Below are 72,089 nucleotides of genomic sequence, written 5' to 3' on the forward strand. Positions count from 1 at the left end.
ATTTGATTCCTGCATAAGGATAATGGTCAAAACATTATGAAAAGGTAATGTGAACACAAGCTTGCAGATAAGGCTTGTAAAGGTAAGGGCTCTGATGATCATCTATAACAAGGAGAACAGAAACAATGTCTTGAAGGCACTGGCTTAAAGGCTTGTTGAGTTAGTCTATCTTTTCAAAGAACCAGCTCCTGGATTTATTATTGATCCTTAGAATTGTTCTTCTAGTCTCTATGTCATTTAATTTTGCTCTGACCTTGGTTATTTTCTTTCTTCTACTTGCTCTGGACTGTCTTTGTTGTTGTTCCTCTAGTTCTTGTAGGAATAGGATTAGGTCGTTTATTTGAAATTTTCTACCTTTTTTAGGTGGGTTTGTATTGTTATGAACTTCCCTCTCAGGACTGCCTTTGCTGTGCCCTCTAAGCTTTGGATGGTTGTGAGTTCATTTTCATTTGTTTCCAGAAACTTTTAGATTTCTCCCTTGATCTCCTTCTTAACCCATTCATTGGAAAACAGTATGGTATTTCCTCAGAAAACTAAAAATGAAACTGCCTTTTGACCCAGCAATTCCACTGCTGTGATTATATCCTAAGAACCCTGAAACACCAATCCAGCAGAACCTATGGACCCCAATGTTCATAGCAGCAAATTTGCAATAGCCAAGTGCTAGAAGCAACCTAAGTGCCCATCAGTAAATGAATGGATCAAAAATATATAGTACATTTACATGATGGAATACCATGCAGCAGAAAAAAAGGAGCTCCTACCCTTTGTGACAGCATGGATGGAACTGGAGACCATTATGCTAAGTGAAATAAACCAGGCAGTGAAAGACAAATACCATATGATCTCACCTATAAGTGGAACCTAATCAACAAAAGAAAAAGGCAAACAAAATATAACCAGAGACATTAAAATTAAGAATGAACCGACAGTAACCAGAGGGGAGGTGGGAGAGGATAATGGGGGGAAAGGGGAGAAGGGTTTTCAGGAACAACTAGAAAGTACACATGGACAAAACCAAGGGAGGGAGGTGGGGATGGCTGGGGTGGCGGGAAGTGGTGGGGGGAAGTAGAGACAACTGTATTTGAACAACAAAAAATAATAATTAAAAAATATTTTTAAAACAAAAACAAAACATGCATCAGAGCACAAATAAATAAGATTGGGATACAAAGAAAAGGCTAAAAAAAACCAGTAGCTTATTTTTCTCTCATATAATATGGAAAGGTACTGGCAGGAATGTGGCTTTTTCCATATATTTATTTAAGGACCAGGTTCTTTCTAGCTTGTTGCTCAGCCCTCCCCAAGGATCTCTCTGTTTTGGCATGAGTCAGAGCCTATATATCTGTACTCTGGAGAAAGGGAAGAGAAAGAGGAATTCCTAGGAAAGAGATTTTTAAAGTAGAAATTTTAACAGGACATACTTTATGACCAGAATATAATAAAATGAAAAGAAAATAATTAAAGAATGATCAAAATCATCTTGACAACTTGGAAATCTAAAAAATACTCTCTTAAACTGTTTTTTAAATATATTTTATTGATTATGCCATTGCAATTGTCTCATTTCCCCCCTCATTCCCTTCCACCCTGCACATCCCCTCCCCCATTCCCCCCTTTAGTTCATGGCCATGTGTCATAAGTTCTTTAGCTTCTATATTTCCCATACTATTCTTGCCCCCCTGTTTATTTTACACCTACTGTCTATGCTACTTATTCTCTGTACCTTCCCCTTCTCCTACTCCCACTCCCCTGTTGCTAACCCTCCATGTGATCTCCATTTCTATGGTTCCACTCCTGCTCTAGCTGTCCTCTTAGTTTGCTTTTGTTTTAGGTGTGGCTGTTAATAACTGTGAGTTTGTTGTCCTTTCACTGTTCATATTTTTTATCTTCTTTTTCTTAGATATGTACTTTTAACATTTCATATAATAAGGGCTTGGTAATGATGAATTCCTTAAACTTGACCTTATCTGAGAAGTACTTTATCTGCTCTTCCATTCTAAATTAAAGCTTCACTGGATAGAGCAATCTTGGATGTAGGTCTTTGGATTTCATGACTTGGAATACTTCTTTCCAGCCCCTTCTTGCCTGTAAGGTCTCTTTTGAGAAATCAGCTGACAGTCTGATGGGAACTCCTTTGTAGGTGACTGTCCCCTTATCTCTTGCTGCTTCTAGAATTCTCTCCTTCATTTTAATCTTGGGTAATCTTGGGTCAGCCCAGTTGCTGGGTTGTAACTGGGGGTGGGGTCAGAGAGGGAGCAATGTGTTTTGTTCTGCTCTCTCTCGGATTTTGGTCCCCTCTGCCACTTCCCACAAGCAAATTGGGCCCTTCTGGTGCTGGTTCCCAGGTGGGTGGGCTTGTGTACATTCTAAGACCCTGTGGGTCTTTCCAACAAACTCTCTTGTGAGGCTGGGAGCCTCTCCCAGCACCTCAACCCCTGAAAGTTTTTCCAATTGGTGCCTTTAGGCTTTAATTCCCATCGCTGGGGCCCTGGGTTTCGAAGTCTGTCTGTCTCACTGCTCATTTTTTCACTTGGTTTATCTGCATGTGAATGTGTGACCAAGGTCAGCCAGCTGCCTTGCTCCCTCACTGGGTCTGCCCATTGCCACCCCACGCCTGGGATCTGCCAGCTGCCAACTTCGCCCCTCTTACCAGTCTGGATGAATGGTTCGTTGTCAGACTGTCAATTTTCTGTCTGTTTTGGTTGTGCTTTTGTTTCTAAATCTTTGTTGTCCTTAAATTTGGTTGTGTGAGGAGGTACAGTATTTCCATTTACGCCTCCATCTTTCTCTTTAATAAACTCTGAATATTAAAAAGATAAATTAGGAACTCTTTAGATAATTAAATCCTATAATATACAAGATCTTTGCAGAGGAAAATTTATTGCCTTAAATTGTGTGTTTTTTACAGGAAAAAGGCTAAAAATAAAAGAATTAAGTTGTCCTTATTTTAAAAAACTGGAAAAATAGCCACAAAATAAACCTAAAGAAACTAGAAATTATAAAAATACAATATATAACTTCATCAAAAATAAATTTAAAAATCTAGAGAAAATAGATGATTTTTCTAACTGAATATAAATCACCAAAATTGATGTAAAAAGAAGTGAAATTTGAATATGATAATTACCACAGAAAAGAGGTATCATTTTGAAAAAGTCACCAAAGCAATATGGTCTCATCTAATCTTTGAACAGTTATAGTTGCAAACTTATTCAAATTATTCCAGTCTATAGCAAAAAATTGAAAGTTGTGGAGTTTATGCCATAAAGAGGTATAACCTTAATATAAAAATCTATTAACAAGAGTAATACAAGATTTTTTTAACTATGTGTCAATTTTGCTATGAGTATACATAAAATTCTAAACATAATATTAGCAAAAATAGAATCAATGTGCCAAAGGAGTAGTTAATATGACTGAAGGTGGTATGTTCAAGGAATGCAAAGTGGTTTAATAGTAGTAAATTTATCATATTAAACGAAAATCATGAAAAATATTTATAAGTGCCAAATGCTATTAGAAATGATTTAACAGTCATCTCCAATTATAAAAACTAAGAATAACACAAATAAAAAAAACATACAACACAGAGTGTTTATTAAATAAAAAACAAGAGCATATATCATCCTAAATCGTAAAACATTGCAACCATCTTAACCAAAATTAGAAACTTAGCAGATATGCTCAGCATCTTCATTATTATTTAATACTGTCTTGGGAATTTTTGAAGAAAATAAAACAGGTGGCATAGAAAACTGAAGATATTGTATAAAACTATATATTTTGTTGGTAATATAAAAGCACAACCAGGAAGCTTTTGAAAAATGCAAGTGAAAAAACAGCCTTTAGAATTAACAAACTTGGTAAGATGGCTGGATATAAGATAAATATCTAAATATCAATCTATTTTCTCCATTCAGGTACATGGAAATAAAAAATGTTATATTTACAGTAGCAATGATAAGATAACTAAGAATAAATTTTCCAAGAAAAACACAGGACATTAAGACTATGGCAAGATTTCAGATAAGGTCTGACTAGCGAAAGAACATTCTAGTCTCTTTGTTGATAAGACTTAACTTCATTAAAATGTCAATTATATAAATATATTCCATTCTAAGTAGAATTTCAACAGGGCTTTGTTTGGGGGAAGTAAGAAAAGGGGTTAGATGATTTTATTTTAAAGTATTTTTGAAGGGCTTTGTAAAAAAGACTTTCAAGTTGTATATAGCATAAAACATCTGAAAGACAAAAGACAAATGATGGATATAGAAAAACAGGTTTGCATCAGCTATAATATACAAAGAGATCTCACAATTTGATTTTTAAAAAGTAAAAAAAATCTAATAAATGGACAAAGATATAAATAGGCAATTCTTAAATATAACTTTTAAATAAACATATTCTCTAAACTCATCCAAATTGCCAACCAAGAGATTCACAAATAGGAAAATGCAAATTAAAATAATAATGATGAGGAAGGTGTGCCAGGGTGTGTGGAGTGGGAGAAAGATGAGAGAGAGCAGGACAGGGCCTGACAGGAGTGAGTGGGTGGAAAGTGAATTAAAAATATCTTTACAAAAATAGACTTGTGGTCAAGATGGAGGCATAGAGGTAAACATACCTCAACTTTGCACACAACTATAGCAAAAAATACAAGTAGACTACAAAACAAATGTCGCCCACAATTGTCAAAAAATCAACCTGTGTGGAAGTCCAACAACCAAGGATTTAAAGAAGCCACAATCATCCGGATGGGTAGGAGGGGCAGAGACACTGAAAGGCATGGAGATGCAAAGTGGCGCAGAGAGGCACAGGAGCTGGTGGTCCCATATCTATGTGTAGGGGATGCAAAATGGGAGGGATACCTCAAAAGTAAGGGATACCAGCCCCAGTCCAGACAACTTAGCCCAGGGTTCTAGCACCAGGAAGGTAAGTCCCCATAACTTCTGGCTGTAAAAACCAGTGGGGGTTAGAGCAGCAGAAAAAAACTGAGAAAATCTCAAGAGACTCCTCTTAAAGGGCCCCCGACAGACTTAGGACTCATACCAACCCACATCCTCTGGGACTGGACGCCAAGACAATAGCTGGAAGGGCACCAGAGGCATACAGGGAGAAAGTGAAGTGTGAGTGCCTAGAGATAGCTTCCTTCCATGCAAAATTCCAGAGGCAAGGCAGCAGCATTATCCCCTCTGTGAGCCCTCCCCCACACAGAGGACCAGAGCTAGTGACATGGGTTGCCCTATCCTGGTGATTGCCTAAGGCTCCACCCCATAAAACTGAACAGGTAGGCTTTTCTACAATGAGCCACACTACTAAGACAGGGAATCAAAGCAGCTTCACCTATTGCATAGAAACAAACACAAGGAGGCTGCCAATATACGGAGACCAAGAATTATGGCCCAAATGAAAGAACAGACCAAACTCCAGAAAGAGAACTAAGTGACAGAGATAGCCAACCTATCAGATACAGAGTTCAAAACACTGGTAATCAGGTTGCTCACAGAAATGATTGAGTATAGAAGCAAAATAAAGAAAGAAATGAAGGCTATACAAAGTGAAATAAAGCAAAATACACCAACAGTGAAGGGAAGGAAACCAGGACTCAAATCAATTATTTGGAACAAAAGAAAGAAATAAACATTCCTTTATTTGAATGAAGAAACAAGAATTCAAAAAACGAGGAGAGGCTTAGGAACCTCTGGGGCAACTTTAAATGTTCCAATATCCGAATCATAGGGGTGCCCAAAAAAATGAAGTGAAGGAGCAAGAAACTGGGAACTTATTTAAAAAAAACAATGAAAGAAAACTTCCCTAATCTGTTGAAGGAAACAAACATATAAGTCCAGGAAACTCAGAGAGTCCCAAACAAGTTGCAACCAAAGAGGGACACACCAAGGCACATCATAATTACTTATCCAAAATTAAAGATAAAGAGAGAATCTTAAAGCAGCAAGAGAAGAGTTACCTATAAAGGAGTTCCCACAAAACTGTCAGCTGATTTCTCAAAAGAAGCCATACAGGCAAGAAGGGGCTGGAAAGAACTATTCAAAGTCATGAAAGGAAAGGACCTACATTGAAGTTTACTCTATTCAGCAGAGCTATCATTTAGATTGGAAGGGCAGATAAAGTGCTTCCCAAACAAGGTCAAGTTAAAAGAGTTCATCATCACCAAGCCTTTATTACATGAAATGTTAAAATGATTCTTAGAAGACATGTTTTTATCTAAGAAAAAGAAGATAAAAACTGAACAGTAAAATGACAACAGACTCACAACCATCAACTGGACCTAAAAAAACAAAAACAAACTAAGCAGACAACTAGAACAGGAACAGAATCACAGAAATGGAGATCACATGGAGTGTTACCAGTGGGGAGGGGGAGTGGGGAGAATAAGGGAAAAGGTACAGGGAATGAGAAGCATAAATGGTAGGTACAAAATAGACAGGGGGAGGTTAAGAATAGTGTGGAAAATGGAGAAGCCAGAGAACTTATATGTATGACCCATGGACATGAATTAAGGGAAGGAATGCTGGTAGGAGAAAGGGTTCAGGGCAGAGGTGGACAAAGGGGAGTAAAAAGAATGGGAGAACTGTAATAGCATAATCAATAAAATATACTTTAAAATGTTTTAAAAACTAAAGAGAATTATAACATTTATTGACTGCAGGGGCATGTGTAAAAGACACTGTATGAATGTAATATGTTTTGGTCCTTTTGGAAAGTAACATGTTAACTTCCATAAAAATTTAAACTATATAACATACTTTTTGACCCAGCAATCCCAATTTCTTGGAACCTATCCCATAGAAATAAAACTACCATCAGTAAGTTAGGACACATGTATAATGATGTTTATTGAAGTACCACTCATGGTAGAAAAATAGGAACAAAGTGGTTGAATAAATTATGGCCCATTCACAGTAGAAATATTAAATAGCCATTAAAAATATATAACTAGTGTGTATCAATTAATTTGGAAGGGTTTCCATAAAATCCTGCTTTATTCTCATACATGCATATATAGGTCTGTACATAATTGGATGGAAATGGTGGAAAAATGAAAGGTGACATAGCGTTTGTTAACATAGTCTATTAGAATGAGAAGAAAAGGGATGTGGGAACCCAGCATCCCTTTTCTGGGAGAAAGAGAAGGAGAAAAATTATACATTTATGTAGAGTTTTAAGCCTATATGTGGGTGTACAATTTTAAAAAATAGGAAAACTTAAATGTCACCTATTAGATTGTGATTGAAAAACCATGCAACTGAATCAAGACCCAGGGGAAAGACAACATTATAAAGCACCACAGTTTAGTCACTATGGTAACTTGCAAAGTATTTTTGCAGAGCTGTTCTCACAGCTCCCACACGTACAATCAAAACAAATATGCTAAACACTGAAATTTAAAGAGAATTGGTCATTTTACGTGTTGTATTAACACATTTAATAGTGTCATTGTACATGATATGAAATTTATGTTAAATCCATATAACATTATATGGTCAAGTCCATCTATTTTTGTTTACTTTGATGACTGTAGTTCTCAAAGGACTAATAATAAAAAGAAAAATTTTTGATGCTACAGTACAAGGTGAAGAGGGAGACTACAAGCAAATATAAGGTGTCCTTTTCAAACAAATATGTTCACATATGTATGTATATATGAGTATATTTTATATACTATATGTAATACTATATTTGTATATACTGTCATTTTTTTAAATCACATCACTTATGTGAGTTAATCTCAATAAAAGATAATTATAGATAAAAATGTTTTCCATGATGAATTTTGCCTTTTTTCTTCATATAATTTTATGTGTAAAAACATACTTTATTATGAATTTTGTTGAGGAAGAAAAACCTAGAAATAACTTAAAAATGGTTGAAGATGAAATTTTGGAAAAATAAATTTTCTGTTATATTTGATGATTGTTACCAATTTTCACAAGTCCTTGAAATATGAAGTTCCAAAGCAATTGTACAAGAATGTCTCACAAAGTAGTAGATCTTTTGGTAAATTCAGAAATAATTGATACTGGATTTTAAAATACAACAAATATTATTTCTCACGAGAGACTTACTTTCAGCCAACTAAATTTGCTATTCCCTTTGTCTAAAAGTCCCTGTCTTATTCTTCAAATTTTACCTCCTTTCTCAAGAAGTTTTCTTCCTCCATCAGAGAATTATTTTGCTCTTGCCACTGGTGCTATAATGGGTGGTTTGCATATTCTTTCCCCTACTTGGCTGTGAGCTCCTTGAGGGCAAAGACCAAGGTCATCCTTTCTGCACCTCCGATTTTACCACATACACGCCCCCCCCCACAGTCCATCGATGCATTGCTATTTCCCATTTCTGTGCTCTTGCTCACGTTCTCATTCTTTAATATTCTCAGTATATTATCCTTCTCAGTTAATCTGTTTCCTGCATAAATGATTGCATTTCTCTCTGATAATTTCTTATCTCTGCAATCCATTTATGCCCAGCACACACATTTATCTCCTTCTTGTGTCCACGCATTGCTTCAAATTGCTCTCTAACTCTTGATGTGTGTATATGTCGTATCCAAAGCAAGATCCTAAACAGTAACCATGGGGACTATTTTCTAAATTGTCCAATAGCCTAGTACCAAACATAAGTAATTTAACCATCAATTCTGGTTAAATTAAGAAACATGTCTTTTCTCCTTCTCTGTGGAGTCTCATTGTATTCTCGAACATATTATTAAATTTATAATTTTCTGATTTGTATTTAATAGATGGACTAGGGAACATACACATGAAGCCAATGATTTCAAAATGCTTCTGGAATCACACAATGGCTAGAGACAGCCCTTGTTCCTAATTGCCACACTTGTACATATGGAATTAACATCTCCAACTGCCTACAAGTGTATCTATGTTCAAAGTTCTTAGAAACATGATGAGACTGTTAGAAATGAAAATAATACATGACGTTGAAAAAATAACAAATTAGGCAAGACATGAATAAAGGCATAACTCTTGTCTAGTTTTCCAGAGAAACCCTCTGAGAGCTTGTGGTGCAAACTGTCTGAGAATAAATGAGGAAGAGGGACAGATACTTCAAAAGCAACTGACAGAAACATAAAACATATATCAATGTTTATTGTCAATAGAAAAATAATAAAATCACCACCAACAAACTAGAGAACAAAAGGGATAGAAGTATTTCAGAGTTTAGTTCAGTGTGTTATTCAGCCATTTTGTCCTTGTGAACCCTTGCCACAAAATCTCAATCCATTCATCATTTGATTACAATGACAATTAAAACCGTAAGCCAATTTTTAATACAGACATTTTCATTTTAAAAATATAAAGCCCAGTATTTCAAAATTGCATAGAACCCATGAATGAAGGAGGGTCTGCATGACTAATGGATTGATATTCCCTCCTAACCATGTGTCATTGACATCAAGAACTCACAAGCACTCCGACCAAGACCTGAAACCAGCTGTAATGTGAATCTGGTAAAAGAAGCAGAGAAAATTCCTGGGTTGCATTAAATGTCAGCTTCTTTCCAGAGCTAGCGTTTTAACAGATACTCGTTATACATGCACTGCACTTTGTTATCGTTTTTTTTTTCTCTGCAAGGTTAGTTAAAAGTGTAGGACCAAAACCTCGCAAAGAGGGGTGACATAAAGAATAAGATCTGCATCTCTAGTTATCCCACTTAGAGATCACTTTTCCACACCCTGATGCTCAAAAAAATCAGTACCCTGGCTGATGTACCTTAGGAAGAGAGAAATCTCTAAGTTTCATCATTGAAAATAACAAACATACTAAAAAATGTAAAATTCCAGATAAATAAGAATGAATATTAATCTTATTAATATTATCTATGTGAGTATAAACTGACAGAAAGGTTGGGAGCTGGCAAGTTTTTACTATATATCCAAGCCTGCCCTAAAGGAACTGGGTGACTTTCATTCATGATAGTGGGCCAGCTATATTTGCAGAGAAGAACCAACTTTCCCTATCAAGTACGTAGACGTTAAAAAAGAGACAGAAAGAGAGAGAGCAAGCATTGTGGCCAAAGCAAGTATTTCTCATCTGAGTGGAGAAAGGAGCCATGGACCCAGAGGGTCCAGCCTTACATGATAATAGCCATGTCTCCATTTCTGTGCGGCGAAAGATCTTGCTGTCTTTAATGAAGCCAACCAGAGATTGCTAACCATTTGCTATTCTGACTTTTCCCGGTAGACAATTCAGCCTTTCTCACCCAGTTAAGAACATTGATATTTGTCACATTCTGAAGCTATTTTAATAATCCATTCATGTGACCATTTTCCCAGGCATTTTACCATCTTGAAGGTGGGACCTTGGGGTGAGACTGACTTGACTGAGGTCACAGGCTGGCTCCACCATTCAAAGCTGTGTGGGCCTGAGAAAGTCACATAACTTCAGTGGAGCCTCAGATTCTTTATCAGACAAAAGATCATCCTAAAAATTTCAACCTGGATTTCTGCACAATGCCCAACCCAACCCCTGCCATAAATGGGAGGTGATAAAAGTGTTTTTCCAGGATGATATTTATTAGAGAATAAGGGACCCTTGGACCTGAATACTTTCATAAGGTGTCTCTTCCCTACTTGCTGTGCTGTGTAAAACACGACTGCTGGACATAAGACGGCTAGAGGTGAGCGCTCGCCTGGTTTATTCCAGCTGTCCTCCTGCCTTGATTTCTTCCCCACCAGCACTCTGTCCTTTCCTCCATATCATTGCTCAAAAGACATTTTCTCAATGAGACCTTCTCTGGCCATTGTTTTAAAAAATGCAGACAGGTCCCACCCCACATCCTCCTTACTCTGCTTTATATTTCTGTGTGGTACTGAGCACCATCTGACAATTTTTCTACTTGTTTCTTTGTAGGCAGCTACTGGGAAGCAAGCTCCCCGAGGGTGGGCACCTCCTCTCATCCACTCCTCTATCTCTTAGAATGCCACCTGACACTGTAGATCCTCAGTCCATATACTTATTGAGTAAATACTTGTCTGAGAGGAATAAGCGGCCTCCTGCCAGGTAATGGTCTGGGAACAATGGAAGACTGGCACCTCTCCCCAACCCCCCACTGGATCTCCTCCAAGGAGGAGACCTCTGCTCGCCACCAGGCTGAAAACAGCACCACCACGTCTGAGAAATGTCTGTCCCTCTCACCTGCCAGTGGGCTGTCTACAACACGTTATCACTCACCTTTCTTCCGCTTGTTTGGGCAAGTGCTTGCTCTCTTAATTTCACATCTTTAAGAAAAAGTACCATGTCCATGTAGTTTTCTACCGTAATCTTTTAGGTAATGATTTTGCTTTGTGGAAAACAAGCAGCCCTCTTCACTTGGCCTGGAAGACAATCTTTATGTTCTAGAAATGGTGCACATGTTGCAAGATACCTTTGATTTCTTCCAGAGATTTATCTTAAAAAAAACAGATACAAAAGAACATGTGGAGGTGATGATTAAAAATAAATTTTTGTTACTGCCATTTAAAAATATTCTGGATGTTTGTCACAGTGACAATAAAAACAATGAATATACCAGAATAATTCAGAAAAAATAGAATTTTACCTAAATTATTTCAAACAGTCACTCCAAATTGCTACCTTCCTATGTATCATATTAAATAATAAACTTAAAAATTTCAATAGTAATCAAAATATACTCATTGAATAAACTTTTCTTCAACTAAAATCTTTGTATTTAAAATACATAAACTGTGTGTCTGAAACCTATACAATTTTTTAAAATTTATTTTTAGAGAGGGGAAGGGAAGGAGAAAGAGAGCGAGAAACATCAATGTGTGGTTGCCTCTCATGTGGCCCCCACTGGGGACCTGCCCCGCAACCCGGGCATGTGCCCTGACTGGGAATCAAATCTGCAACCCTTTGGTTCGCAGCCTGCGCTCAATCCACTGAGCTATGCCAGCCAGGGCTGAACAATTTTATTAACCAATGTCTCCTCAATAAATCCAATAAAATATATATAATAAATGTAGTATAACATAATATATAAACTGTATTTTTAACACTCTCAAACCATATACTACTTAAAACTGACTTCACTGAATTATAATTAATAATTAAGAGTCTACTGACCTTCTGAGTGTTGAGTGCACTTGTTTTAACTTTAAACAATCAACTCCAGGTCAGTCATTTCTGTTAGTCGATGTATAATTGAAGATTTCAGATCACATACCCAAAATTGATTGTGACTGATACAGTCCATACTGCTAAAGTCTGAATCAATGGAAAATTTACTCATATTACAAAATTTGTTCATGCAGCAGTTTTGTTAAGTATTGTCCTTTAAAAAATCAGCTTACACCAAAACGCCTATTCTGGCTCAGAAAACAAGGAGTAAATATTTAATAGCCTTTTAAGTATCTAATCCTTTGCAAAGTAAATTGCATTAAATTGCAAGAGTATTGTTTTAAGCCCCCATTGACAAACTCTACACTGTGGGATCTAAGTGTTGGCAGTAACACTCTCTCTTTTTTAGCTTCTCAAATACCTGGCCACTAAATATTCCAGAAAAAATGTAAAATATAGCTGAATCCTACATTTTATTTCATTAAATATCAAAATCATAACCACAACTGTAGCAACGGAGCATTATTGATATGTAGTATATAATAATCATAAGCTACAACAATCATTTCTAATTCAAAATATAATATTGAATAGTTATAAAAGGCATACTTTCAATTCCATTTTCAATCTATGCTCATTAGTAAAAGCAAAGACTAAATCTTATTTAAGTGAAATGAACCACAATATGCAAAATGAATGAATCAATAATACTGTAGGTGAAATTCCACAAGATGAGTACATATTTACTCTAAGAGTAGGCATAAAGCTACATATTTCACTGTCTGAGTAAGAATACCTGAAATTTCATGCCTTTGAGTGCTTTAATTCTTTTTTTTATTTACAAAAAAGCCACACATCCAAAATGCTATTTTAAAATCAAAGAAATCTGTTCTGAATCTCATTTTACTATTTAATAGAGCAGCTGAAAAATGACTTAAAGACGTGGCCATATGGCGTGAAAATACAGAATCAAGGAAAGAATGAGATACTGTAAACATGAGAGAAGCAATAAAAGGAGGCAATTCTGAGCTCAGTTAATGAAAGCTGATGGAGACTGTCTTTTACTGATGACATTTAAGGACACTGACTCACTGGTGTTTTCCAAAACATGAATTCCGCATTTTAAGTGTTTGAGAGATTCGGCTAAGTCTCCTTCCCTCAGCCTGAGATTGTTTGTACAGAAAGACTCCACAGAATAAATTACTGAACTTTCCAGCAAAGCTCAATTAACTGAATGAAGCAGGGAGAGAAAATCTCCAATCTGGTGGCCACAGAACAGAACTTGGCTTCATTTTTCCTTGAAGAGTTTACAAGTGGATCATGGGGCATTTAACAGATAGCCTAGGGTTCCAGCCAAGATGGAAGCATAGGTAGATAAGCTTCACCTCCTTGCACAACCAAAAGAAGGAAACAACCAATTTAAAAACAAAAAACAACTAGAACTGCCAGAAAATTGAACTGTAAGGAAGTTCAACAACCAAGGAGTTAAAGAAGAAACATTCATCTAGACTGGTAGGAGGGGTGGAGATGGGCGGCTGGGGTGGAGAAGATGCATGGCCTTGGCAGTGGCTAGCAGTGGATGCATGTCTGGCAGTGGCTGGCAGATATGGCGGTCCCACATTTGTATGTGGACGAACTGGAAGGAACCAATGGGGAGCAAGACAGACCACACAACCCAGGGTTCCAGTGTGGGCAAAAAAAAAAAAGCCTCAGAACCTCTAGCTGTAAGACCTGTGAGGCTCATGGTGGTGGGAGAAATTGCTAGTCTCTTGAAATCCGGGTGAGAGCTGAGTAAGTGGCATTGCTCCCTCTCTGACCACTACCTAACATACAGCCCCACAACTCAGAGAAGTGGTGGCCCCACCCTGGCAAATACCTAAGGCTCCTCCTCCCCTTACAGTGTAATAGGTGTGCTGAGACAAGAAATATGGTCCAAATAAAAGAACAGATCAAAACTCCAAAAAAAGAACTAAGCAACAAGGAGACAAACAACCTATCAGATGCAGAGTTCCAAACACTGGTAATCAGGATACTTACAGAAATGATTTAGTACAGACTCAAAATAAAGGGAGAAATGAAGGCTATAGAAAATGAAATAAAGAAAAATATACAGGGAACCAACAGCAAAGGGAAGGAAAATAGGACTCAAATAAACAATTTGGAACTAAAGAAAGAAATAAGCATTCCTTTATTTGAATGAAGAAACAAGAATTCAAAAAAATGAGGAGAGGCTTAGGAACCTCTGGGACAACGTTAAGTGTTCCAACACACAAATCATAGGAGTGCCAGAAGGAGAAGACAAAGAGCAAGACATTGGAAACTTATTTGAAAAAAATAATGAAAGAAACTTTCCCAATCTGGTGAAGGAAATAAGGCATACAAATCTAGGAAAGTCAGAGAATCCCAAACAAGTTGGATCCAAAGAGGAACACACCAAGGCACACCATAATTAAACTGCCCACGATTAAAGATAAAGAGAGAATTTTAAAAGCAGCAAGAGGAAGAAGAGTAACCTTCAAAGGAGTGCCCGTAAGACTGTCAGTTGATTTCTCAAAAGAAGCCATACAGGCAAGAAGGGGCTGGAAAGAACTATTCAAAATCATGAAAAGCAAAGACCTACATCCAAGACTACTCTATCCAGCAAAGCTATCATTTAGAATGGAAGGGCAAAGTGCTTCCCAGATAAGGTCAGGTTAAAGGAGTTCATCATCGCCAAGCCCTTATATGAAATGTTAAAGGACTTTCCTAAACAAAAGAAGAAGATCAAAACTATGAACAGTAAAATGACAACAAACTAACAACCATCAACAATTGAACTTAAAACAAAAACAAAAACAAACTAAGCAAACAATTATAACAGGAGCAGAATCACAGAAATGGAGATCACCTGGAGGGTTATCAGCAGGGAGGAGGAAGAGGGAGAATGGGGGAAAAGGTATAGGGAATAAAAAGCATAAATGGTAGTCACAAAATAGACAGGGGGGAGGTTAAGAAAAGTATAGAAATTGCAGAAGCCAAAGAACTTATACGTGTGACACATGGACATGAAGTAAGGCAGGGAGGGAATGCTGGAGGGCATGGGAAATACCAGACAGAAGGGAATAAAAGGGAGAAAAAAGAATGGTACAAGTGTAATAGCATAATCAATGAAATATACTTGAAAAAAAACAGAGGGCCTAAATTTGAGAGTAGTGGCATCAGGACAGGGTGTGAGGCACTGAGACACATACTTTGCCCTCTGCTGACACTGTCATGGGAAGGTAAGAGTTGGTCTTTGCATTCTGGAGTCATTTTATTACCTGTCTTATGAAGAATTTTGGTGTCTCTACCGCATTCTCCCAGCCTCACACATCAGCTGAGCCAAATTTTCTGTTCCCTAGTTCCTTCTTTTGAATGTACTTTCTCATGTAACTCAGTGTCATGCAACAGAACCTCAAGTCAGCTGAGAAATGATTAAACCATCTTCTACCTAGAGAGCTGTCTAGTCCTGACCCAATGCTGCGCTCTGAGTTCAGTTATTTGTACATTAATTAATTCAACAAAGATTTTCTGATGCCAGGCATTGGAATCACCAAGGTGAGTAAAACAGCCTCTGTTCTCAAAAAGCTCACAGTCTAGTGGGGACAACAGCCCGGAGAACTAAATTTGTAATAAATTGGTTAAATACTTCAGTCAAGGTATGTAGAGTTTTCAGAGAGGCCTTCCACGTTGGGAAAGTGCCACGGGTCCCACTGAGCTGCAGTTTACCCACGTCCACAGCACAGTTTTAGATGTGCCTTCTTAGGGAGCACGCAGAGGTTTCCAAGGCATCTGAGGCATTTCCAGCACTTCCTTGACAGTGAAGTGTGACGCTTCCCACCCATCTTCTCCTCTTCACTGCTGTGTGTGGCTGGAGGGGAGAGAGAGCGAGCAGAAGGGGACGGCTCTGAGGCCAACTTGCAGAACAAAGGACTCGGGCTCCCTGCTCCTTGGCTCTCCCAAACCACTTGGTGACAAGACAACAATAAAGGAGGAATAATGCTAACAAGGCTAGGGTTTGCTTACACATTAACAACTGACTGTTGCCCTCAACCATACATGATCCCACAGTTAAATAAAGTCAGTAGCTGTGGAAGCTGGGAAAACCACAGCTTAAAGGCTTGGAAGCCCCACGCTGTACCAATGGCATTTTCTTACAAATAGATGACATCCTCATCAGTAGCAGGCACTGAAAACACGACAAGCAACTGTGAGATAGGAGGGGTGGGCATGGGAGTGAGGAAAGAGAAGTTTGCGAAGGCTGAGAGGGAATCCTGACCCACCACCTGACACCCCCCAAAGCGCTAGGCCTCCTTTCGGCCCCGTGCTCCCTCCTGCCCAGGGAATCTGGCCCCATTCCAACGGCACTGCCCTTGTGCGCTACATTGAAAATAAAACAAAGGATACCATTCATCATATTTTTCAACAACTGGTTTCTTTTCTTAGTTTGGAAGAAAAACTTGGCAATCATAAAGCTACGTTTTTTTTTACATTTTTATATATTTTCTTCTCAGTGTCAAAATAAACCGAAAAAGAAAAAAAATGCCCAATGGTAAGAAAAGAAAATACACAAAACCCTTCAAAGCGCAGTAGGCCACACACTGCCATCCGACTGACACCAAAACGTGGAATGCAACACTCTCAAGTTCTCCCAACCCCGAGAGCCCACTGCCTTCTGCTTCTGTAATGTGTGGCTACTTAGGGAAATTCAAATAGGCTCCCAGTGTTAACTATGCTGCATATTTACTTTAATCAAAGTGACATTTGCCAGATGGTGTCATCCAGAAAACCTCATCTGAAATAAGGAGTATAAGAGAACTTGGTTGTACATTCCAAAGAAAATTGGATACAGGTGTTCCCCCATTTTGAGATGACTCAGTTTACAAAAATACAGAACTATGAAATATATACATTTATGGCACGAAAGGCCACCACCCTCATCCCCCTGGATATGGATACCTGGTACCTAGAATAAGGACCAAGCTTCCACATGAAGGTATAAATGAATAAATAACCACATCTCTCCATTTTCGGCTGCACCCTAACACTCTCGGGGTATTAATTTTGAGCTTAATGTTTGGTGGTTCCCAGACCTCTCTTCTGCCCGGAAGAAAGAAAGCTGAAAAAAAGTATGAAGCCAGAAGCTGCTCTGAGGTGCCTCTGAAAATCAGCAGACCTATAAGAACTAATTCAATGACTATACGCACTGACCCCTACGCTGTAAATAAAACAGCTTGATCCAAGGAGGTTGAAATGTAATTATGGCATTTACTTCAGCAATTAAATAATTGTGATATGGACTATGAAAGAAAGGACAGACATTACGGAGCACATAGCCTAGCCTGATGGTCTTAAAAGAATTTTCCGAGGAAATGATGTGTTGCTCCAGAAACTTGAGAGCAATGGGTAAAAGCACGAACTTCAGAAAGGACAGACCCACATAAAAACCTGGACCTGCAACTTACCAGCTGTGTGACCTCAAGGAAGTTACTTAACCTGAGCCCAGGTTTCTGCTTCTGAACAGCTGGGATAATATTGATCTCACATAAAGGGTGTGTGGATTAAATAAGATAATGCATGTGTTAGCACATGGGTTCTGTGAGGCCTGAAATTATAAAATTTTTAGTGCCATCTTTAAGAAAAGTAATCATATGGTGACGGATGTTAACTGGACCTATTGTGGTGATTATTTTGCAATACATACAAGTATAAAATCACTACAGTGTACACTTGAAACAAATATGCTGTTGTATCAATTATGCCCCAGTTGAAAATAAATAAATGTATAGAAAAATTAAAAAATAAGTTCATAAATAAATTTAGATTGAGAAAATAAATCACAACACATTTTTGAAAGTATACAAATATTATCACTATTGTAAATCCTGAAAAATAACATGACATTTTTATTATCTCCAGAATACTTTCTACACAGTTTCTGCATTTTTATGGCTGCCTGCTCTTTGATCACCTCCTCAAATGATCACCTACCCAAATGGCAGTGCCTTATCATTTTATATAAAGAGAAGACAAAGCTAATTCATTTCTCTTTCTAGAATAGTTGATAGAAATCTGTGTTTAATTATTAATGTTTGACATGCAACTGCCCAACATACAACTTCACACAGAGACATACACGTTCTTTGTAATTCTACCAGAGATTCACTCCCCCAAAACATGAATTTTAATCAATCCTATTCCATTTTATTTTTATAAAAATAATCTGGTGTATTTGTAACTGTATACACGACATCAACACAGACATTCCTTCAGGATAGCGGTTCTGTTTTACATGGGCATTATTAAGAACTACATCCCTTCTTTACAATTTATGCTACTAATAATTGGAAAGGTGCTCCACACACTCCATTCCTCTGGAACCTTGTTTTCCCTCACACTTTATTTCTAGTGCTGGGCCCCCCAGGACACACTCATTGTGATAATTCTCTGGCCCAGAGTCGTGTGTCACACCACAGTGGGCAAGAGGAGGGTTCCTGGAAGCCAACCCTGCCCTGCAAGAGTAGGAAAGTCTTAACTACACATGGAAGTGACTATGAACTGCATAAATATATCCCACTAAATCCTAATTATCCCCAACTCAATTTTCCCTTTAACTGCATCCAGAAACGCCCATAGCCATCCCCAGAACCAGCTACATAATTTGTGTGGTCCAGTGGGGAGGACAATGGGGACCCTCTTCTTTAACAGTGTTCAGAACTTCAGTGGCAACAGGCCACAGAACCAAGTTCAGGACCCTGTGCTATTGCACAGGTTGCGAGTCCGTGAGGCTGATCCTGGCCATTCCAGTACCACCAATCATGCAGGGAAAAAATAAAGAAGTACAAGTAGGAGGAGACAGTAGTTTCAATAGATTGTGGCTAAAATATCTTACATTTGCAAGTTTTGCGAATCATATGATGATATGAGCTTATTACAAGGGTCTGTCCCAGGCCTTACAAGGGTTTCATGGAAGTGACAGCACCTGCAGCTTATGTTTCATTTGCATCATGATAAATCTGTCTCACTGAATACAGTAAGTGCTCAATAAATACTTGAGACTAAAGCCTTATCCTCAGGGACTGTCCAGTCTAGCCAGCAAGACAAATAAGAGAGCAATAAAACCCTGTCGCAACTCAATGGGTCAAGTTGTAAAAACACAATTGCATAAAATGTGGAGATGTCAATTCAAAATAAAAGAAATAACCCAAGTGACTCTCTACCAGCCAGAAGTTGTGGGGTACTAGCTTGCACAATCCAACTCTCTCCTGGTCCTGGCTGCAGTTTTGGCACCATCTGGTGGCAATTTTCCTTGCTGACTTAAATACTGATGGGGACCATTTTGGGTCCTATGGCTGACTTGGCTCTTTCAAGACGGTGGGACCAATTCCAGGAATCTCCCAATTAGTTGCAGCGTGTTTTGTGGCTCGACCCAGAAAAATTCATCTGGGAGAAATCTGTGGGGATTCAGCCTCCACTTCCTCACTTGATGAAACAGAGTTGTGTCTACAGAACAAATACAGTATCCTGCAGAGGAGGCACTGATAATGGTCCAGAGCAGGAAGCTCTGAAGCTGATGGATCTTCCAGGCACAGTCAAGAGTCAATGAGCAATCACTCAGTAGATGATAATTGTGTAAAAGACAGATCAGAAAGACATTTTAAGTGAGGAAAGATTACGGAAGTATTGGAGAGGTCTAGGGTCTAGAAGAAGTTTCAGGATTCTGAGCCAGGCCAGTATCCATAGAAGGGGAGGGTCAGCCAATTAGCTGTCCAACTTCTAACTGGATCACAAGAACCTGGAGACAAAAGCCAACTGGGACTAGCAGGAGAGGCCTGCCATCCTGAGGATGTGGGCCCAAGAGATGTTTAAGGTTAGGGCGATGGTAGAAATCTCCAGGGTATGGGATATGGTGGTAGGAAGCTCCTAGCTGACCCAGTAGGCTAAAAGAACTCGGGGAATCTTATTACCTCATAGTCACCTACTCTATTGGGTTGTTGTGAAAATCACACTCTAGGACCTGACGCTTAGTTGGAATTTAATTAAAAATAGCTACGATTAATGATGTTCAAAGGGTCCACAGAGGACTTTTTTCCTTATATTTTGCTATTTTGTCTTCCTTTTATCCATGTAAAACATAGGAGCAGTTTCACAAAGGAAGATAAACTACTAAACATAATTTCAGGGTAGACAGTAAACAAGTAATTGTCCATTGCCAAAAACTATTTACACGTGCCAGGAACAAAATAGTTTTAAAACAAGGGGTCATTGCTAGACTACATCAATAACAATGATTACTCTTCCCAAAGCAGCTTGCTTTCATGAAGATGCAGGTACCTAAGAGGTTAGGAAACAGTCACTGGTTGCAGATTTGGGCTTCCTAAGAAAAAGTTAATAGGATGATGCATGAAAGGTTTTGGAAAGAAGGTTTGGAAAGAAAGTTTGGTAGGCTGGGCTCCTGCCACCAGCTAAATAGCATCACCCACCTGGCAGGTGCAGATGGGTACAGAAGGAAAGATAAGTAACTATTATAATACTGAAAAGACTGTAATTCTTTAAATTTTACAATTATATCAGTTTACCTTTTAAATGGTAAAAACACCTGATGGCTTATATACATTCCAGTCTTACTGCAAGTCAACACTCAGACGCCCTACTCACTGAACAAAGAGCAAGGCTGTGAAAAGGAAGCCAGAATAGAACTCGACAGTAAAAAAACAATGAAATGAATAAAATGCTAATGAGAAGAAGAGGTAAGTGATGATCAGTGGGCTGTTTCCATTAGTAACTACATCCACACTGAATACGTTCTGCCTTATTCTCATGTCCTTCATTTTAGTCTGCTGATGGGTTTCCTTCTGACAGGATCCGAGGGGAAAACAAAAAGCACAAAGTATTTAAAAAGAGATAATAATTCTTTAAATTGGCCAACAGTTGTTGGGGAACTGTTGAACAAGGAAAGAACATGGTGCCCCAGAGATGTAGCTGCAGGAAGCACCACACCGGGGCTGAAGGGACAAGGGGAGGAGGCTGGGTTCTCAGAGCCTAGAAGCTTAAAGGAGTGGCCCAGCAGAGCTGGGGCTCAGACCCCTGAGGTGGCAAAACTGCCAAGGCTGGTGCTTCTGAGAGGCACAGGCTAGCTCTGAAAGAGTCAAAAAATAAGAATAGTCAAAATTAAAAAATTTTAAATGCTGGAGCCTGGAACCAAGATCCACCACCGGGTTAACTGCCATTGCCCAGGTGGGGTGGCCAGAAACAAGCAGCAAACAGGAAGGAGCAAGCCCTCTCCTTCTGAGCCTGACAGCCTCGCCACCCAGCACCCCACACTGGCAGGGCCTACTGGGGAACCGGCTGGCAAAGGAGAAACGGAGTTTGCAGAGTCCCAGAGGCAAAGCAGCGTATAGAAAGGTGGGCATGGGGCTGGGGCACAACAGCTGGACAACACACACACTACACTGTTACAAAGAGAAACTCAGCCCATATTTAGGTCTCTGGCTCACATCTTAATTCATAACAAAGTAAACTGCCTCAAAATATTTCAAATAGGGACAAAGGAAATGGCAGAGTAATCCAACATCAGGCTGAGGCCCACCAGAGCCACACTTAGCAGGCTCTTTCCTTACGGCTGAGAGGAGCAATCTAAGAGACTGCTGTTAGTGTCTGAATTGTTCTTACCTATGAAAAATGGGCTCCTTCGAGGCCATGTGCAGGCCTGCTTAAAACAATAAGCTTTTCTAACCCCCGAGCATGACACACTCCCGGAGCACGGTCTGGATGCTTATCAAACAAGTTCCTGGGCCGTTCTCTGAAGTTTCTGGGCAAGTACAAACAACAGAGTCAAATAAATGCCTTTTAAAAGCAAGGCAGTGGAGCACGTACCCTGTCAGTGAGATCCTCGGATCCCCACAGAGTAAACAGTAACATGAGAATATTTATACTAAACAAAACTGTATATCGAGCCTGCATTGGCTCAGCCAGAGGGAATGATAAATTCCTCTCGGATCCCTCACAGAGTGGTCCTTTGTGGACCACGGACGCCACTTCCAAGACAGTACAAACCAATTACAAGCAAGGCCTTTCATTATGTTAAGGAATGAAAATATTACCCCCCATTTTGTTTTATTTTGCAATTACATTTTACTTAGCCTGCCCACTCCCTTAGGTTGGAGTACTTCTAATTCACCATTGAGCGGAGCCCAAATTCAGGTTGGAAACAAACGACACCCCCTGAACAAAAGCAGGAACAGAAACCCCTGTCCCCCTCCTGGCCTAGTGTTTTGCTTTCCTTGTCCCTCTTCTAAGAAACTAAAAGTTAAAGTCTCAAGTAGAGAGCAGAAACCTTGAAATCACACGGAAACTCTCTTTGCCCACATCCATTTGCCTTACTCGCAAGCCGCACAAGTCCTGGGCAAAGTCATCTGGCAGGAGGTAGAGGTTAAACGAGCTATGAAGCCACGTTCCATACAATGTCCACTTTGTGGTCCCATAGAAAAAAATTCGGCAGGAACATTGGCAGAAACTGTCGGTTTGCTTCTAAGAGGCCAATAGGAGAAAAGGGTAAGTATGAGTCAGGGTATTTCTTAAGTTCATTTTGTCAGGTTTTCTCAACCTAATTTGATAATCCTCAGTTGTTATTGATCTATCCCAGCTACTTCTGCCAGCTCAGGCATAGAAAATGTTAATGAGATGGTGTCTGTCCACGGGTTAAACCTGTAGTAACTTACTGCTAGTTCAGATTTTCTAAACCATGTTGGAGCAATGGAAGAGGGGAAGAGAGAAAGGCAATAGAAAAGAACAGAGAAATTAGAATATGAACCAGAGGTAAGATGTCATTGTACTCATTTTGAAAGTTCTTTGTAATAAAAATAGTGAATTATTGGCTTTTGATCAAAAGCCAAGTTTAAGTAGCTCTATTTTAAACCATTAACTAAATCTCCTATGTAGTTCCAAAGTCCATCATAATAGATTAAAAAGGGAAAAGCAGGTCTTATATGTTTTTATACTTAATGGATGTAAGAAATTTGCCAAATCTTTATTTAGAAAGTATGGGTTTAGTGAAATTACCTTATTCAGATGTTTGTTTTTTCTTTTTTTAAACTTTCGTGGAGTTAATACATACTTTTTAATAATTAATTGTGGTCAAATGCACATAATGTAAAATTTACCATTTTAACCATTTTTAAATATAAAGTTCAATGTCATTAAGTATTGACACTATTGCGCAACCATCACCACCATCTCCAGAATATTTTTTACCTTTCAAAACCGAAAACCTCTACCCATTAAATAGATGTTTGGTTTTAAATAGGCCTTGTGCAAAGCCAGAAGCCTGGAATGCAGTGAAAGAAACCTGGAGAGGCTAATTCAGCTAAGTGGCAAATGAATCAAATCCTTTTACAACCCCGAATAACTCAGTGTACCATGTGCTTTTACCCCTCTCATCTGCTGAATACTGATGCCCATAACTCTAGAACAGGCACGGAAAGGATATGAGCAATATGTTTCCTTTTTACTTTCAGCTTACAGAGTACTTCCCTCTAGTTCCCTAGAATACAGCACGTGGTTAAGGGGAGAAGTCTTTTCTCTCTTTTATGGGTAATGGAACCATGGCTACAAGGAAGATCAGAGCAAGGACTGGAACCCAAGGCTGCCAATCCACTGTCCAGTGCTTGTTCCACGTGGCTACATGGCTTTTGCCAAGGCAGCAACAGAACTAGGTGCTACTGCTTCTCAGTTCTCTCAGCTCTCGCCACCACAGCAACTGAGCTTCCTTACCCCAGAAAACCAAACCTAGTCCATCATTTCTACCTCTTTTAGGTGTTTATATTGACAGCAAAAAGAAAACACCAAAGCGTAATTCTGGAACAAAATTAATACAATCAGATTCAAGAGTCAAATGTAAGTGAAACAATATTAGGTTAGATTACTAGATCCTATAAAAATATTGGGTCCTTTAATCTCCTTTTTTAATTCCTTAAAATAAATTATCATTATGTGCTCTTATTTAGAAAGACCATATCTTTCGTGCTAAACAAAATCAATGAAAAAATTCATTTCTTTGTGCTTTATGGTTAAAAAGTGCCTTGTACTAAAGCAATTTAAATACTACAGATTTACATAAAATCGCCAGAATCAACAAGTGGTTTCATTCAGTTCACAAGATGACAACATACTTTAATTTCTTTAAAATAAAATTCTTCCACTGATATTCTTCTCTTTGCTCAAAAGCAATATATTCCCTAAATTTTCAGACTTTCCATTTAAATTCCAAAAAGGATAAGCCATGCCCAACGCCACCATTCAATCTCCCTATATAAACATTAAAAAATTAGAAAACTTGAGGTTTTGGAGTTATTTCTGGAATAAACAACAGGTCTTCCCCAAAGTGGGAAGGCAAAAAAAAAAAATCATGCTTTGAAAGAATAATTTTATTTAATAATTCTTTTCACTTTTTAGTCAGTATTTGATTTTTTAAAGTACATGTTAAAAAATGATGAGTCAACAAATGAAAATTGAATACAGAACTTGGGAATAAAGACTTCGGGGAAACCAAGGGAGTCAAGTCCAGTTTTGGTTTTGTTCACAGTAATTAAAGGTGGTTCAGCAACCATGGCCATACTACTTAGCTGACTCAGGAAGGCTTCTAATGCTCCCAAGTGCATAAACTTGACACAGAATACGTTCTTATGAAATTTTAATGACAACTGGAAATATCACAGGGCAATTACAAATGATCTATAAAGACGGGTCATTGAACAAAGGATGTTTCTAATTTTCCAGGATAAAGCTATAACCAAGCTCTTTGTACCTTCCCCTCATCTTTATTGGCCAAAAAATAAATAAATTCGTAATGGTTGGTGTTCTTCCTTAAAATGTCCACGAATCTTTAAGCTGGATCATATGAAAACACCTCCCCACATCTTCCAGAATTCTCCAGTACTTTCCTTTATAGCATATTCAACGCAGTTCTTGCACTCTTGGGGTGTAAATCCTATTAATGCTCTCCCAATACAGTACCAATTCCATGATCACCCGCCAACTTTTTAACTTGAGCTTCTATGTAATGAGGAGATACATAGGAAAAATGGTTGCCAAGGACACTGTGAGCCATGTATCGAGAATCTTCTGAGGTTTCTGTAGCTTCTTGGTCTTCAAAACTCTCTGCATTGCACGCTATCTCAATTTTCCCTTCATGGGAAAACGCCATCGCTTGGACGCCCTTCAGTCCATTTGCATTGGAGCCCCGAATGGCACTGGCAATCTCTTTTCCCAAAGCCAAGTCTTGAGAGTCTATGGTGACATTGCAGTTCATCACATATGGGCTGGCACCGATGCCTAAATCCTTGAAAATGTTAATCAACCAAAGCAAAAAACTCCTTCTGAATTTCTAGTCTTTAGCCAATTTTAATCTAAGGAGCTAGCTTTACTTGGTTTTACTTTAAAATAATACAGATACCCCTCATTATCAACTCCAGAATTTTATAAAGGTTTTATATACGAGGTCTGTCTAGAAAGTATCCAGCCATGTAATATGAAAAAGACACATTTACTGAAGAAAACAAAGGATACAAAAAGCACTGTACATAGGACAATGACGCCTCAGTCTCCTTCAAAGTAGGCACCTTGGGACCTCACACAGTTCTCCCATTTGCCATCAGCTGCCCTGTTATTGTATACTGAATCTCACTGACAGTCTAAAATCTCTCCCCCTTCAAAGGTGATCTTAGTTCTGGGAAAAGCCAGAAGTCACAGGGTGCTACCTATGGACTGTAGGGAGACTGAGTCACCAGCGTGGTTTGATGTTTCACCAAAAACTCTTTGCATGAGAGGGGATGCATGGGTGGGTGCACTGTCATGATGAAGCTGCCAGTCACTGCCTATAGTTTCAGCCTTCTGAATCTGAATAGTTTCCACAGAGGAATGTTCAAGCTGAACACAAAATCTGATGCAAATTTATTGTAATACTCAGTCATTTTGAATGCAACAATCACACACTACACATGCTCACTCAACAGCGTCTACCATCCCCACTGACTAGTACAGTGAAGTCATCATTGTTCACACATGCACATTCCAGTCCACTCTCCTTGGCTGCCAGGCTACATAGATGTCATGCAAATTGTTCTCATCATATTAACAATGGTTGGACTTTTTCCAAACAGACTTCGTATGTGTATATATGTTTTATAACAGAGCTATTTGAGCTACAAGCAGAAACTTTTATCTACTCTGAAAGTATCTGAAGGTTGTTTTTTACTACAAGAATTGAGAAGAGTTCAGACTTTTCAAAATAAGAACAGAAAAAGGAAAGCACCCTTTAGTATTAAATATCAACAGCAGCAAAAAGCTTTGGCCTTTCATCCATTTCCAAGGATTATTTCCACAAGGGTTGGAATTCAGCATCAGGTGTAACGGTGTAGAAAACAGGAATAAATCACACTCTGTAGCCATCCCTTCCTCTCCAAACACACACCTGTTACCACGAAGTTGGTTAACACCCAATTCAAGTGAATCTCAACAAGTCCCTTGGATAGGGATGGAGGTCACTAAACAGTGACAAACAGCCTTAAAACTGGGGAGGGAGACCTCTGGGCCTCCTGAGAATGTGGGCTTGGTGGGGTTTGGAGCACTGTGCATACCTTCCTTGTCACGCCCTGCCGGCAGCACCTCTTTCTGTTGCTCCAGCTTCTCCAGGGCCTGGGACTGCCGATGTCACTGAGAGCCCTGTTACTTTAGAGCCCAAGGGCAAATGTCCTTCTTTTTCTTGCCTCAAAAGTGGTGCAGCTCATGTTACATAAATAGCCCTGCTCTAATTATAGTTTACATTATAAGATGAACAACTTGGTTAAATTAGCATTGGTATAAAAAGCTTAGGTTTGCAGTTTCTTCATTTTGGGGGAACCTTCCATTTCTTAAAGCAAAGTTGATTAGGGATTGATGGGAGACAAAAGGCTGACCTCATCTTCAGCATATGACAATTCCTTCGCTACTATTTCAACATTATGTTACTGTCATAGCTTTTTCTTGCTACTTTCAAGGTTATTGCTCATGATGTCAGTATCCTTCTGGGTTCACTTTCCCCGAGACAGCCGTGGTTTGGGGGCTTTTCTGCCTTAGCCTAGGCAATCTCATACTAATAGATGTTTTACAGAAAATCAGCACATGAAAACCACATTTCATTTGTTCCCACACATGTACACATAATGAAACATTTCAACTCCTGAGGCTGGGCCTCTTTCTACTGGGAATTCTGCAGGAATGAATCAGATTACAGTATTTCTTCATAATGCTGATTTCATAAAAATTAAATTTCCTAACAGTCAATACATCTCTATCTCATAATCTCATACCCCAATCACTTACTCTAAATATCTTTGAGAAGTATATCAGTTTTAACATTTCACAGAGTACACTGGAAAAAAATTTTTTGTCAATGCTAATGTCATTCATTAATGGAAAACATCCAAGCATGGTTTTTCTCTCTCCTGCACTCCTCAACAGGTAATGTTACAAACAGTTCAGTTTCCTCAAATCTGAACACATACGCTCTTCTGATTCCAAAAGTGACCTCATCTTTACCATCACTCCAACAACCTCATTCATGTTTTACTGACAAGCATGAATATATACTGGGTTACAGTAAGCACAACTCTTCAAAATACATATTGGGCCTATTGGTATTTCAGAAGTTTGATATGCCCAGTCAAGATCCAGATATTCACATGCAATTTAACAGTTTGAGGGGGCAAATCACACAGCTCCTTCTCCCGCACTACAACACGGTCGCCTGTTCCAACCCTATGGCCACAGGACATTTCCCGAACCCCACACCCAGTACATGCAAAGGCACTTTTTACCACGTGCATAAGGATTGTCCCTTCTTTATTAGAATTTCCAAAGGTGGTCATTCTTGTTAATAAATAAATTCCTTGCCTAAGATAAATTATTGAAGATGGACAAAATTTAGATCTTAAGCCCAGAGCACAAGAGTCTGATAAAGAATACATTCTTCCCAACACTGATGTGCTTAATTTAAAAAATAACCCTATTTTTAAAATGCCTTCAAAGCATACTTAAAAGTTAATTATCTCTTAGAAAAATGAAATTAAACATCAGAAGTAACTTTTCTCTTTTAAATAAGAGAAATAAATTAAAATTAACACAGAATTATCATTTTTCATGTATACCACTGTTATGTGTATTTTAATTCTTCTATCAAACTTTAATTACACAAATTTACTTTGTTTTATTGCTGTACCTTATGTAAGCAGTGAATAAACAGAGACGATAAATCTGAGAAGTTTTCTGACCTAATCAGGTAGTAATTTCCTTCCAGAGGGGTTATGAGGCCATGACCCATTTCTCCCTTGGAAGAAAGGGTGGGAGAGAAGGAGGGTGGGAGGGATGGAGGGAGGAAGAGAGTAAAGGAGGGAAAGAAAACTACTTTCTACCCAAATGCAGGCCTTCCCACCTTCCTCCGTTTGATCTTTCCCAGGCCCAGCATCAGTATGGTGGTCCAAGTACAATGAATCAAACTCTGCATTTAAACCGACTAGTTGCACTGACCTTATTCAAATACTGAATTTGATTCTTTATGCTAATTTAAACTTAGTAAAAATTTTTCAATAAGGAAGATAATTTATTTTATTTTATTTATTTATTTTTAGAGAGAGGGGAAGGGAAGGAGAAAGAGTGGGAGAGAAACATCAATGTGTGGTTGCCTCTCGTGAGTCCCCTGCTGGGAACTGGCCTGCAACCCAGGCATGTGCCCTGACTGGGAATCGAACCGCGATACTCTGATTCGCAGGCCCGCGCTCAATCCACTGAGCTACGCCAGCCAGGGCTCAATAAGGAAGATAATTAATCCCAGCAAATTGTATTTCTAGGTTAAGTGTCGTATAATTAAAGTAGTCCCAATTTTTGCTCTAAAATTAGAAACCCGATGTGGAAGTTTATTTCTCAGTTTGCAGCTCCGCCGGCTCGCGCTGCCTGCAGGTTGGCACCCCCCGCTCTGGCAGCGGCAGAATCCCCTCTCTGCAAAACTCAAATTCCAATCTTACTGCAATGCAACTGTCACAACGCCCTGAAGCAAGCTAAAAACAAGGGAAAAAATCTTTGGTATATCACTTTCCATGTGCTCTTTAATGAAAAATTTATCATTCTAAATATTGGTGTTTACTCCTCATTAAATACGTTTTTTATCAAAAAAGAAAAAAGAAACTGAGATCCAGTTCCTATTATTTCACAGGGAAATACAACAGGCCTGATGTTTTTCTAACAATTCTGTTATTTTCTTGTATGGAAACACTGTATCGTATACTGCACTCTGGCGATTCAGATATTGTAGAGACCTTATGGTGAACTGATAAAGATGTAAACTCTTTATGCCAGATTGTGTAAGCAGGAAAAAAAAAACCCCAAACGCACTTAATTAACATCTGATGTGTAGCTTTTGCGAACAGAAATGCAGTATTTGCGTTTGAGCACTGGCAGTAATGACTATGAACTATGCTATTAATGTCTGGTTTAAAGATGCTTGTGGTAGGACCACGTCTGGAATAACACAAATAAAAAACTGCATTCAGACAAAACAATAGTGAAGAGCCCATTAGAACAATGAAAAAACAGCATGCAGAAAAAACACATGTCCTTTTTTTCCCTTTAGATCAAAATTATTCTTGAAAATAGTTCCAAGTACCATCATCTTCAATCAATTAAAGGTGAAGCGATTTTATGGATTTTCCTCCATAGAAAGAGTCTCATTTCAGTAGGTCAGAAGTTGCTTAGGGACGTCTTTAGAAATCTACTTGTTATGCTACGCTCTTCTTCGGTGCTATATTAAAGAATGCACTAGCAGAGAGCTGAGGTCGTGTTTTGGGATATACGGCATTTTTATATCTGATGAGAGAACTTCGAATTTGTGGATTACATTACGGTTTGAATAAATAGAGAGTCTTGTACACCAGTGTGCAACTCCCTCAGTTAATGTGTTTTTTTACTGAAAACCTGCTGAGCGTCAGGAACCATGCAGGTTGATGGTATAAAAACATGCAGAAGGTTAAAATACGATAAAACCTAGCCTACAAGTGGTCTTTGCTTCAGAGTAACAAAGTCAGCGAGGAATCAGACTTGGAACTCAGGCTCAAAAATATAAGGAGTTATTACACCAAAAGCAATTAGTCATCATTATATATTGGTACTTTAAATTTTTTTAGAACACATACTAAAAAGAAATCATAGCTGAACAAGACATTTGATGACTAAAGCTGTAAAACTCAAATGAAATCGCTAAGCCCCACGCTCCCGTGGAAGGATAAAATGCGGGACTCTTCCACGCACGTGACCAGGTCTATAGGAAGGAAAGTTAAGCGAGGACCATGTGGCACGGGGCTGGGAGTGGCACCCAGCCATCCGAATTCAAATTTTACCTCTTCGGGACATTGCCTTGGCTCAGCCGTTCTGCTAAATGGCTATGATGTTTTCTTGCTCTGCAAGCAATAATGAGCCTCCATTTCTCAACTTTGAAAATCCTTCAGAACGGCTGTAATTTACTGAGAGGAAACTACTGCAGCAGGTACGCGCTAACTCTGCCGCGGAATGAAGCTAGCCCAGGGGCGGAGACTCAGCTAACTCGCCTGCTCCCACATTTTCCGTGGTGGGACAGTGCCCTGCACTAGTTCGGCGCCTAGGTCCTTCGTGTGTCCATTACAGGTTACATATTTAATCACACATGGAGGCTTTCATTTCCCACCATCCCAACTGGATTTACAATCAAACAAAATTGTGAAAATAGGTTCCTTAAAACTTAAAAGACTCATTCTAGAACAGGCTATTATTTTTCAAAGACTAAATAAAAGTTCTGATGTGGAGTAAATTGTATTATTCAGTGTCAGGGAAAGTGCCTGATGATGCTATACGTCTTATTTACAGAGAAGTAGTAGGGGCAGCTTTCAGTAACCCATTTATTTAAGTAACTAAACAGAAGTCCCTGATTCCAAGATGTACCAATTACCTCCATCTATGATTCCTAAAGCACCATATGAAACTATGTGGTTCAAAGCACTGTCCCTGTATTTTTAAACAATGATGCATATAGTATACGCAGACCATTCATATAACATATCAGCCAGCAGTGTTTAAATTATCCCATAAATGTTTAGGGTTTTTAAATATATATGTATAAAGTATTTATTTATAGGTCTAAAAGTATCAACTATTACTGCTTTGCCCTAATTTATGTTCCCCACGAGCTGGCCAACTACAACTTTTAAAAGGAATTTGGTTTAAAAGATTTTGTCTGTTTGGCACTGACTGAGTGTGTTAGTCATTTCTGAGCTCACTTTTTTTTTCTCTTCTATTTATAATATTCGTAGAGAACTTCAAAACAGAAACCTGTTCCCCTATAAATCTGCTTCCTCTCGGGCACTGTGTAGATTAATTTGTCACTGGAAAGTCAGCTGGAAGTGTCCAGTTGATAGCACCAATCATTTCTATTTAATTTTTTCCTTGGGAAAAGAAATAAACAGCAACAATGTGTTGAGGCTTTGCTGTTTTGATGGGAGAAGTGGAAAAACTTGTTGAGAAGCACTGATATAACTAAAAAAAAGCTAGAAAAATATAAAGCCATTAAATTTTAAAATAAGGGAATCCACCATTGTTGGAAACTAAGTGCATTAAAAAATTAGAGGACGAACATTTATATCCTAACGACAGAGGTGTTATAAATTATACCTCAATAGATACTACTTTTAAAATGAAAGCATTTTTAAGGGAGAATTTGTACAAGTAAGGTAACCTAAGATTTGGGGTGATGACGTATCTTAAACTTGAATTCCAATCTGGTTTGTGAAATACTAGAAACAAGTTGTTTATCCACACCCTTATTCACTATTCCACCTTGAAACACTTTGTCTTTCTGTCATTAGCACCTGCTTTGAGCCTATTAGATGAAGGGCCTCTGGATGAACAGTTGCCTAACCTTAGCAACTCTTATAATTTTTATGGTTTTTGCACTAACTAAGGCTCCCACCACTTGTCAGGAGATACTATCCAAAAAGACATGTGCAGAAACAGTACTGCTACTTTTTTCTTCTTATCTTAAATCTCCCATGGAATCCAATTTGAACAGATAGATTGAAACACAGTTTTTATAAAACTGGCCACTGATAAACATTGATAATTATTCTTCATGAGCCCTGGCCAAGTGCCCGGTTAGGGGTGTGTGAGAGGCAACTGGTCGATGTTTCTCTCACACATCAATGTTTCCCTCCCTCTCTTTCTCCCTTCCATCTCCTCTCTCTAAAAATAAATAAATAGAATCTTTAAAACAATAACTGCCCTTCTTCATGAAAGATAATAGAAAATCACAAGCTCAATTTAGAGAAACTGTGAAAATATGTTGGAAGCATTACAGAATTTTAAATGTTTTTCTTATAAATATATGAGAGCAATAAAATATACGCATATGCATTTTACAATATTGAGATAATACTGTTTATGCCACTTTATGTTCTTTGGCCTCGACACTGGCTCCTCCCTCTGCCTGAGAGGCCTGCCTGCATCTCCACCCGGCTAATGGCCTCACACCCCATCTGTGCTCCAAAGCTGCCGTCGCCCCTGAAGCCTGCCTGCCTGGGACTACACCATTTCAAATCTCAATTCGCCCCATCCCAGAACTCGTGATTTCTTTTTTGGCTGTAGCACTTATCATTTTCTAACATGCTGTGTAATTCATTATTTATTAAGCTTGTTATTTATTGTCTGTCTCCTCATCCCCCTATCCAGTAGAATATAAATTCTTTGACAGCATATAAATTCTATTTTGCCCACTGATGATAATGCCTGGTGCATATTAAGTGCTTAACAAATACTTGTTGCATGAATTAACTACAAACTCTCTCTACACTGTATCATATTTTCCATGTCCCTAACAATTCTTCCACGACGTCATGCTAAATTGCTTGCATAACAGTCTTTCATTTAGGTATGCCATAGTTTAGAGCAATCTTGGATGTAGGTCTTTGGATTTCATGACTTGGGATACTTTTTTCCAGCCTCTTCTTGCCTGTAAGGTATCAAGGATACGATTTTTATATAAGGTTCAAGTTCCTCCCAAACACCGACCCATTCATCCTCACAGCGCTGTAACAATGAGAAGTGGGTTGTTTCAGGGTGTGCCTCACCCCACGCGAAAGCCAGCTCAGCTGTAGTCTAACACCACGGTCCTCGTTTCTAATTCCCGCCCACCGACCGTAATCTCGGCCACCTGGCACTGCGCTCTCTGGGTTTGTGGTGTCATCCCTTCAGTCTTTAGTGAGGCTCTAGTTAGAAACCAGGACCTAGATTTCTGAGAGCTTAGTCACAAAACTCACACTTCTACACTTGTGAGACAAACCGTGGGAAAATATATTAGGTTCAAACTGGCAGGGAGCAATCGATTTCTTCCTTTTTTTCCATAACTACATACTGAGACACACTCATAATCACTTTTTTAAATACCTCCTCTCTACAGAGGAGAAAAAGGACGGCCCTTTAGTACTGCGTTTGGCACTTAGTAGACATCATTTCAATTTCACAGTCTCATGAGAGAGGTACAATTCTTATGTCCGTTTCATAGACATGGGAACTGAGGCTTGAAATTAAGGAACTCTCAGAGGTCGCACAGCCAGTAAACAGCAAGGCCAGGATTCAAGCACAGCCTCAAAGCCTGTGCTTTTTTCCATGGCACTACCCTACTCGATTATAGACACCATTTGTTTGAAGGCAGAATTCTGTACCAGAGGTTAGTAACTGAAGGCTTTGGTGCAACTGCAGCCAAGCTGTGCTGTGAGGAAAGGTGTTTCTCATGCCTGCTCCCCTCTTGGGTAAAAATACTTAGCAGTATTTTTGTCACTGCTAAGGTATTCATTAGTAACTACTACCAAAACATTACTGAACACAGTTGAAGTTGTGACCGCTGCAGAAGATAGTTGAGAATGAAAGAATTAAAGCTCAAATAAATGGCACCAGGGTGGTGAAGTGCTGGAAGCAGGGCTGGAGCTTTGGAGAGGGATGCTGCTGCTTTTTCCCGTGTTAAGTCCCCTACACAGGGGAGGCTGGAGGAGCAGAGAGGCTGAACCTGACAAAATCCAGGGGAAGGGAAAAGACCATTCTGGATGTGTGCTTCATCTGTTCTAGAAGCCTGCTGTCTAGAGAAGCTTTTCTCTAGCTGCCTGTAGAACTGATTTCCAGCTGTATGCATCGACTTGACCACACCGGTCAAGTTCTGAGAAACTTTCCTACCAGCTAAAAGTGACCTCTACCCTCAAGTGTCCCCATCACACCCCAGATACAACCTCACACCTGGCACAGCAACAGGCCTCCAGGATCCTACCCCAGGGTCAGGAATGACAGCCATTCTTACCATCGATGGCTATGCTGCAAGGCTCGTTGCGTATCTTGAATATCACTCTGCAAGGGACTTTCATTTAATATCTGAGGAGGGCTTCTAACCTCTCTGGTCAGCTTATGAGGTCACAGGGGGCGTAAGAGCTGAGAGAGAGCCTCACTGAATTCACTATGGAGCCCCAACTATAACCTACATTATACAGGAGGGTTCGACTTAAAGCGATCTCAGGATTCTATGATCAAGTTTAAAAACAAAAACAGAACAAAACTGTACTGAGAACCTGTTAAACCACATCTTCGGGCAGGTGCGGCTCCCAGGTCAGGTTCCAGAGCACCGAAGTCCCTCCTCGTGAACTAGCCCAGCTGCTTCCTTCTCCGGACAAGGGTGCGCTTCTCGGGCAGGTCGGCCTCCCCAAAAACAAACACGCTGCTGCCCGGAACGTGCAGAACCAGACTCTCAGCAGGGCCTGTGGGCAGTGGGAGATTTTAACAAAATTACATTAAAATCATCCCAATATAAGAAAATAAAGCATATAATTTTTTACTGTGGTAAAATATAGTTAACACAAAATTTACCATTTTAACAATTCTACGGGTAAAATTCAGTGGCATTAAGAACATTCCCATCATCTCATCACCACTGAAGCATATAATTCACACTCATTTTATGTATCTAGGTTTGAGCATAATTTATTTTCCTCTGAAGTTAGTCTCATAATAAAAGTTTGTCTTTGTACAAGGAGGTTTAGAATTTCTAAGCCACTACAAATCTAATTTCACAAGGGAAATTACAAATACCTATCTGAAATGTTATTTCCTCGAGTATAAAGAGTACAGTGTACTGTCTCTATTACGAGATACCATTTTGATTTTGCTTGTCTTTTTATCAAATGAGAATAATGAAAAATATTTTACTTTCTTGCTTCATTAGAGGACAAAAATTAAGTTTGATTCCCTCCACCATGAGTTTGTGCAGAAGAGATAATGGAAGAGGAGTGTTGTGAACACACACAGAAGCAGGGACACACGGGTCCAGGGAGGCACTTCGGGCTTTTCAGAATTCAGAACAGGGCAGGCGGCTGGCAAAGGGGAAATAAACTTGGCCCGGACTGAGCGCCGTGGGCCAGACGTTGTGCCAGGTGCTTTCCCTAGTTTATCTAATCTTCATCTCCCCTTCTATTCTATGGGTTAGTTTCTTTTCTTTCTTTTTTCTTTACTTCCTTTACTTTTCTATTCCTCTCTTTATCTTCCTCTTCTTTCCTTTGGTTTTACTGAAGTATTTTAAAGCAGTTTCTGAAACAGTGAATGGGAGGCAAAGGGGTATAAGGGCAGGGGAACAGGTCTAGATATAAAGACAGAAATAATGAACAAAATAAACTAACAAACAAAATAGAACCACAGGCATGGAAACATAGAACAGACTGAAAGGGACCAGAGGGGAGGGGGATAATGGTGGGAAAAAGGGGAAGGGACTGGACAAAGAACATGTATGACTGACCCATGGACATGGACAACAGGGTGGGGATTGAATGGGGGTGGGATGGGCTGAGGAGGGTGAAGGGGGAAAATTGGGACAACTGTAATAGAATAACAATTTTTAAATGATTAAATAATTTAAAAAGAAAGAAAACAATGCGCTGTGTGAACCATTTGCAGATCCAGATTTATATAAGCCCATCATAGAAAGACATTTGCCTGGATTATACCCTGGGTGTTAGATGGTACCAAAGAATTAGCATGTAATTCATGTAATTCTATTTAGTCAGAAGAATACTTACTAGCAAGCTATTTTATTTGTAATATAAATTCCATATTCAAAAGAGCTTGTTTCCATTTTCTTTTATTTTCACAATTAATCTATGCAGCAATCATTCTATGTAATTTCAAATGCTCACATCATGCAAACAAATAGGCCTTTTAAAGAAGATAAAAATTCTGAATACTTCAAGCTCAAGCCTGTGGGAAACGAAGTCCCATCAGTTTTCAGGTAAGCGACATTTAAAGCAACAGCTCTGTGTTCATTTCCTATGAAGCTATGTCTTCCTTCAACAGTGGAGCCAAGCATTTCCCGAGCAGGGACTTTGCGCACTTTCAGTGATTACCAAGAAACTAGAACTACTGAACTAACCCCTGCTTTATAACTGTGCTTTCCCTCCACTGACATTCATTTCTCCCTCTCTTGTGTTTGTGTAGTATTTTACAGCTTTTATTGGCTATAACATCAAATCTAATCTATTTCTATTACATAGTTAATCACGGACTTCTGTTCCTCCATCTAGGTTTCAAGCTCCCTGAACAATTAAGGTTTGTTAAGTTGAATGAATTGAGTTTGGTTCCTGAGCATTCTGCAGATGTCGGGCTCTGCAAACCTGGAATGGCAGTCCCTCCAAAACCTACGAGTGAGAATAAGGGGGTCACTCTGCTAACAAAATGTGGCCTGGGTTTAACACCAGTGGGCGTACAATGTACCTTGGTGAGGAACCATGGGATCAATCTTCCACCATTTTCATCATGTTTTATGCGCTGTCCTCAGAACAGAAGGCCCATCCACAGCCATCAACGGCACCTGTATCGGTGGCTACCTGAGCCCGCGGTGCTGTCAGACAGGACAAACATCTGAATTATCTTGTGCTGGAAGAGTATGATGCTCTATGCCATCTTGAAATAGGCAAAGCATAACTCTGCAGCTTCCTAAATTGTTTTTTATTAAAAGAACAATGCTTTTTAGTTTTTCTTCCACTTTTGACAAGTTTTCCCAACCACTATTTCTAATAGTCCTGATCTTTCTATTTTCACTAGACATTCTGAAAAGGCTGATTTGATGACAATATTTTTAAAATATATTTTAACCTTCATGATTGGCTGACGTTGTTTACTAAACAATGATTTTTAGCCATTTCTATACAGGTATATTTATCATTTTCTGCCAACTTTAGAGTCTTCTATGAGTTTGATTATTCCTCTTTGCAAAAGGAGGAGCAAAGCAATGAGACATTTCCTTGCATGAGAAGAAGTTTAAGCTTCATATTTTTAACTAAATGTTTTTCTCTGAGCCTATAACAGACATAGATGTAGTCAAAATATAGTATTTTATTGAGGATATACAATAAAGTAGTCTGTGAAGACAGTATTTAAGAATCTCCCTTACACTAACACACTTCATGGCGATAGTGGTATTTAATATCCTTTTCCCTTCTGCTTTTATTCCTGTAGGAGCAATTCGGGACTACTGGTGTGAATGGAGTTGACACTTAGCTGTTGAACAGAATTCCATTTCAGCAGCTCAAGGAACATAACTGGTAAGGTAATTTTTGTTACATTTTTCCATGACGGCCAAAATGCACAATTAGGAAAAAACCTCAATCCGTCATTCCCTTTTCTCTACAGCAGAGAAACTGTCCTTCCTCTGGCCCACATACAGTATAAATGTATGGCTTATTTATTTTAAAGCAGAACTCTAATAATACCCGCAAAGAATACCAGATCTTTTCATAATTACATAGCAATCAAAAGAGTATTTTCGAACCTATCACCTCATACTCAATAACAAGTAGAGGTAAAAAAGCACAGAATTTAAAAATTAAACTGAGTGCTAGACTTGAAATCTTACAAGCATCCTCTAGTTTTAGTACAGCTCTCTTAATATAGCCAAGATTTGTGTTTACTTGATTTTTTATTTAGTATTTTTTAATGAGAAGAGGGGAAAAAAAAGATTCTCCACCAGAAGTCACAAAAATCTCTCAGATGGTAAAACAGATAGCCCTAAAAGTTTTTGCCTAAATTCATACATATCCCTAAAATAAAGCTGGCCGATTAATCTCGCTACAGTACTTTGAAAAAGAAGACATGTGAAAATACAGTGTAGTACTGTGATGCTGTACTGCCTCTAATTAAGTGCAGACTGGGAAAAATTTATTCTTAGTTTAGTCTATGAAAGGGGGGTGGTGGAAATTTCTCTTTGCAATTCAAAATTATTTTAAAGATAGAGCATTTCTTTTCCAATGTCTTCATTAAACAGAGTCGTTAAGAATTGTCTCCCAACCATCTCCGAAGAGCAAAAAGCTACCCAGTATTCACCCCATATGCTCAGCTTTGAAGTGTGAAGCTGTGACCATCCCTCTAGTCTCTTAAGCCACCATCAAAGCCATCTCATTACGCCCAGCACTGAGAGTTAGAGCACCGGGCCCTAACCGCTCCAACACAAACACTGCATTAACAAAGCAACCGCAATATTCCTCCCCCACATGGCTAGAACTTGAAGAAATTTTTACCATATGTACTCATGCACGAGACACGAAAATTTATTGTGCTAGAACATTGAGAAGTACATTAAACATGCTGACTAGAACTGGATGTTATTCTAAGGGACTGAAAAAAAAAATAAAACGCAGCTGATCTTTATGAAGAAAGAACAGAAATGTTAGGCCGAAAACCAAGATCAAGTGCACTGCCTAAATTGCATTTCTACTGACACGTTCTGTGGCCTGTTCTTTCTTGAGGTAGCAGAAAACGGTTTAGGGGGGAAACCGAACCCTATAGCACATCACTGGATGCTACTGTTTACTCTGTCACGTTTCATTTCTAAAAGACAAATAAGCTTACAAATAATGATATGCTGACAAAAGCATCTATGATTCAAAAGTAACCAAACTTGCTTAAAAAAAGTCATTTCTTTTTTGTCACTGAGTTGTCAATTTGTCATCAGCATAGTGGTGAAAAATAAAATGCAAAGAAAAAACTTGTTACATATTATGAAATCAAGGTCAGAAGGAAATAAGGATAAGCACTAGATTACTTTTCATGTACAATTAATCTCTAAAAATTAGTTTCAAATATTTGTACCTAATAATTTCATTCCTTTCTTTTGGCTCTAAGGAAATTCTTGCATTTGTGCCCAAGAAAGATTATTCAACAATGGCCCTGGCTGGTGTAGCTCAGTGGATTGAGCACGGGCCTGTGAACCCAGAGGATCGCGGTTCAATTCCCAGTCAGGGCACATGCCTGGGTTGCAGGCCAGTTCCCAGTGGGGGACACACTAGAGGGAACCATACATTGATAACTCTCTCCCTTTCTCCTTTCCTTCCCCTCTAAAGATAAATAAATAAAATATTTAAAAAAGGTAAAATAAAATGAATTTTTAAAAAAAGAATGTTCACTGCTGCATTATTTGTAGTAAGAAAAAGGAGAAACTACTAAACATCTTCAAATAGGGAACTACAAAAAATATAATACACTCACACTGTGATAACTCTATGGCAGTCAAAAGAAATGAACTGGGACCAGATGCAATACCATGAACAGATTTCCAAGATATCTTGCTGAATCAAAAAGTTATGGTCTTACAACATTTATATTATAAATGCATACAAGTAATACTACTCTGGATTTATCAACATATGCATATATTGGGTTGGCCAAAAAGTCTGCATGATTTTTCCATAAAAGACACATTTTTCATTTTCACCAATAACTTTACGATTTGCATATTTTGAGTACATCAGCTATCTCCTGCATGGTAGAATGTTGATTGTTCTCAATTAATGTCTCAATTTGATTACTATCAACTTCAACCGCTTTACCCGACAATGGAGCATCATCCAGCAAGAAATCTCCAGCACAAAACTTCACGAACCACTTTTGACCCAGTCAATCACTCAGAACATATTTTATTCCATCTACAATATTAAATGGCTACACAGAAATTCACCAATTTCAGTAAGTTCTTTTAAATGCACAGATATGACAGCTGTCACAATACAATCTAATGAAATTGTTTTGAATGACATTAAATACAACTAAGCACTGTTAGAGCCATCTTACAGAAAAAAATCAATGAAATCTTTGGCCAACTCAATACATACAAATAAAATTATGGGGAAAATTTTAAATTCAGTGTGAAGCTACTACACTCATACCATAACTTGGCATGGGCTGGCGCAGGAGACCACAAATGGGGAAACAATACAGGTGAACTTGATCCTTCCCTGTAATGCTGGAAAGTAAAAAGAGGGAGAAAGAGAACTAATAAAAACTCCAGGCCAGGTGTAATAAATAAACAATTATGAGAATTCTCTGTTCTACTGCTCTCTTGATGGAAAACTATGAGTAAGTTTCTTATTGTTTCTGTGTCTAGTTTCCAACTACAAAATGAAAAAATTCATCTACCCTCTCTCCTCATATAAATATTAGAATGATGTACCCCCAAATTCTTAATATACCATGTACTTTCATAGAGATATAGGAATCCATGAAAATATATGGTAATTAGTAATTTGGGGTATATCATATATATATTCATAACATTAATCTTCATATCCAATAATCCTAGAATCTTATTATTTCCTTTATGAGGTTTGTCTGAAAAAAGTCCAACCATTGTTAATATAAGGAGAATGGTTTACACAACACCTATGTAAACTGGCAGCCAAGGAGAATGGACTAGGATGCACATGTGTGAACAGTGACAACTTCACTGTACTAGTCACTGAGGGCAGTTGGTGTCATTGAGTGAGCATGTGTACTATGTGGCTGTTGCTTTCAAAATAACTGAGTAGAGCAATGGATCTGCATTAAATTTTGCATCAAGCTTAAACATCCCCCTATGGAAACTGTTCAGGTGATCCAGAAGGCTGCAGCTATGGGCAACTGGTGACTGGCAGCCTCATCACGACAATGCACCCACTCATGCATCACATCTCATGCAGTTTTTTGGCAAAACATCAAATGACCCAGATGACTCAGACCCTCTATAGCCCAGATTTGGTGTCTTGCAACTTCTGGCTTTTCTCAAAACTAAAATCACCTTTGAAAAGGAAGAGATTTCAGACCATCAAGGAGATCAGACTCAGGAAAATAAGACAGGATAACTGATGGCAATTGGAAGAACTGTGTGAAGTCCCAAGGTGCCTAATTTGAAGGAGACTGAGGCATCATTGTCCTGCATACAATTTTTCTTGTATCTTGTATCTTCTTCAATAAATGTCTCTAGACTTCCAGTCAAGATGGTGGCCAAGGCAGACATGGCTTGCCTCTTCACACACCCAGAATAAAATTATAACTAAAATATAGAACAACCATCGCTCAGAACTGATAGAAATTGAGTTGAAAGGAAGTCTGACAACTATGGAATTAAAAAGACCACATCCATCCAGACTGATAAGAGAGGCACAGACACAGAAGAGGTTGGTCCCACATCCGTGTGTGGTAAATAAAAATTCAGGAGGGATATCTCAGAAGCAAGAAGACCCAGCCCCATAGCAGGGCCCCCAGTCCAGGGTTCTGGTGCCAGGAAGATAAGTCCACACAACTTCTGGCTGCAAAACCCAGTGGGGATTAGGTTGGTGGTAGAAACTTATGGAGTCCCAAGCAGTTCCTTTTCAACAATGCACACATGGACTCACCTACTCAGACTCACTCCCTCTGGGCTCCAGCACTGAGGAGGTGGCTTGAAGGGAACCAGTGGCATGCAGGGGCAGGCTGAAATGTCTGGCATCAGAGAGCAGAAGCCATTGTCCCTTTTCTGCCCTCCCCCCCCACAGAGCCCACAGACTAATGCCATTACCTAACATTCCATCAACTTAGCTAATACTGTCTAATCTGCCTTGGAGACCCCCAAAGACTGTGCTCCAAAGACTTATGGGCCCACCCAGGCTGCTTTTCTGTATGAATGTCTGGTTTTGGGTCATGCTTCATAACTTCCTAAATACTCTCAAACAATCAACAGCTGGCCTCAGTGAGCCCCAGGCCCAGAACTAGCAAGCTAGATTCACATCTTGGCCTTGCCTAGAAATTTCCAAGCCCAGCACAAGTAGCAGCCACCTCAGATTGCCTTATAACTCAGGCAGGATGACCCTGGGCAAAACACAGGTGGGGGCTGACCCTGGCCTGTACCACCTGGGAAATCCCAAGAACAGTGCACCCAGTGAACAGCTATAGACCACTTTGTAGCACCACCACCCTGCCCCTGCACAGCTGATCCTCCAAAGAGGGCGCAGTTTGGTGGTCAGTGGTCACAGCCAAACCTTGCGGCTGACTGGCCTGGGTAAATCCCTCCCATTGATCTGCCAATAGCAACTCAGGCTCAACTACAAGAGGAAAGTGTCCTGAGCCCACACAAAGGGTGTACACCTTGAGTACCAAGCTTGGGAGATAGAGGAGGCTGTGCCATTTGATCCTATAGGACACCTACTACATTAGGCTACACTAGCAAGACCTGGAGTCAAAGCAGCTCTAGAAACAAACACAGGGAGGCTGCCAAAATGAGGAGACAAAGAAACATAGCCCAAACAAAAGAGTAGATCAAAACTCAAGAAAAAGAGCTAAATAAAATGGAGATAAGAAATCTATCAGTTGCAGGGTTCAAAACACTGGTTATAAGGATGCTTAAGGAACTTACAGAGGACCTCAGCAGCATTAAAAAGATCCAGTCAGAAACAAAGGATACACTAATTGAAATAAAGAACAATTTACAGGGAAACAACAGTAGAGTGGATGAAGCTGACAATCAAATTAATGATGTGTAACATAAGGAAGCAAAAAACAACCACCAGAACAACAAGAAGAAAAGAAAATTAAAAAAAAAACTAGGGAAGTATAACCAGCCTGTAGGACAACTGTAATCAGTCCAACATTTGCTTCATAGGGGTGCCAAAAGAAGAGCAAGAGCAAGAAGTTGGAAATCTATTTGAAAAAAATAATTTAAAAAAACTTCCCTAATTTGGTGAAGGAAATAGACATACACGTCCAGGAAGCATAGAGTTCCAGACAAGATGAACACAGAGGCCCACTCCAAGATGCATCTTGATTAAAATGCCAAAGATGAAAGATAAAGAGATGGGTTGGCTTGTGGGAGAATGATGAGAGGTGAGGGGATTAAGAAGTACAAATAGGGAGTTACAGAATGGCAATGGGGATGTAAAGTACAGTATAGAAAAAGGAAGAGCTGAAGAACTTACACACATGACCCATGGACGTGAACAAAGGTGGGGGCATTGCCTGAGGAAGTGAGGGTTGATGGGTGGAGGAGGGGCAAAAACTCAGGACAGCTATAGTAGAATTCTCAATAAAATATAACTTAAAAATAAAAATAAATAAATCTCTATTTTTCATAGTATATGACTGGATACCTTCCGGACAGACCTCATAGTACATAAGATATACTATGTTATATATACAAAGTATATATGAAGAGCTTGATCTTTGTAGGGTATATACTAATATAAACACCACTTTGTACAGACATGATATTATTCACTTGGAGAATTATACTTCCCTGGGTGACCTAGCACAATTAACACATTGTATTCAATCCCTTGTTTAATTCTATCCTATGGTGCTAATTGTTTGAGGTGCAGAAGTCATGGCCCCAGCTTCCTACAGGGAGGTACTCTATTATGCTTCACTGACAGCTACAATAGCACCTACTATATGGAAACATGCACAGATACCTCTTCATTTATCTTCCCAATATTCCTCTGAATATATACTGGCATACTATGTATTATTTTTCAAATCAAGAAGCAATAGGGAGGAGCTGTCTGCTATAGAACTTAGAATTTTAGAGCTGAAAGCACTTCAGAGCTCCCCTGCACAAGTGGTTTTCAAACATCTTGTCATGTAATCCCTTCCTTAAATAGCACCTTATTGAAAGCACCTTGAAAATATAAAAGAAAGCGGAGTGATCCCCTCCCTTTATGGTGGAAGGGAATAGCCTGGTCCCCAGTCAGCACCCTCCTCCGTAAGGCCTCAGAGAATCACTAAAATGAGTGACTGCTGTTCTCTGGTGGGAGGCAGAGAACTGGGGACTCCACACACAGATGGTTACTTCTCGTAACCATCTTCACAGGATGATAGCATTCCCCACTGTGCAAATACAAAAACAAGAAAAACTGTAAAGGAGACTAATTATTTTTCTTAAAGTCAGCTAGCAATTAAAGGGCAGATCTGGAATATGAACTCGGGTTTATTTACCTCCAAAATGTTTATTTTTCCCACTTACCACTTGGCTTCCCTGCTAGCCATTTACGTGATATAATTGTTTAGTTCATGCTGATCAGTAACTAATGAGCACATATATACATAAGTAATGAGTGGGCAGGATTAGGATTGGGCCTTTCACTTTCATATAGTGCTCCCCTTTTGTAAGGACCTCACATTCTCTTTTAAAGGGGCTATTAGAAAGCTGGAGCTTCCCCAAAGAGTAGGTCAGATAGGACATAGCAAAGCATTGGGGACAGCCACAAGTTCTTTCACCAGCCAATGCATCAGCAATGTCCAAATAGTCTTCAGCATAAAGCCCACTCCTCACAACAATGAAGAGTTAACTTAACCCTTCCACCCAATCGGTGCACCCCAAATGGTACACAGATAGTGTGCATGAGCTAGTTTGGGCTCCTTGTGTATGTTCAGCAACCACGCATCTTTCCGGCCACTGGCCACGGACAACACTCAACCACCTCTCAGTGGTCTCAAGCCTCACCCACTCAAACAGGTCAAGTCCTGCCATGCCTCTTTCTGAGGGTCCTCTCTTCCTCGTCACCTCTCAGTGGACGTCCACACACCCCATGCCCACCTCATTAAATATCCTTTCACAGAAAAAATGTTTATTGGCCACTACGGACATTCCTCCCACATAGAAAGAGTTCTGCTGGTCTTGCTGGCAGTTTCGGGTTAAATTGTGTCCCCTCCCCCCAACCCCCACCGAACTTGTATGTTGAAGTCATAGCCCCCAGGCTGTTTGTACACTCGGCCTCCACTAGAGAACTTCCTAACGTGACTTTATTTGGGAAGAGGGTCATGGCAGATACTGTTTAAGATAAGGTCATATGGGAGTGAGGTAGAGCCCTAACCCAATTTGACTGGTGTCCTCATGAAAAGGGGAAATTTGGACACAAACAGTGTACAGGGAGAATGCCATGTGAACATAGTGACTTTTATAAGAAGCCCAAATGGAACAGGTCCTTCCCTCACAGGCCTCAGAGGGACCAACGCTGCTGACACTCTGATCTTAGACTTCACATCTCCAGAACTCTGTTTGTATATAAATGTCTCTTTAAACCATCTAATCTGTGGCACTTGGTTACTGCAATTCAAATGAATGCCTTGCTCCCTCCCAGCATTCATGCCGGGATGGGAAGTTTGGCAGAGAAGCTGCGTTTGCACAGGCCTTCTCTTTCTTCCTTCTTAGGGGCTGTGAGCAGGAAGTACTTTCCGGTCTAGCCCTCCAGCCACGAGCTCTTCAGCTTAGTGCTGCCCGTGACTGGCAGGATAAGCCTGTCTACTGTCCAGTTGGAGAAGCTCAGCTGTCTATTGTAGTTTCATCAGTAATAAAGTTAGTATGAGGGGGAACCCAAAAATGGAATTTATTATTAAAAATTGTGTATTTATTCTCACATGTTTAAACTTCAGTCATCTTCAAAATACTCTCCATTTGATGCAACACACTGATCAAGATGTTTTTCTCACTGTTCAAAATAGTCTGAACTTGTAGATTTTCATGCCTTTTAGTGCTTCTGCCATTTTTTGTTTTACCTCTTCCACATCAGCAAAATATTTCCCTTTGAGGCCTTTTTCCCATGGGGCAAAATGGGGTGAACAGGGATGGTAGGGCACCGGGGTCATGCTGCTTTCGATCAAAAACTGCTAAACATTCAGCATCCCATGGGCTGGTGCACTTGCAAATCACCCATCAAGAAATGGGCAAACGCATTAAGAGTCTCCAAAAAAAATTCACTGAAACCAAACGCAGCCTCTCACAATGATGCCAGCTGGTACGCTGACACAGACGGGTTCCTAGAACACTCATCTAGTGGGGAAGCCACCCTTCAGAAGATAATTCCATTTCGGGGGTCCCCCTCATAAATATCTCCATTTCTCATCTGCCTTTCTCTACTGTTGAATCGGTCCAAAATTTGGGAAAGGAGGAAGTGTAGTACTTTTAGTGGCCCAGTCCCATCTTCCATGGGGCAGGCAGTGAGGCGGCCCCCTTTCTCTGTTCTAGCGCTGGGAGAGAATGCCGCGCCCTGCCTTCCCAAGGCTTCTCCACGCCGTTGGCAAAAATTCAAACATGAACACTGCTACTTCCTCACTCTCACTCTGGCAATTCTGTGCCCCTGAAGGTGGCAGATAACACAGCCTGTCCAGGACACTGTCACACACAGGCTACTGGGGAGAGAAACACCCAACAATTAATGCCTTCAGATGTTATCTCACTATATAGTTCAGTTCATTAAAATTGGAGAATGATTTGTTTCAAATATGTCATTTTAAGGGTCAAACAATAAATACTACTTAATCTATTTAACAAAGGTGTTATAAGCATGTTTTGTCACCCTTCCTGTATGTCTCATGCTCTGGGCTCTGCCCTCCCCAGAGGAGACTGGCAGATGGGCCGGTGGGTGCCCGAGGGTTTGAGAGATCGGGGGCGATGCACTTCATCTCACAGGCCCATCCAGCACCGCTCTGTCATTTCTGCAGAATTTTCTAATTCTAGTGGCCTTGGCGCTGGAAGTCACAACAAATACTAGGAAGTAGGGATAAAAAGAAAAGGGAAGTCAAGAAAATATCACCTAGGTCAGGGTGCCTGGGCTGGAAAAGTTAGCGTGGGATCAGTCGCCTGTTATAAATTCTCTGTTAGGTCCACATTCTCTAAAATAGCATCTGTCATCATAGAGAGGTTGACAAATCAACCTCTTGGGGCTGTAGATAAACACTCAAAATCAGAAACCTATAGCCCCTAAACTCTGAGTGCCCCCAAGGTTCCCTTGCCAGTAAGGAGTGAATGTTAATTAAAGGCTCCTGCTATAATCCCCGGCTTAATCCTAAGCACTCTAAGAAACCCTTTCCCTGGGTGAAGTGGTAGTAGGCAGATGGGCCTCTCAGTTTTTAACTCTGAATCTTGTAAGTGGCTTCTACACTAGGAAAGAATCACAGGACATATACATCCAGGCAGCAAGATTCCATGCACTTCACTTATTCATCCCAATTAAAGATTCTCATAGCACATTTATTCTTGTCAATATTTTCAATACACACTATTCAGTATACATCAAGAGTGAAACAGGGAAGGAGGGGAAACTAATACGAGGATGTGCTATCAAGCTAGTCATTGTTATGAGCAACTGGGGCATGATCCTGCTGGAATGGGCCTTAGAATGATCCATGTTAGGGACACAAGGCAGGAGCATTTATCTTGTTTGGACTTCAGGTGACTGCAGAGCCAAAATAAGAGAAAAGAGTGCAGCTTTTCAGGCATGATTGGGTTCATCTTTAATTGCCTGAAGAATAAGTGGGTGTACTCCAGTTTTCCCATTTGGCCTTTCCCTCCTCATTAGTACCTCAGTCTCCCAGTGGTCAATGCAGTCCTGTTCATTTGTTAAGCCTGTAGCCATGTGCATCTATGAACAACCTGGTAATGCTCCTTCGTAGATAAAATGTACTAAAGCCACTAGAAATTGACCTTAATATCTTAAGTACTCTCCCAATGCACCCACCATCCCTTGTTTTTCCCGCTTTTTATAGGGTGGCAGTATTATATGATTCTCCAACTAAAGGCTGTGTCCTCAAACTGTTAGAATGTGCTTGTAAAATCGGCCGCTGTGTTTATGTTATGGCCGTGAGGGCAGCGCTGAGGCCGGAGAGAACTGTACCAGAACCCAGTACCAAAACTGACTAATCTCAACCAAATCCGAGGCTGTTTCATGTGAATCTCCACAGCAACTGGAGAATCAGAGTAGAAAATTCCTAATGAAAAGTTGTCCCTGATTGCCAGATCAGCCCATGTTTTGACAGACTGTAATAAGGTCATCAAAGGTCTCAAGATTGTCACATAAGTGTTGACATGGTATGAATTTGTCATGGCACATGTCCTCTAAGTCATGAAAATACTGAAAAAAAATCTAACAAGGCTGATAGTTCTAATCAAATTCATTAATGGTTTATATATTTTAAGATAAATCAAAAACTAAAAATCAATCAGGCAGAAGTTCTTTCCTTATACATATAACTAACCTAGCTAGCACTTTATCTTTCTAAATATTGTCAATTTATATAGCACCGTAAATATATTATTTCATTGGATTAATGACATAAAACAAAAAACAAGTTTCCATATCATTTAAAAATGTATAGCTATAGTCCAGACTTTTAAAGATGAATATTATGAATTTACATGTTAGGTAAGCCCATTTTCACTGGCAAATCACAGGGGGAATTTTTAAACACCTTCTGCCCTGACCCCTTTCCCCATTTTCATGCCATCCGTCTATGAAGGTTTGTATGTGAAGGAGAAATGGGCTCATGTTTCAGAGACACTGGTCCCCAAGTGCAAATGCTGAGGAAGGAAGCAGGGGAAACACACAGGATGCACTACGACCCGCAGGGATCCTCCAGGGACTTTGTCTATAGAAGAGTATACAAGTCCAGAAAACGAGACAAAGTATCTTAAAAATTGAGTCAGATGTTGGACAAAAGAATGATGTCCCTATGAATTAACCATTGATTTCAGATTAGGTGAATTCACTGTTCTGGAAGGATCCAAGGACTTAAAAGTCATAAGGAAGAATTAAAGAAGTAGGGACTAAAGAATTAAAGAGTAAGGACAGGAATGTAGATCCCTATGTTACTTTCACGTTTTCCAAAAACCCCAGAAAAAAAGATGGCAAAGAGATACATTTTTTAAAGCATTGACTGATTCAAACAAATAGAGAAGAAAGAGGTCATAGTGTTGGAACTTGAAGAGCAGATATTAAGAGTGGTGGTTACTTCACAGACCCAAGACAGCAGGCGACACAGCAGCAAGCTGACTTTTACCACAGGCACCTGAAAGTCCCCAGAACTGGCACTCACTTCGGGAGGGATGGTAAAGGCACAGATGCAAACAGGGAGACTGGTGGGAGGTCCGTCTGAGCCAAAGTTGGATCTTCCTCCTCCACACAGACAGGAAACTACCCTGCCCCCATGGCCACCGGGGCAGAAGTACAAGAGGTAAAACCCAAGGGATCTGGGTTGGAGGATACTGGGCACGGCTGAGGGCGGGGCGCTTAATGAAAAAAGGGGCATTAAGAGAGTATTTACAAACTACATGCTGAGACTTTTTTAGCCCTCTTCCACAACTTAGCTCCTGCCACACAGCTATGTCTACACTCCAGGCTGAAGTGTCCTTCTCTGGGGAACCTGAACAGCCCAAGAGGAAAAACCAAAAAAATACAGACTTAAGAGGTCCCCAATGAAACAACCCAGTCAGATCAACCTACAGCTCACAAACCCCATCTACACACTCATCTATTCAGCCTCTCGGGTGCCAGCCATGGGTCATCCACCTTTAAAACACAAAAAAGCAGCCTGGGGTTAGGGGCTGGAGAACACACTGTGCCGGAAGAAGATGTCAGAACTTATCCGCTGATACTACATACGTGACGCAAGACCAGGATGTTATCTAAAATAATAAAATAAAAGAAACATTTAGAGAGTAAATGAAAAGCACTTGGAAACAAATACAGAAGAAATGAAAATCTTATTGAAGGTTTGGGTTATAAAGTAGAGAAAATTTGCCAGGAAGTGGTATAAAAAATAAGGTGATGGAAAAAAAGAGAAAATAAATATAGAGAAACAGTACCAGAGTTCCAATATCCAAATAAATGGGGCTTCTAGAAAAAAACTGAGTAAATGAAAGAAATCATCAGTGGAATAATTCAAGAGAATTGTCCAGCTCTGAAGAACAAGAGTTTCAAGGACTCAAAGGGCCACTAAGATTCCAGCACAATGAATGAAAACAGACACCCATACGAAAGAACATCACAGCAATTTCAGAAATGTGGGAACAAAGTGAAGATCTTCCAAGACTCCAGAGAAAAATGGCAGTTCACACACAAAAATCATAAAGGCTTCATAAGTCTCAACAGCAACATAAGAGTAAGAATTCAATGATACAGTGTCTTCAAAATAAAGGTAAACTATTTCTGATCTAGGATTCTATACCTAGCCATCTAATGATTAAATATGAAGGTAGAATAGTGACCTTTTAGACTTGCAAGGGTCAAAAATGTACTCCCCCCCTCTGTGGAAAAAAAAAGTACATCTCTGTACACCAAAGTACACCTTTGGTGTAGCCCAACTACCAGGAGATGGGCTACACCAAAATGGGGGCATAAATTTTAAGATGGAGACAGACAGACAGAGAGATAGAGATCATAGGTTCAGGAACCAGAGAATCCAGCCCAGAGAAAGATAAAGGGGGCGCCTAGGAGATCCCAGGGTGACAGTTATGCTCAACGAATTGAGGATAAACAATCTACTTGGAACAGTTCAGAGAGTTCTAGAAGATATTCTTCAGAAGAAGAAATGTATAGAACACTCAGCACATGGGATGTTGCATCTGAATGCACAGAGAAATTTTAACACAGACTTTGGGGTTAAACCTGTGATAAGCAGATAAAAAACTAAGTAATCATCAAAAAGATAATGATCATCTCCAGAAAAAAAAAGATTTGCCCAAAGGGTAAAATAATAACAGCATTTTAATCATTCATTGTGAATAATGGTTACATAGTCATAATAATGTAACCATTAAGTATTGATCCAAATTTTGATATAACTATCAGGTTGGCCAAAAAGCCTGCTTAGTTTTTTCTGTAAAATAAAAGATACATTTTTCATTTGCACCAATAACTTCATTACTTTTGATATTCTGAGTGTGTCAGCTATCTCCTGCTATTGGCTTCTAGTGGGTAGAGGCCAGAGGTGCTGCTAAACATCTTCCAATGCATAAGACAGCCCCACAGCAAAGAACTATATGGCCAAAAGGTCAATAGTATCAAGAAACTTCATAAAACCGCTCTTCACATGTTCAATCAGTCACGGCACTTTCTCCATACACTGCACTAATCATTTTTTTGTTTCAGTTGTGTTTTTACTTTTCTTCAAGTAATAAAGCATAATATGCCAAAAATGTTGCATATTTTCTTCCATCTTCAATATTATAATGGCTGCATAAAAATTCACCAATTTTGAGTTTTTTTAAATGCATGCTGATTATGACAGCTGTCACATATAATCTAAAAAATTGTTTCAAATGAAGTTAAAGATAACTACACACTACTAGAGCCATAATACAGAAAAAAACTAAATGAACTTTCTGGCCATCCCAATATATGGAGAGAAAGAAGAACTGGGAAGTGAGAGTGTCCGTGTTTGTGTTGGGGATGAGGAGTTGGGTAACAGACAGCTAAGTTCTCATCTTCTGCAATAAGAAGTCAATAGACAATGCCTAAAACTAAAAAACTAAGAAGTTCCATTGCTATTTAGGTATCTGGTGTTGATACTAAATAATAAAATGAAAGAGCTGAAAGTACTTGCCGTACAGGAGGAGGAAACTGAAGCCTGTGTACAGTGAAGGGGAAAGAAAGGTGCAGGAACTTAAAGTTTGAGGGACAAACCCTGCAGAAACCTCGGCTTTCAGCCACGGGCATGTATCATTTTGGTAACAACCAATAGGAAAGGAAGGATGAAAGAAGGGAGAGAGGGAAGGAGTGAGGAAGGGAAAAAGGGAGAAGAGGAAAAAATTAGAGACATAGTTGAGATAAAAGTGAGAGGCAGCCTAACTGATCAGATGTGGTTTTCGTAGAAAATAAAAAACTAAAGTCTAAAACATTTTTAAAAAACTGTAAGACTTAAATGAATATAAAGTAGGTTTATGTGTCTCTTTGCTCTCAATTGTATATTCAACTGCCAAATGGCAGCATGGAAAGAGAAAGTTCTCAAGCTCTCTCCCCAGATCTCCTTCCTTCCATCATTTATCAGTGATGAGACATTTGCGTACCCGTTTTGTTCCCCGTCCCTAACATTCTAAGCAGGCTCTCCATTCTCTATTATGCCAGGCCACCACCAGCTTTCCAAACTGATCTGCTTGCATCCTATCCATTCTCTGTCATGGAGGCAGAGTGATCTTTCTAAACTTCAAAGCCAATCAGACCACTTTCTTACTTAAAACTCTTCAATGGTGTGCATAGCTTTGTAATAGGCTTTGATCTCCTTCACCTGGTAGTAAGACCTCAAGATCTGACCTCTAATGACCTCTTGAATTTCATTTTCTAACATTCCCAGGAATGGCTTTCCCATCGCATCCATCTCCAAGTTCTGGCCAGCCACATTGAGATCCTTTGCTGGTCTTGAAGCCCAGGCTGCTCCCACCTCTGAGCCTCTGTTTGCTGTGCCCTTTATTCTAAAAATTCTTAAACTAAAATGATATGCAAAATTATGTGTGAGTGTATGTGTCTATGTATGTATACAAGAAAGCATATGCATAAAAACTTGCAAATGATTTTGACAGTATTTATAAGTCCCCTGAACACCAATTTTAGACCTCACTTTAAGAACCCCTTCCTTACGGTATAAGCAAGTTTATAGCTGATATCAAAAAGTTCCCAAACATATTATTCACTTTTCTGCACACAAAGCATATATGAGTTACTAATATAATAGTCAATATTAATTATCAGTACCAACTATCTTCTATGTCACTGGACTGTTCTCCATTGATCTTCTTCCCAAAGAAAGTTAGTTAAATCATTAACTAAGGATGCTGTCCCTGAGAAGGGGTCACTCTAGTGAAAAGCATCCCTTCACTGTTTGGACAACAGCCAGAATGTGAATACTTTTGCCTTATAAGAATGTCTGAGCATGTTGTTACAAAAAAAAATTGGATGATATTAGATGAACAGCTGTGCAGAAAGGGGAATGTAAAAATAAAAACTGCACGTTGGAGCATCAAAATAGTAACCATGTACAGTACATGACTGTTTTTAATCAGATGAAGATTGAAGCTATTACATTTCAAATCAAATGTTATAAATTAGTTCAAGAATGCAGCTGAGCTCTCATTTAATTAGAAATGTCCATGTTTAAATCATGAGGTACAGTAGCTGCCAATGAAGCAAAAGGGCGAGGGAAGGGAGAAATACTTGCGTCCAGACCCTGCGATCATCGACTGTCTCCTCTGCAGGACGAACATCTGGGGTGGACTAGTCCTGATGTAATGAAGAACTTCATGTACTAGCTAATTTGAGATTTAATGTAATTGAACATAATTGTTTTGAAGACAATTAAAATCATTATTCTGGTCTGGACAATTCTGAACTCTTCATTTTTGTGTGAGACATATTTTTCTTCCATGTTGAATTTTAACTCTTTCTGGGATAAAAAGTGAAGCAACTGTTGGGCCAAGATTCTGCTGGGAAGCAATCCTTGGATTGTCAGGTCATATTAAAATGCAGCACCACAGTGAGGTTCTCCTTTGGAAACAAGTCTCGTTTCCTATTCCTAGTGCTTGATGTAGCTCAGCCAGAGTCCAAATCTACATCCCAAATGTTAGACAATTCGCTGTTAAATAAAAATGGAGCAACATCATAGAGGGATTTCTGAGGTCATACAGAAAAGAATGCAATTATCCTAAGGCGGACTTTTCCCCAAAGGTTATGAGCCTCTGCATGTCGTAATTAACCGTGGTGCAGCGAGACAGTCCAGGCAAAAGGTCTTTCTTTTCTCCCAATTTGCCTAATTCAAAAACACCTCAAGTGACATAGCTCAAATTTTCCAAATTAAACTTACCCCTGGGGCTGAAATCAAGCATGTGACAGTTCAGTTCTAAAGAAAATCTTAAAGAGAGTCGTGCATAGGGAAAAAAAGGGGGAAAAGTCAGAGGAAAAAGGGTTAGAAGTTAACATTTAAGTGGTTTTTCAACCTCATCATTACCCCTGCTCAAGAAAATAAGACACAGATGGGCAAAACATACCATCGTTCTGCCCTGAAGAGTAGAAGGAACTCATTAGAAACGACTGTTGTTTCCTCCTGGCCCATCCTGCATTGGTAAAGGACAAAATGATTGATTCGCTACATCCCACAGCAGTTAGGACCCCGTGGTGTCAGGAGGTGGAAGGATGAGTCACAAAGACACGATGTGCAACCTGCGAAAGCTTCTTGTTGATACAAGTCTCCAAGGTCGACTTTTCCCAGGGAATTGAGGAGTGATGGCATGGTCACGAGCTGTCCTGGTCTGTGAGAATGGCTTCTATTAGGAGAGGCCACACCACCCCCAACTTTCTCTTACTTCTGGCCACAGCGCCACACTCTTCCACTCCAACATCAACGAGAGGACAAATGGGAATCAGGTCCACTGCTCCCAAACAAGGGTGGATTCCCTCCCGAACCTCCGTATCGATAGACTGGAAGGGCTCCGAGCAGGCAGCCAGAACAGCATTGCCTCAAAAAAGGTAACATTGTAAAAAACAATCATTAAACTTTCAAACACAGCTCAAGAAGCAGCTATATTTTATTGTCCCACTGGTTGTTTTTCTTTCGTAAACTGTATAGATTTTTCTTCAGCCATAATAAAGAATAAGAGATCTAACATTTCCTCTTGTCCCACCTCCCTACTGTCCTAAAGTTCCACATTTCTTCTGGCTCTTTAGTCCCGAAAGTGGAGGAATTATGCAATGTTTATTAGTCTTAAACACCTTTGTATTTTTTTTACAATTGGTTATTCTAAGCCTTTCCAATTTTATCAACTTAACTAGATAAAATTCCTTGTTATTTTCAGAATGTGTTATGAATTTATATTAAAAATATAAACAACCATAAAGTTTTAAAAGCATGAGTATTTCAGTTCTGCTCTTGTCCAGTAGATTTTTTGTTAAATTGTTTTATCTAAATACATAGTATAGACACCTCAGAGTTTTATGTTATTACTCTGGGATATTATTAGCAGTACAGTATGACCATTTTAACAAGAGAGATAAATAGCAAAGAAGCAAATTTGACATCTCCTGATTAACAACATTTAAGATACTCTGCCTTCTGTTTGTTGGGAGTTAACAGCAGCTCTTTGTTCTTCAAACAAACATACCTTTCAAAAAAAGGACAGTCTGCTGAGTTAAAATAAAGTTTATTTAAAAAATTTTTAAACCATTTACTAAGTTTTTGTTTAAACAACTATGATCCTTCAAATTCAAGTTGTCCCGCTAAACCTTGCGACATAGACATGGAGCCCATTTCACTTCAACCCATGAACCAACTCGAGACTCTGGGCTCCCAACAGAAAACACAGCTGCTTAGCACGTTTCATCCTATGCCGACCTGCTGCCGAAATCAAGGCTGCCTTCAACACCACTGCTCCGCAAGTGAAAACCTGCAGACGCTGTTCTTAACCACAAAGGTATCCGATCATTCTGGGAAAGAATGGTACTGACTGGACCCCAAGGTTTATTAACTCTTGGACCCCAAGAAGAGGCAATGGGAAATGTTAGAGATGTGTATGTTCAGAAAAATGATAAATATCGTTTTGAGGTAGACTCTCCATATAATGGATTATTCAGATTTGAAGAGTAAATCAATGATTAAAGAACATTCAGGTCTATCTGAAACCTACTCTTCTTCATAGACACATATGAGGAGAAAGAAACTGAAATCTCACCTAATTCATCAACAGAAGCTACTACTGTAATGACTGATCTGTTGTAGTCTTGATCAGAAAATATATTGAGTACTGATACTTCAGGATGTTTCCTCCCTATAAAAAAATATATATGTGTGTGTGTGTTTTTATTACATATATAATTTATGTATAAATTATATAGATTATATATATCTCATATATTATTGAATATATAATATATTTTATATGCTATTGAATTAAATATGACATATTACATATTAACATATTTTATGTTATATACATTATATATATATTAAATTCAATATAAAAATTCTGGGGTGTGACCTCTGAAGTGGCATTGGCTAATCATGAAATTCATGAGTAGCAATGTCCACTTCTTGCAGTATCTTTCTATATAAGTAGATGGTTCATCTCAGACAGTAGCCTTTGGTATCTCTTAACTCAGTCTAAGATGGTATCCTCTTCTTTCAACTGCCACATCATATCACTCTAAATTCTGTTCCTTATCAATCTCATCTTCTAGGCTTTATCAAGTTTTCCTTCCCAAACCCAGAATCAAACTGTCTGCATGTAAATCTGACATCTGGAAAAGCTAGGATAGGCCAATTAGTGCCTGAAGCAGAGGTTTCTGAGATGCATGCACCTGTCTATTAGAAACTGTTCTGATGCCACCATCTCCTTCTCAGGGGCCACCAACAGCCTTCAGATGTTAATGACTTCCAGCTTTCAGTGGCTTGTGACTCACTTGAATGTGCAACCTCAAGGAGAAAGCTGCCATGCCCTATGTGGCAGCCACACATAAACCCAAAGTTATTTTTGAAGTTTACAAGCCTGGTTCAGCCCCTTTAAAAGTCCCCCTTAAGCCTGCAAAAGCTAATTCAAAGTGAAGGACAAAAGTTTTCAGGCAGTAATTAAACCTTTCTCTATGCCATTATACCTTTGTCGCCCTGTCCCCTGGCAGCTTAACAATTAATCTTTTCAGAAGAGAGGAAAACTAAGTTCCACGCAGGAACTACAGAGCTTACGGCGGCCCTATGTTATTAACTTTAATAATATGAAAGGATAAACTATGTCACTTGCTCATAGCCAAATGAGCATCTATACAGACCTGCCCTGGTGCAGGTCTAGAATTTATAACTCGGGGTTCTTTACCTAAGACTCTTTAGACCATTTAAATGTTTTCACATTACTTAATTAGAAAAATTATAGGTGATGCGGTTTTATTCCACTTACTTAAAAATAAATGCCTTTAAAGTATTTGTAAAACAATAGGTCATTTTCTTAACCAGTGCTACCTTCCCTGCTTTTTCATAGCTATAAAAAATAAAGCAAGAACGAGATCATACAATCTCCTTTTAAATGTATTTTTCAACATACTCTAGCTCCTAGAAGAGATGATTTTATTTTTTTTATCCTAAATTTCTTCTGAAAAGCTTTTATTCTCAGTTTCATATGACCCAATTGAATCAAATGCTGAAAGAATGAAACACTTTCTCCTGCAATTTCTAAAGCAGGCACATAGAAAAAAATTACTGCTGGCAGGAGGAGCCGCCAGTCTGAATCTCAGCAGAAGTAAATTGTTTGGTATTTGTAATGGAGTATAATAGCTATAATTCCATTTGAGCTACTGCCACTAATAAGCTGATAAAAACTGTGAGTTGAGACCCAGGCGTCCATCAGTGTGTGGCTTCCCCAAATGTCTCTGCACATCCATTTAATCACAGAGACAGGTAACGCAATCCCATTACATGTACTGTGTCTGACAATGAGGGGCCCAAATGGGTTCTTCCCACAAAGAGAATGCAAAAAGCACAGCTGTATACTGACTCCAGAGGGTTTTTCTTATCAGCATTATCAGGAATTTTCATAGACATTTCTAGCTCCTGCAAAGTTGCAAGACAGTAGTTTAAATGTGCTCAATCGTTAGCTAAAGGAAACACTTCTTTCTCATGAAAAGCAATAACTAAATCAAAAATGACAATCAGAAATTAAAATCTACTGTCCAAAGTGCTTTGGGACTATGGTCCCAATGCTCACCTACTGCCAAAAAAAACTTCATTTAATATCAAGGCTTTCTATTTAAACAATATGAAGTCTGTAAATACACTGTGGCTTGTGTATGTGAGTAAAAACAAATGATGTCTAGAACTGTTTCATTACATGAACATTTCAACAAGGGTAAAGAAAAGGAAAGTACTCTCTCTCATAGTAAATACTGGCCCAGGGAGTATGGAGGCCTGAGTTCCAGTCTTCTGAATTGCTAAGTGATCTAACCCAAATCACTTAAATGCAATTGCCTAAGAGTCTTGACACAGAGAAAATGTAGTAGAAATAATAATGCCGTAATGATAGCATGGGCTTTGCTGGCAGGAGCGTTTTGAGAAGTAGTTGATGTATGGCAAGTTTATTTTTTATGTAACCTGCTGAATAAAAAGCATAATGCCCAGTTACGCCCACTCTATTAATGACCAAATAAACAGCCTATGAGGGGAATCTTTAACCTTCATGTAACTATACCCTCCTCAGGAGCCTGTCAATATCCTGAACAGTGGCTATTTCAGACAATCACTTTCCAATGTCAAGAACTGTATTGCTGAGCGCACATAGGCATTTGGAAAAGATCACATGAGCACATCTGTGTGACTGCACTACCTCAGTATCCCGGAGTCCTGCAGAAGCTGTAACAGCCCAAGAACACGGCGTAAACTATGAAGACAGGGAAGTGTTCTATGGATTCTGCCTGCAGAGTATAAAAATTACTATATTATCAAAACACTACATAGCTGTTGTTCCTACCATTTTTTCCAAGAAGAGCTGCTTTTGCTATGTTCTCAACAATGTGTTTTCTTCTGGCTTCTGAAATGTTTAGTAAACAGGCAGCCAAACGAAGCCCCAATCTGGAGGAAGACATGCTGATTTTTTCTAGAATAGGAGAAAAAGGAATCTTCATTTTGGCCTCCACAGTTCATTCATATTTTCATGTCTATTCACCATTAAAAAATCATGGCTCTTTGGAAACCAGTTAGTTATAATACTAACATGTCACTTTTCATTCCTAGGGAACATTTAAATGATAAAATCCTCAGACTGACTCATCAGGAAACTGTATAGGTGCCATGCACATCTGAACATTAACGACACTAGGAAACATCTTTCAAGTTATTGTTGACTGAATTCTGTGGTGTAAGTGAAACTTTTTCATTAAAATGTTATTGCCTTTGAAGCATAGTCGTCCTTAGTTGATCTTTGTTTTCCAGGTCTTTTCTATGTAATAAACAAGCATGATCCTTCTGTTAAATGAGACTTACTGGGGAAATGCAAAAAAACACAAGAAACAAAAGGGAGAATGAGGGAGATTATTTAACATGCTGATTCTTACAAAAACATTTTTTTCCTCTAGCAAGAAATAAAGGGACTCATTTGAGGGTTTTAAATGATAACTATTTGACTGAGTTCCTCTTCTTGCACTTTCATCTCCAAAGTTTCTAAATCAGTTTTAATCATTTCACAGGACTGTGTACCTTGAACTGAAAGTTGACCGTGTTCTCTGGTATGTTACTCCATAATGCCAAAAATGTGACTGATTCTTTCACTGAAAATGGATTAATTGCACACATTTTGGAGATTGCTTTGATTCTCTGTAGTACTGTAGAAAGGCATTTTTCAACTATTTTTCCTTACCTCAAATGATATGAATTGAACAAATTGAACTCAAAATACTGAAAGAATTCTCATCTTCAAGATCAGGCCATCATAGTTTGGCCTTTTAAATATGATACCTAAAAAATGAATGTAGCCTTCGTGAATTCGTTCAACAAATATTTGACAAAGTTCATTCTGTGTCAGGTAACGTTCTCCATGTGGGGGATCCTTCAGTGAACGGTGTGCAACTCTGAGACAAACATTAAGCTTCTGAGTTTAAGGAAATGTGCTGGTGGCAAATAACAGTGCACTGGACGCATAAGCCCACCAGCTTCCATTCACTGGGGTTACTGGCCTAATCATATTAATCTGGGAGTACGGGGCTCAGTTAGTTCAGGTTTTCGTATTGTGACATTGAAAATTCATAAAAATACGGTCATTCAGTTTTCCGAGACATTAATAATGTTATTGTAATAAAGCAGCTCAGACCTCGGGTTTTTTTGTAAACAAAAAATTGCTTTACACAAGGGGTGTGGGCGTCTTCTGGCTTTCATTTGTTTTCGGTGTGTTTATGTAGCTTAATTGTCTCATCAGGCACTTTCCCAACATAATTATGCTTTTTAACAAATGGTGTTTATGGCAACCCCTAACAATGCAAAAGAAAGGATTAGTTTCATCTTCTCATTCCACATTTTGATTCCCTGTGGACGGCTAAATCATACAAAGATGGTGTTAGGAAAATCTACCTTCACAGCAAAAAGTCAGCGGCACCACCAGGCTTATGGAGAGTATTAAGGCTTTGGTCAAAAAGGTAAGGATTTCACTCCCTCTAACAAAGTGACCGAAGACAAGATCTCCGCTGAATGCTTTTGGGGGGGTGGGATCCTAGACCGCCCACCCCTTCAAGCACCATTGCGTGACTTCCGGCATCAGACCTAAAACCAGCCTTGGGCCTGAGCCGAGTAGAGCAGTTCCCGATGGTTCTGCCAAATCGTCACCCGCCTGCACACGCACCACAGTTAACACTTTTAGGGTCGCACAGAGACTCCGACCGGCAGGAAGCCCGTGCTAGAGTTAGAACCAGCTGCTGGGCACTCCGCACCCCGGTTCCGGTGTGGCGAGTCTCAGGGCCACGTGGGCCAGACGGTAATCCGAGGGACTAGGCAAAGGCGCTTGCCCAACGTAATTATGTTGGTTAAGAGGATTCCCCAGCCGCCCCCACGGGGTCCGCGGGAGCAAGGACTAGACGTGAAGCCTGGGACCCAACTGGAACCTGTGGCTGCTCCACGGTTTAGGAGAACTGACCTGTGCGCAAGGAGGGGCGGCAGGATAACAGGGCACCGCGCCGGGCCGCTGCGCTTGACCTGCGCGCAGTTTTACGCCGCCAGCTCCGCCTCAGCTCTCTCCCCGCAGCCTTCTCTCCGCCACCCGGACCCTCAGTCTGGCACCGGCCACTACCCTACCGTGCTTGCGTTCCAGAAAGTTTAACGTTCTTTGCAGAGTCGACTCTTCCCTTCTGCTTTCATCTTCAGTTTTTTCTGTGAAAATAAATCAATGACTTTCTAAAAGGGCATTAGCATCCAGTGATGAGGTCACTACCAGTTGATCACACACCAGCAGGGGGCTCTTCTCTCTGCTTTACAGGCGCACGTGCACACGCACCCCTTTGGTGAACTCCCTCCTGAGAAATACTCCCGCGGGTGCTTGTAAATATGAACTGGACCCACCCCAGGACAACAGCAGTACTTGCACATGACCATGACCATTTAGTCAAAGTGACAACCAACATGAACCAAGCATTAAGCATTTCCCTTTTTTCTAGGCCAGTGAACTTCAAGAACACATTTCTCTTCCAAAAAATCAAGACCTGCTTTTTTTTATGTAGCAACGATTAAATGTCACCATTTTGATCCAATTTCGTTCCTGAACTGAAATAATCACTAAATAACTACTTTGACAGAATAAATTAATTTTTAAATCTATTTTTTATTTTCTAATTATACTTTTTAAACACAGACTTGAGGAAATTAACATTTATGTGGACATTTGGTTTCTAGCCTAATGTGGCATAAAAATAAGTAACATAATGAGTGTTAAAAAAAATCAAGTTCATGATGCTTCTCACATCATCATCATTGTACTTAGATGTCACAACAGTATTATGTGCGATTGTGTCAGATCCAGCCTTCCCCATCTCGGAGTGTTGGCAGGTAGGAGGGTTGTTGGCAAGAGGAGGGGTGTTAACCTCAGGATCCTGGATCCATTCCAAGGCTGGTAATTACATTCTGCCAGCCAAAATTCATCCCATAATTTTAATTGGATAAATCCTTTCTGGCCTAAGCTACTGCTATGCCTGTCAAACTGTTGCCACATTTCACCCCAGAGGTGTCTGTGTTTTAGTTGCAAGAATCAGTCCCTTTGAGGTTGGCTTATCAGTTTAAATCCTCAAGTGCTTTGGGATCCTATGGAATTAAATATATATTTAAGTGTTTTTTTTCCTACTGAATCTGCATAGAAATGTATAAAATAGATTTATAGTCATGTTAATGCCTAAAAACCAATAACCATCTAATGTCAGCAGATAACTTTGAGGGCTTTTTAATCAGATCGATGTTCTAATTTTCTCTTTCGTTTTGAGCGCTTTTATTACCTATTGCTTCAGCTTTCAATTTCCAAAAAGTACTTCAGTGCCCAAAGTTGACTTCCACAAAGGATGAAGGAACTGAAGACTCTGTATGCCATCTTTGCACACAATCCTATGACGGGACCACTTGCTAAAATGAAAGAGGAGTAGCATTACATCTGGTACTATAATATCCCTGCAAGAAAACATGTGACAACTCAAGGCTTCCTGCTTCTAGCTGTAGCCAACGCCAGAACTAAGGCTTCTTCCCCGCTTCTCCCTTACAGGGCAGACTGGGCATCAAGTAAGATAATGTTTTGAAAGCACAAACAGCAGGAGTTGGTAAACCTTGGTCCCTTTCTCCACTCAACTCCATCAAAACTCCATGGTGAGAAAGCAGGGCCTAAGCATTCTTTATGAAGGGGCAGCGCCTGACCCTGCCTGTGGACTGGTGGCATGTCTTTTGGGAAAAGAAAAGGACACGCATATCGGCAACTCTGGTGAGAAGTTTAGCAATAAGATAGAAAGTAATTATTTTGTTCCCTTCAAGAATAGAAAGGTACCCTTGGTGTTAGTTGAGCTCTGCCACATGTAACCCTGCCCATGTTGTGACTTAAAGGAGCTGTATGTCACGCTGACAATGTATGCGCATCAGCCTCTTATTTTTATTTTACTTAGCATGCTTTGGGGGGATTTTTCATGCTTTTTGGGTGAATGTGCTATGATGACTCCTCGTTTCCCCCTCTAAGTCCATGTTCAGGGCATTGATCCTGTCCAGGAACAAAAGCACTGGGAGAGAGCACAGCTAAAAGTCCAGTGTCAGTTCTACCAATGACAACTGTTTCCTGACACTCCCATCAGTGCCCCGAGAGACAAAGAGGACACATTTCTGTACCCTTCATTTTATTTTTGCAAGCAGAGAGAACATTGCTCTTGTAGGAACCTGCTCTGGCCTACTGGAGCCGAGGTGGTAGCAGGGAAAGGTTGTGTTCTCAGTGATGCTCCAAGGATCCACTGGCACCCGGAGCCCCAGTGCAGCTGGAGCAGAGCTGAGACTAGGGTGAGCAAGTGAGAGATTCACCTTAGGAGCAAAATTTAAGGGGGTGCCAAAAAACTCAACAATTCAATACCTTAAAATTTCAAAGTTAATGCACGATTAGAAATCCATGGTGAACACAAAAGCAAAATTGTCAATAAAGACAGGCCCCTACCCTGCACTTGCCAATTTAGTCTCCCTCGTCTCCCTCTGATCCCTGCCTGGTGGCTGTGGTCCCCTTCATGCCAGCCTGCTTCTGATCGTAGGGCTGAGAGGAAACCGCACCACTCGGCTGGGCCTGCATCCTTCTTTGGACCCCAGATGGGCAACAAAACCTGAAATGTCAAGGGTAGAAGCTTCCAGGCCAGTGGATACATATAATTTATAGTGTGTTCAAGAGTTTCTTAGACTTCCATTTAAATGCAATTTGGCCAAGTTATCTTACAAGAAGGCAAACCCTTATTAAAAAAGCAAATAATCAACTCTACTAACTTAATATATTTCATTACCTATTAATCTGATACATTTCAGAATGTGGTAACTGCAAAGTTTCCTATTGTGCTATGGAATTTGAAATAATATTTAAAGAACATTTTAATTAATGCTATGGCTATTTTCTATTTTCCTGTTGTAGCATCTACTTGTGTTCTGGAAAACATGACTAGAGAATTTACCTAAAAAAGACAGAAGTCTAATTCCTAATGCAATTTTTTTCATTGAAGATTCCACTTTCACCATATTCTTGCACTATGTCAGATTTAATTCTACTTCTTCCCTACTCATGGAACATGAACATATTTTATTTCTTTCATGTAAATGTGGTCTGATAAATGAAAGATGTTTAAAAGTGAAGTTGGTTGTCATTTTAGCATAAGTTAAGTGCAGAAGTGGTTTTAATTACTTGTGTTAAGTTATTTAAATCACATGATATTATGAAATATGTGTTTTATTAGTCATTTTCTACAATAGCAAATGAGTTTCACTGCTGCCATTTTAGTTTGGAGTTGGGAAATGGTATTCATTTATTTTAAATGAAGAAAAGGAGCTTAATGTCCAGGGAAAAAGCTATAGCGACTAACAGAAATACCTCTATTTCCCATTCATCTCTACCTTAATTATGGGAAATGATCTCTAAGCAATTATTGTCTTAATGAAGAAGGAAATAACACCCACAAAAATTCTAAGAGTTAACCTTTTTCATACTTTAAAATTTGGGAAATATCTTTCCATTTACACGACATAGACTGGATTCTTCCTCTGTAGTCAGCTGATCTCTTTATCATGAAACGCCATTGTTTAGAGTGTTAGCATAGTTATTAGCTTAAATTGAGATCACTTGTTATGCATCCTATTCATTCACCCTTGAAATACCTCACCTAACTAGCCAAAAGTTAAAAGCCTATGATGTACCCACCCCTTAATTCATTCCTCGCCTCGTTATGCCTTCCATGTGGCCGTGCGGTGTGCATTCCCGTACTGCTGGGCCTCGGCACTGAGTGGAAGGAAGTGTCTCCTAGGGCTTCTCTCCAAAGCTGGTTTTTTTTATAGCTATTAATTATATTGCAGATGAAAAGGAATTCCTAAAACAGACTTTGACTCTTTGCTGAAAATTTGTCTTAACTTACAGGACTCCATTAAGTTTATTTCTAAAACTATTGTAATTCACAAATGTATCTTACCATATCCAGAAAAAATGCTGGGAATGGAACGTTTAGAAACATTTCCCCCAAGTAAGATGAATTTCGTGAGGTCCTTACCAACAAATAGTTACTTGAAAATGTTAACCAGTGGGGAATAAGCACTAAAGTGCATTCAGGAGGAGGACACAGATTGTGCCAGGGCAGTGACATCCTGCAGGGCACTTGTAGGCACTTCAGTATTGCCGATACTTAATGTCCTACGTATATGCAAGTGAATGGCAACTCTTACTGACACCAAGGAGGTAAATCTCGTACGAGCAGGCATCAGAGACCCTGAACAGATGAGTTCCTGCGGCACCTGCATGTCCTAATTCACTGGTGTGTTCAGAGCCATCCCTGCTGTGAAAAGGAGCCCTTCTAAAGAGAACCACTTCCCCTGCTCTTGGGCACGTTTCCAAGGCGTCCCTGCAGGATGTTCAAACTGTAGGTCGGGTGGTTTTCCTGCTGATTCGTTTGTCTTTTACTCTATATCTCAGTGTCTGAAGAAATTTAACTTTTTAAATGTAGTTTAGTTACATTTAAATAGAAAATGTCTAATTTCTTATGAAGGGGTGTGAAAAGATTAATTTTTGATGCTGTTGTTTTTAATGTTTTCTTTACCCTACCTTGTGCCTCTCAGTTATCATGCAAACTTTTTAACTTGAAGTTCTATGTTTTGGGAAAGAATTTGAAAGTAAAAATTTATAGAAGCTCAGGTCAGAAGGGACCTTAGAGATCATCGGGCACCTCATTGGAACCTTTGTTCGAACCATGTCTGATCTGGGTTAGATAAGCAACAGAGGTGGAAGCAGAGTTTGCGATAAATCCTGGTGGGGGGCAGGGGTGGCCGTGTCCTGCACCCTACACTTTCTCCCCACTACTCTGCTTCTGCGGCCCCTCTGTGAATCCTCAGGTGCCTTTCAAACCACCAACTAGTTCAACCACTCTCCCAGGGCTCAGCACCCTTTTTATAACACCGTACGAGGTTATCATCTTTTAAAGCTTAACCCTCTATCTTAAAACAAGCCCACAGTGCTGTCTCAAAATGCAAACACTGTGGAAGATCCACACTACATTTTAAGTTATTAAATGTGATTTAATAATAATTTTTGTAAAGAAAATAAATATGAATGGGTATTCATGTCTGAAACAATCCACCAAAGGCTTTAATTAATACTTGAGGAAATGTAGCACAGAAACCACTGGATAAAGATTTGGGGGGAAGGGGAAAAAGGGGTTTGAAAGGTGCCGTCAAACAGAGCAGACAATTACGGTGAGACAACAGGCCGGGGCGAAAGCAGCTCAGTCTTGGTGCCGCCACCCGGTTCTGAGGACCGAACACAGCCCCTGCTTCCCGGTGCCTCGTCACTTTCACCGCAGCGTCTCCATTTCTCTGTTTGGGGACAAACTGTGGCTTTTTCCCTCATGGGTTTCTGTTTTCTAATTTAGAGATGGAGCCCGTTTTTCTTTTATGTACCCTTCCTACCCAATTTTTTTTTTTAATCTCATGCCCTGCCATTTTCTCTCTGGGCTGAAATTCTGAATGACAACATAATTAGTTACATTTCCACTACCTATATTTTAAAGTGAATTTAAGTCACCAGTATAAACATACTAAGTGAAAAATATACAATAAGAATATATTTTGTAAATCACAATCAAATGATATTAAATATTCACTTGATAGTTAACACATTTTACTCAAGTAAAATCCAAATCGTTGTTAATCTGTGGGTTTTCTTCATTTATTAGTGTAAGACATAAAAAATCCATTTTTTCTCTTAAATCTAATATTTTTAAAGTAATTATAGAAATTATAAACATATGTTAAACTACTTAGATCTAATCAGGTTATCTAAAACTTATTGATAAAAGTACAAAGTGTAGAGAAAGTTGAAAAAAATATTTCAAAAATTTATTCTGGAAGTTATTGCCACGGGAATAAACCCATAGAAAGATTGTATATTCTGTAGAATAACTTGATCTTCTTAAGTATTTCCAGCCTTCAAACAAACACCAAATATATTAATAGGAATATATTGCATTTTATTCATTATAATGAAAATAAATCTCTGTGATAACATAATTTTTAGTATAAAAAGATATTTTATGGATATTGTGATCTTTATTGATAGTTGTAATATACATTAAGAATATATAGTATTTAATATATCTAATAGATTGACTTTGTGATCACAAAACACAGTTTTAAAGGTTGTAAAAAGGAAACCTAAAATGTATCTGACCAAACATTTTAAGGGTGTGAAACTTAGGCTGAAGGAGGTAAAGTGATTGCTGTGTGTCTAACATCATTCCTCTGTTGTAAATTTTAAATGCTGCAGGATGAAGTCCAAGTCTCTAACTTGGTGGGTAGCCCCATTCTACTTTTGAAACTTTTTTCTTTTGTCAACCTCCCCTCTCACTCTAGTCTCCTGACTCAGAAGCGTACTGCTCAACCAAGCGCACTGGGGACTGTTAAATGTCTCTGGCTTTGTGTGCGCTTTCCTCAAGACTTCATTCTCTGACCACCCCCACCCACTCGATAAGCAAAATCCACCTCTGTGAAGCCTCCCTGGATTCTGTCACATTATTCAGAATCCATCATACTCTGTGTCTCATGACATCTTACACTTGCCACTGAAACACTGGTCACATATTGTTGTAGTATTATTCATAAATGTCTATGTCTCTCTCCCTAGTTAGAATGAACAAGATTAGGACAACTTTTCCTCTGCAATCCCTAAAGCTTGGCCAGTCTTGAGTTACAGCAGGCACTTTGCAAAAATCTGTTGAAGGAGTAATTGATAGACTGATGGGTGGATGGTGCATAAATTAATGACTGTGTGAACTAATTAATACATGAACAGACACACCAAAAAAGGAGAGAATGGGTCAAGTTTCTAACCTTGGCACTACTGATCTCTCCGGCAGGCTAACTCTTTGTTGTGGGGTTGTCCTGTGCCTCAGCAGCGTCCCTGACCTCTGCCCGCTACATGCCATCGGCAGTCTCCCCCACTACACTCCCAGCTGTGATGATCAGAAACGTCTGCTGACATTGCTGAACGTCCCTCAGGGGCATAATCGCCCTTGGCTGAGAGCAGCTGCACACAGCAATGCGTGTGGACTTTAGAGACTAGAACTCCCGTCTCCGTCTCAGTCCAGCACTTTTCACATTATGACTTAACCCTGCTGAGGTCCAAGTTCAGTCCCTAGTCTCTGCAGGAAACAGTCTCAAAACCTCAGATCAGTAACAGAGTTCACAGACATATACTTTATGAGATAAAGTATTAAAAAGCAACATTAGGAGTAAAGGTATGCCTTCCTTATAGCGACTAAGCTGGTTCACATTGCTTTTTAAAAAAGAATAACATTATCTGTAGTCAGTGTTCTTACATGGTACTCATTTGGCCCTGCCTAAAAACAGCTCCTACAAGGCATATGGTTTTTAAAAAAATTTTCAAACACCACTTCATAGCACCATCTTGTGGATTTTAGTGGAATTCATTGATTTCAGTTTAAAATCTCTAGTTATTTCTCCAAAAAAGAATGAAATGGATAGAAACTACTAAAAACTAGGATATTCTTTGCTTACTTAAATGTTCTACCACACTCTGAATTAGAACTCAGTGACGTCTGACTGACTTTAGCATATGGTCAAGATTTCTACCTGGCTTCGACTACAGACTCCCCTTTAGTCTTTGGAAAAATCAAACACACACACGTCATTGGCATCATGTCTGCATCATGTACAGTCGGCAAAGGAGGGGCATAATGCCAACAGGGAAGGACCAGCCCAATGAACTGGTTAATACTTGAATATTCACTTTCAATGTACAGACATAACTTGGAATTAAAATTTCCTTATGTGCTGGATGTATTGGAAGAGCAAAGTGTTGCAAAATTAGGGAAGACTATGAAAGCTGACAATCCTATATAAAAAATAAATAAGAATCTTTGAGTTATTAAATTGAGAAATAGGGAAAGAGATTGACAATAATCTGAATATTTGTTTCTCTACCCTGATATCAAATTTTAAAATGTTTAAGTACTGAGATTTTTTATTGTAAAAGTGTAATTGCAATTATATTTCATATTTCTTACATCCAAGAAGTTCATTCTATGATGATATCCAGCTCCAGCCTCTGAAAGTTGTTGGCATTCCACTGAAATTTATATTTATAGACCTCTGTTCTAAATCTAAAAGGAGAGTAAAATGTAAATGAAATGATGTAAAACATAGTAAGTTTGAAGTTTCTCTTTTTCAACATGTGAGTTTTTGGCTTTGACTTGAAAGAAGATATTCAGCACCGACGACCAGGAGCATCAGATGTGAAAGGCAGCGTTGGGAGCCATGACAGATGGGGAAACGCATTTCTATTAACAGAGGTCATTAAAATCTAAGTTTGTAGACAAAATGTTTAATGGGCTATAATTTTCTGGTGTGTTTTTCCCATCCCAGTACAAAACCTCCTCCTTTTCTTCATGAGATAACTTCCCACAGCCATTTATTAAAAGATTTTCTTCCTTGATCCCCTCCTTTGTTCATTTCTTCAAAATGAAAACACAGAGAATTGCCAACCAGCTTCAGCCTAAGGCAGTTTGGTCTCCAAGCTCCATTCTTCTCTAAGATCAGGTACCATCGCTTTGGGGAATGGGAGAAGGCAAGGTTGTTAAAAAAAGAACTTTCATGCAGGAATTATCCTCTGATTGTTTTGACCCTAAAGTAACTCTTTTGTGTTACGGGACAGTGGACTACTTTTACAACCTGTGTGGCTTAAAACAGAGCCCCAGCGGGTGGATCAGAACAGTGAAATCTAACGGCCATGATGACAATAATTTTAATCCCATATAACTCTCTTTAATCCAGTGTCTCTGTAAAAAAGCAATCAGTGCTATGAATAACACATTTTTGCTTTGAGTAGATATAGAGATGTCCCTGATTACTCAGTGTAGCATAGTGAAAAGAACTTTGTTTCAGAGCTCAGGAAGCCATATTTTTGTTCTAACCAAGTGGATAATATTGGATAAATGACTCAGGCTCTCGGGCCCTCAGTTCCTGTATCTGTAATATGAGGGAGCTGGATAAGCTCCCACCATGTCCTTTGCAGCCTAAGAGGTTACAATTCTGTGAATTGTCCTCTTGGGTAGGAGGACGGCCCAACCTTCACATTCACTGTTTCCTGCACAGTTTAGGGATCTATCAAGATCATCTCTAACTTCTCCTCCTAGTGATCAAAAGTAGAAGTACTATATGTTCAGTTTCTAAACTTTTCGTAATACCATTTATTTCCCATATATGCCACCTCTGCAGAAAGATTTTTTTTACTTGTAAATATTTCCCTCAGATTTCAGAGGATGGCTCCTAATTCTACTATTGAAAACTCCGGGTTGCGATTCTGTGGACCTTTCGTATTTTACAGCCCACAGTCATATATCCTTTAAAGAGTCTTTTTCTGAAGAGGGTCTGTGGGACATCGACTCCTTGAAGTGCTAAGTTTTCCATAATCAAAGTAAGTTTAGATCTTACCATGTGGTGTGTTGTCTTCTTGGATATTCACAATAGCCATTGTCATTTTAATGATGATAAAATCAATTTTTATCTTACTTCCTGATTGTTTTTTAGTTTGGATGATTTTAGTTTGATCAAACTGACAGGATTTTTGGAGGGGTGGAGGGATGTGACTTCGGGAAACAGCTTTATCTTTCTAAACCTATCGTTTTAACTTGACCAGACACAGAAGCTGTTCTGGGAAGGTGTGATGCTTCTCTGGACCTTTTTGAGCTCCTTTGTTTTTTGTATTTAATTTCTTCCTAGAAACAAATAAGAACCTCTGACCTTTCTCTTTAACATGAGGATGGCCACTTAATGGATAAATGAACTAACTTAGTTCAATAATTAGGTACTTTCAGTGATTCTCCTGTTTTCATTTCTGCAGCTCCCATTTTACACTCAAAGGTGAATTGAAAACATTTGAGACTATTTTGGCATGTTCCTTTGTGCTGCTGTGGTCAAATATAGTCATGTAAGTCCATGTTCAATATTCACTGGGCTCAAAAGCACTTGAGTGTGAGAATTTATACATATATGTACACATGTATACACACACACGAGAGTTACCTATTTACAAGAACTGAGAAGACCAGTGTAAGGGCCTGGAACCTCAGTACGAAGTCAGATGGGATAACTTTCTGCTAAATGTGACCTTCTTACCCTACACCAAACTCTCACTTACTGAAACAAAACACTAACTGTAAAACCAGAATCATGATGCATCTTATGTTGAACACTAGGCAATTGTGGTGGCAAAGGTAATGAGTGAGTTAATCTCAAAGTTTTCTATAGGTTAAATTTAACCTAGAGACACACCATAACAAACAGTGTGTGTGGACAACCAATACAATTTATTTATTGGCAGTGAACAAAGTTACATTATCAAATATTCTGCTAAAAATAATCATTCAAAATATTTTTGTTTAATTAATTTCTATATTTTAATGCCATCTTATGGACCCACATATTTTAGAAATTTATGGCATTTGCTGATGACAGCTTTGTTCGTACTGAATAATACTCACATTGTGTTTTTCTCTTAAAGTTATCTGGTAAACATTCATGTTATTTTTATCTTACAAATTAAGCACATTTAAATTACTGATATACTTTTAAACCTTATATGAGAAATACTTTTCTTAAGAAAAGCAGTAGGAATTAGACATCAAGTGCCCAAAATATTGAAAACATAATCCCTTTAAAAATATCCACCATCTCTTTTTTCCTTCTCCTTCTAATTGAAACTAGTTTTGTTTTTTTTTTGAACATGTCTTTTGCCAATGTTTCTGCGAACTATTTTTGTTTGAAAATTTCAGGGTGGGGTAGTTTTTTAGATGAAGAAAACTGTATTTGCAATTACAGCTTATAAAGTAAAGAAAACCATAAACTCTATTTAGCATCAATTTGTCTCCGGGTCAAAATTAGATTTCCTCTTCCTATAATATTTGAATTATAAACTTCTCTTCTTGTAAGTGGGTTTGAGAGGTCAGCTGGAACTGTAATATAATGTATGAACACTGGATTTAAGGTACAATTTGAAGTGAACAGCTCACTTAATTTCAACTTTATTCTGTTACAGTAATGATTTTTCAGTCTTAGTACTGATGC

The 72,089-nt window shown here is 39.2% G+C and overlaps 1 protein-coding gene across 1 annotated transcript; it reads right to left on the reverse strand.

The window, feature by feature from the left end:
- Positions 1–29,192: 29,192 nt before the first annotated feature.
- On the reverse strand, positions 29,193–58,861 carry FTCDNL1 (formiminotransferase cyclodeaminase N-terminal like). The gene is given in 4 exon segments (XM_037167537.2): positions 29,193–29,212; positions 34,787–34,972; positions 55,969–56,064; positions 58,747–58,861. Coding segments are annotated over 4 exon segments (417 nt in total).
- Positions 58,862–72,089: the final 13,228 nt, after the last annotated feature.

Source organism: Artibeus jamaicensis, unplaced genomic scaffold, assembly GCF_021234435.1.
Source record: "Artibeus jamaicensis isolate MK-2021 breed Jamaican fruit bat unplaced genomic scaffold, CSHL_Jam_final contig_391, whole genome shotgun sequence".
NCBI lineage: Eukaryota > Metazoa > Chordata > Mammalia > Chiroptera > Phyllostomidae > Artibeus > Artibeus jamaicensis.